This window comes from Heloderma suspectum, chromosome 1, assembly GCF_057233095.1.
Source record: "Heloderma suspectum isolate Gila_16-S chromosome 1, 16-S_ref, whole genome shotgun sequence".
NCBI classification, from domain to species: domain Eukaryota; kingdom Metazoa; phylum Chordata; class Lepidosauria; order Squamata; family Helodermatidae; genus Heloderma; species Heloderma suspectum.
Window position 1 is genome coordinate 198593864 of NC_139458.1, and position 72089 is coordinate 198665952.

Genomic DNA, 72089 nt, shown 5'->3' on the forward strand with positions numbered 1-72089 from the left:
CCACCCTATCCCTTTGGCTCATGGAAGATGATAGCAGCTTTAAAACAGAATAAAGTCTGGGTGCTCTGATGTCACGCACAGTTTCCCAGGCAATAAGGACTTCCCCCTGGATTTCAGCAAGGAAGCAGATCTCCATGCCATTGCTTTGTGAGCATGGATCTTCTGCTTTCATTGAAGTTAATAGAGCAGCTGTCTTATGCACGAGCACTGTGTCCTCGCATGTAGGAATCTAGACTGAAATACCACATCTTCCTTTTTGATGGAAAGAGCCCTGATAGCGGAAGAGTAATAGAAGCCGAGGGGGAAAGCAGGCATAACTGATGAACCTGGTGACGGGCTTTAAAAAGGGATCAGACAAATTCATGGAGGATAAAGCTATCAATAGCAACTAGCTGTGACTGTAAGCCTTGACTTGCTATTGCACTGATATCCTACTTGTGGGCTTCCCATAGGCGTTGGTTGGCTACTGTGGGAACAGAATGCTGGACTAGGTAAGCCTTTGGCCTGATCCAGCAGAACTCTTCATATGTTCTCATGTTGATCCATATTCCTAAGAAACCACTCATCTCAAACACACCATTTATTTCAACTACTTGCACGTAGGGACAGCACAGAGACATTATCCATTCCAGTCTCCCAAAGGAACTATGATACTACATTGAAGCACAGATGTTACATTTCTCATTTAAGAGTTCCTGGTAGCTTTAAAATGCTCGCAGTTGACCAAAACTCTCAATTGGGATGGCAAGGAAAGTTACATGTAATTTGCCGCATTAGGCTGCTCCTAAACTGTTGGAAGCCTTGTTAGCTAGATTTACCACAGAATGGCCACATAATCACAGGCTGCTTTTAAGTTAAAAGTGGTGGGCTGAAAGTTCAAAACACTAAGTAAAGTTTGAATAAAACCTCACTCTTTTGAGTTAAGAGTGACAAAGTCAAGTTTCAGGAGGCAAAATAGGGTACAAAATCACGCACCCCTTTTCAGTGTCCTTTGCCGCCACTGCCTGGGTTTCATAGTAGTGGTGGTGGAAGCATCTTCTCTAGGGATACACATGCACTCTGAAAGGGGCTCAAAGTCAGGGCCAGCGTAGGCATGGTTAGGCACCTGCCAAGGGCCCGCCACCAGCAGGGTCCCACTGATAACAGCCCCCTGGACTTGGTCCTCCTCTTCACTTTTGCAAACTGCTTGTTCACTTGCCCACAGACATCTCTCTTGGTGCCTGCCAGACTTCCTGCCCCTCCTGATTTTTATTTTATTGAAGATTTTTTAATTAAAAAATTAACTGGGAGGCTGGCTTGCTGCAAAGCAAAGTGCTGCCCTCCAGTGCCTTCTTTATTTGGATTCAAAAGAGAGGTTCTGAAGTTCAGATACCTCCTTTGCCTCACACTTAGGTCCTTGGGCAAGCTCTTTTTCTTTTCTTTTCTTTTTTTTAGTCTCACCAGTTTGACTTCTGCAACCAGCCAGGCCCACTGTGGCAGCCATTTTATGAATCGGCAAGGCACTTTCACATCAGCCATTTTGTAATAGCACCCATGGCACTCTCTCAAAATTCTGAATGTGCCTACTGACCCAAAAAGGTTGGGGACCCTTGGTCTAATAGAATAAACTGTTTGTGAGCTTATTAGCAATCCTTACTTTATCCTTCATCATGGTAACAAATGAGATCAGGTGAATCCAACCCCAAGCACCAGCTACGCATTAATGGAATAAAGCTACATTCCTAGTGGTCAAACTAGACCTGGGCTGACATTTACTACAGATGCTTCATGAGGCTGGTGCCTTGCAAGCATGGCATATGATGTGCTTTGGAGATCATCTCCCGTGCAGCCCAATTGAAGTCCCACGGTCAGCATATGATCACATAAACTATATGCTCCTACTAAGTATATTGAAAGGTTCATCAACTAACCTCCATTAGTGCAGCTGTCATTTGCATTTTTAATATACAATTTCCATCTAGATATACAGTTAATTTGTTATCAAATGAATCTCTATTTGCCAGCTTTTTATAAACACTTTCTCCCAGGAGATGCAATTCAAATACAGCCAGGCATTTATATGCTTCTTTGGAGGGAAGAACTGTATCTTTGAAGTTTTAGCATAATTTACTTTGCTACTATTCATCCTATCAGCAGCGAAGCTGCAGGCATTGATGAAAGGGTCTTCAAATCTGAAGCATTGTTTAAACTGATTGTTTGAGCCTCATCATATTTTAAGGGTTACATCTAACATCAAGTGAGCAGACTTTGGTTCATGCAATGGGACTTCTCCTCCTCCTCCTCCCCTCCACATGTGCCACCTGGACCTTTTCCTGAGGGTGCCCCAACACTCAAGAGCTGCATGAGAAGAGGACATCCATTTCATAAGCAGTGTCTGTTCCACTGGCAGATGGACACTTACATCTTACAGCACTTACACCTAACACACAGGTCTGTCACTTACATGAAAGCCATGGTGGCCAACAGGACAGGGTGTTTGAAGACCTGTGAGAAGTGCATCTTAGAAGCGTCCTGACTATTCTTTCATTTCCATTTCTGGCCAGACATTAGCAATTTCGAAGGACAGAATTTTTCTCCCCAAACACTTCGGTTTTCTGAATTCAGTGTTTTCATCCTGTTTGTCTCTACCCAGTTTTCCCTTGCTGCTGCTTCTTCTGCACCAATTTACTTCTTGTTGCTCCTGATTCCTGCTTTCTAGATGAGTTACATCAGTGATCCCACCCAATCAAAGATCACATAAAGAATGGAATGACATCACAGTGCTAAGAGCCAATCAGATATGGCTATGTGATGACATCACTAATGGCAAGTGAGAGCGATGTAAATGAATAAATATGAGACAGTTTATTCAAGCTATTCTTTCCTTCCCTGTACTCCAAGGGCCGATCTACATGGCGCCCGCCATCGCAATGAATTTGGTGTCCTGTCGGGTTAAACGCTCTCGCATTTAAAAGTAATTATCCACACTCACCCATTTTCCCCATTGCGGTGCTTCATCGAATGCATGAGCTGAGTTCACACTCGAGCGCTGTGCTGTTTTCCTGCTCTTAAAGATGGAGACTCTCATTGGAGGATCAGAAAGTTGTCCTGTTTCTGATGATTCCACACCCACCACACTCACAGCTCTCAATGGCTCCATGTCGTCTTCCAGCTACTGATCACATAGCTTCCTCAGCACTCAATGTTTCCTCAGCAACAAGCAAAGAGCTGGATGTGCATGCGCTTGTCTGATCTTGGAAGCTTAAGCAGGGTCGGCCCCGTTCAGTAGTTGGATGGGCGACCGTCTGGGACTCAGGCTTCCTGCACTGAGCAAGGGGTTGTTCTATCCCATCAAATGAGACTAAGTTTTACCCGCTTCGCCTTTTTAAAAAAAATTAAGGCGTTCTCTTCGAAGAATCGTGGCTTCTCCCCCTAATTCAGGCATGATCTTCAAAGATTCGAATCTTTGAATCTGAAGATTCGGATACGGTAGCAAAGGCAGAAAATCAGAGCACATTAAGGGGAAATGCCAGGATATCAAGGTATTGAAAGTGGGAGCACGGAAGCGGGAAATTCCAGTTCCAATTCAAGGCGGCTACTGTATAGCATGAAAGGCGGGCAGTGAAACCTCATTGGAAGCGAAAAAAATCTGTAAGTGTAGATCGGCCTCAAGTCAAACCAGCTTCTATCCCCTTCACCTCAATGGGTTTTACAGAGGGGTTTGACAAAAAATGGTTTCCAAGCAGTATTTATTTGCTGAAAATAGCCAATTGAAGCATTGTTCATGTAAAGCAATCAATGCTGGATGGGTCAGAGCATTGTATAAATCTCCTACTAAAATGGGAGACCATTTGATCCTACTACAACTTTTAAGGTCTCCATCAATGGCATGCCCAATCACAGCATCTGGGCAGACCACATGTAACTTCATAACTAATTCTAACATGCAGTGATCACTTTCAGTTCAATTTACTATGTCCATATGAACTATCAATGCTAAAGAAAGAGAGATTAAAATAAAATATATCACTGAGGCTCCCGACCCTGCTATAAAAGCATAATTGCCCTTGGATTTATCTAAGAAGCTGCCATTGAAAGACATCAAATAATGATGAAAAAGGAACTTGGACAATTTCAAGTCCCAGGGTTGTTGTTTTTTAACAGGAATATCTACAGTAATGACCCAGAGGAAAAATATCATCTCATTCAAACCTTAATCTAAAGGAGTTCCCCTTGTTGTGATTTCCAATTCTAGCTTTCAAATCAGTAGCAATAAGTCCTTTAGCCTTAGGGTAACCATTTGAAAAAGTGGTCATAACATTACTCAGTTCCTCCCCGAAGTCCCAGTCATTACCACAATTAGGCCTAGGAGGGTAATCTACATTCAAACAAACAAACTCTATCCCATCTACAGGTAAGTACACATAAACTGGTAAAGAACAAGTTGCACTGCAATTCCTTTGAATTATATACCAATTTTGCTTGAAAGCCACTGAAATAAAAGTACACAGCCCAGCACCCCCCAACACACGTGCACGCACATACTAAAACTCATGGATTCTAGATGCAGGGGATGCTCTCCCTCAAATGCCCAAGTTTCTTGGAAAAGGATGAGATCATATTTCCGTAGCCATTTCAGCAATAAAGTATCCATTTCCTTATTTCCCCATCCAGAGATATTCCAGTCCAGAACATGTAGTCAGTCCAATGACTCATTCTTATTGAGTTCATCCTTTGTGTCCATGATGACACTACCGTTGCCTTTCAGAGTGTTCCTCCCTGTGGCAGAGTCCAAAAGCACAGCTTGTTGGAAAGAGCAGCTAGCCAGCTCATGCCGTTCCAGGTAGCATCTTGCTGTCCGTTCCTGGGAGGTTGGTGCGTTAAGTGCTTGCTTAAACATCATTGGTCTTCTATTGGCTGTGGAAGACCCCTTCATAACCAACTCCATGGGCAGTAAACCACCTTCAGGGCTGCTAGAGATCAGAGGCCATGGATTAAAGCAGTCATTATCTCTTAAGCATTTCTCTGTGAGCCTCGAATGTGATATATCCAACCTATTCATAATCTCTTTTTGATCTATGACATGCAATGCACCAAAGGAGTCCAACAATTGTGCTTCATCTGGCTCAATAAGGGGGGCTTTCTGTGACTTTGGTAGATGTAGACCCTTTTCCCAAGCCTCCCATTCTTTTTCTAACCCTCTCCCCTTCTTTTGTTCCAAATCTTTCATCTTATTGACAGGAGCAGAGAAACTCTCTCTCTCTCTCTCTCTCTCTCTCTCACACACACACACACACCTACCTACCTACCTGGCAGGATCCCATGTTATACATAAACCTTCCCCTTAGTGAGAGAGGGTAGTGTGCCCTGGCCAAAGGATAATACTACATAATATGATTCTCATACTGACAGAAAACAGACTACTTTTTACCATATGACGAGTGGATACTTGCTGGTTCAGAATTGAGCCTAAAAGTTCTGGAATCATTTCTAACTGCCTCCAGTGACTCGAGATCAATGATATCCTCCATTTGGAAGAACAGTTAATGAAATCTGATTAGGGAGGGGTATCAGGTTTTGGTCTCCATTTGGAAGAACAGTTAATGAAATCTGATTAGGGAGGGGTATCAGGTTTTGTTGTTGTTCAGTCGTTCAGTCGTGTCTGACTCTTTGTGACCCCATGGACCATAGCACGCCAGGCCTTCCTGTCCTGCGCTCTCTCCCGGAGTGTGCTCAAGTTCATATTCATTGCATCGGTGATGCTATCTAGCCATCTCATCCTCTGCCATCCCCTTCTCCTTTTGCCTTCAGTCTTTCCCAGCATCAGGGTCTTTTCCAGAGAGTTTTCTCTTCACATTAGGTGGCCAAAATATTTGAGCTTCAGCTTCAGTATCTGTCCTTCCAATGAGCACTCAGGGTTGATTTCCTTTAGGATGGACTGATTTGACCTCCTTGCAGTCCAGGGGACTCGTAAGAGTCTTCTCCAGCACCACAGTTCGAAAGCATCAATTCTTTGGCGCTCAGCCTTCCTTATAGTCCAGCTCTCACAGCCATACATTACTACTGGGAAAACCATAGCTTTGATTAGACGGACCTTTGTCGGCAAGGTGACGTCTCTGCTTCTTACTATGCTGTCTAGGTTTGCCATAGCTTTCCTCCCCAGGAGCAAGCGTCTTTTAATTTCATGGCTACAGTCATCGTCTGCGGTGATCTTGGAGCCCAAGAAAGTAAAATCTGTCACTGCTTCCATTTCTTCCCCTTCTATATGCCAGGAAGTGATGCGGCCAGATGCCATGATCTGAGTTTTTTGAATGTTGAGTTTCAAACCAGCTTTTGCACTCTCCTCTTTCACCCTCAACAAGAGGCTCTTTAGATCCTCTTTGCTTTCTGCCATTAGGGTGGTATCGTCTGCATATCGGAGGTTGTTGATAATTCTCCCGGCAATCTTAATTCCGACCTGTGATTCATCCAAACCGGCGTTTCTCATGATGTACTCTGCATATAAGTTAAATAAGCAGGGTGACAATATGCAGCCTTGTCGTACTCCTTTCCCAATTTTGAACCAATCGGTTGTTCCATGTCTGGTTCTTACTGTTGCTTCTTGACCCTCGTACAGGTTTCTCAGGAGACAGGTAAGGTGGTCTGGTACCCCCATCACTTTAAGAATTTGCCACAGTTTGTTGTGATCCACACAATCAAAGGCTTTAGCGTAGTCAATGAAGCAGAAATAGACGTTTTTCTGGAATTCTCTTGCTTTCTCCATGATCCAGCGAACATTGGCGATTTGATCTCTAGTTCCTCTGCCTCTTTGAAACCCAGCTTGTAATTCCGGTAGTTCTCGGTTCGCATACTGCTGAAGCCTAGCTTGTAGGATTTTGAGCATCACCTTGCTGGCATGTGAAATGAGTGCAATTGTACGGTAGTTTGAACACTCTTTGGCATTGCCCTTCTTTGGAATTGGAATGTAAACTGACCTTTTCCAGTCTTGTGGCCACTGTTGAGTGTTCCAGATTTGTTGGCATATTGAGTACAGCACTTTAACAGCATCATCTTTTAGGATTTTAAATAGCTCAGCTGGAATACTGTCATCTCCGCTAGCTTTGTTGTTAGTAATGCTTCCTCAGGCCCACTTGACTTCACTCACGAGGATGTCCGGCTCAAGTTCAGTGACCGCACTATCATGGCTATCAGGGACATTCAGATCTTTCCTGTATAGTTCTTCTGTGTATTCTTTCCATCTCATCTTATTCTCATCTGCTTCTGTTAGATCCCTGCCTTCTTTGTCCTTTATCATGCCCGTCTTTGCACAAAACGTTCCCTTGAGATCTCCAATTTTCTTGAAGAGATCTCTAGTCTTTCCCATTCTGTTGTTTTCTTCAATTTCTTTGCATTGTTCATTTAAGAAGGCCTTCTTGTCTCTCCTTGCTATTCTCTGGAACTCTGCATTCAGTTGGATATATCTTCCCCTTTCTCCCTTGCTTTTCGCTTCCCTTCTTTCCTCAGCTACTTGTAAAGCCTCATCAGACAGCCACTTGGTTTTCTTGCATTTCTTTTTCTTTGGGATGGATTTCGTTGCTGCCTCCTGAACAATGTTACGGACCTCCGTCCATAGTTCCTCAGGCACTCTGTATATCAGGTCTAATCCCTTAAATCTATTCGTCACCTCCACTGTATATTCATAAGGGATATGATTTAGGTCATACCTGAATGGTTTAGTGGTTTTCCCTACATTCTTCAATTTAAGCCAGAATTTTGCAACAAGAAGCTCATGACCTGAGCCACAGTGAGCTCCAGGTCTTGTTTTTACTGACTGTATAGAGCTTCTCCATCTTTGGCTGCAAAGGACATAATCAATCTGATTTCGATATTGACCATCTGGTGATGTCCATGTGTAGAGTCGCCTCTTGTGCTGTTGGAAAAGAGTGTTTGCTATGATCAGCATGTTCTCTTGGCAAAACTCTATTAGCTTTTGTCCTGCTTCATTTTGTACACCAAGGCCATGCCTGCCTGTTATCCCGGTGATTTCTTGGCTTCCTACTTTAGCATTCCAATCCCCTATGATGAAGAGGACATCTTTTTTTGGTGTTAGTTCTAGAAGGTGTTGTAGGTCTTCATAGAACCGATCAACCTCAGCTTCTTCGGCATCAGTGGTTGGGGCATAGACTTGAATTACTGTGATGTTGAATGGTTTGCCTTGGATTCGTACTGAGATCATTCTATCGTTTTTAAGATTGTACCCCAGTACTGCTTTTCCCACCCTTTTGTTGACTATGAGTGCTACTCCATTTCTTCTAAGGGATTCTTGCCCACAGTAGTAGATATGACGGTCACTGAATTAAATTTGCCCATGCCTATCCATTTTAGTTCGCTGATTCCCAAGATGTCGATGTTCAGTCTTGCCATCTCATGTCTGACCACCTCCAGCTTACCTTGATTCATTGATCTGACATTCCAGGTTCCTAAACAATATTGTTCTTTACAGCATCGGATTTTCTTTTCACCACCAGACACATCCACAGCTGAGAGTCCTTTCGGCTTTGGCCCAGCCGCTTCACTCTTTCTGGCGCTACTTGGAAATACCCTCTGCTCTTCCCCAGTAGCATATTGAACACCTTCCGACCTGAGGGGCTTATCTTCAGGCATCATATGTTTTAGCCTTGTGATACGTTCCATGGGGTTTTCTTGGCAAGAATACTGGAGTGGGTTGCCATTTCCTTCTCCAGTGGACCACATTTTGTCAGAACTCTCTGCCATGAGCTGTCCATCTTAGGTGGCCCTGCACAGCATAGCTTATGGCTTCACTGAGTTACACAAGCCCCTTCGCCACAACAAGGCAGTGATCCATGAAGGGGGGTATCAGGTTAGACCCCTCCAATTTGTGGGCCCTCTTACCCTTCCTTAATGTTCTCCCAGGCCCAAACTGACATGGTTTACACCATCACAGCGGGGAAATAAGCCATGGTAGGGCCATAGCTCAGTGGCAGAGCGCATGCTTGGCATGCAGAAGGTCCCAGGTTCAATCCCTGGCATGTCCAGGTAGGGCTGGAAAAATTCCTGCCTGAAACCCTGGAGATCCACTATTGCCAGTCCGTGTCAACAATACTGGGCTAGATGGGCCGGTGGTCTGACACAGTATAAGGCAGCTTCCTATGTTTCCCTCTCCACACATGCTGCTTGCATGCTGGGGGATTAGCACAATTACCCTTGGCAGTGCAGGTTGTTGTGTCATGCGAACCTGGGCAGGGTGGCTTGTTATCCACCCAGAACCCTTGGCCTGCTGTAGCATTCTGGGTGGCTTGTTACCCATGGTAACAAGCCACGCTGCCCAGGTTCACATGGCATGACAAGCCATACGGCCATGGGTAATTACAGTAATCCCCCAGCACACAACCAGCACACACAGGGTGGGGAAATAAGCCACACTAGCATCTTCCTCCTCTGTGATTGTGTGAACTCAGCCAATGCCTCACTGTCATTGGACTCCCCCCATTCTAAACACTACTGTTATCATCTCTCCAATGTTCCAACCTTAACAAACCTTCCTTGATTTCCTGATAAACTGACCTCAGTGTTCCAGCAACTAGAAGGCAGTTATCAGCACTCTCTTCCCACACAGAGGGATTTGAGCCAAACAAATATGCTACTTCTGAGCAGTTATTAAGCTCTTCCAACAGGGGAGTGTGGCCATTCTAGTCCTCTTTGATATATGTTTCTGTTGCCCATAAGTCATTTGTTTCCTGTAGATTGAGAAGACTGCTCCATATTCCCCTCCCCTAATGGACTATCTGGATCCAAATCTGAAAATCTGTTGTGCAACTTAAGAGCAGTGTCAATACTGTCATCCGCTGGTACTAATATCTATCCAATTTATTCTGTTTGATCTTTGAACTCCCCTGCAAAGCCTATGGCAACCTCCCATGACACTTAATCTCCATGAAACTTATTTTAACTAAAATGCACACAAAACAAAACAAAAGCTTAACACTGCTTTTTTGGCAGATTTAAAAAAAAAACTGCCACAAAGTATAACCTTAAATTCAATTACCCAGATCATCTCCAAATCACCTACAAGTACAGATGTGTGAATCAACAAAACTCGAGCTCACCAAAGTTCTCCAAATTTGATCTTGAAGCTCATTCCGACTCAAGACCATATCAGATTGTGAGCTTTGATTTTCTTTCCACATGAAAATCCATGCGTATTTTTGTGCACATTTTCCCAAATGTACGCATCAATTGTGTGCACCCATGAAATGTACGCATCCTTCTCTCATTGATTTGTGTGCATTTTTCAGAAGCACGCATTTTTCGTGTGCATTTTTCAAATGCACGCAGGCTATTGGATGCATTTTTTTTTGGTCCTCAAATCACATTGCAAAGATCGGAAATGTATGAACTTCAACCACATGGTGCAGCCAAGTCTGTGTTCAGTCCAGAAGGTGCGAAACGGGTAAATCCTGATGAAAACAAAACTGAAACGAAGCTCTCATGCAGTCGGACCTCCACGTGTGCTGCTAAATGTAGCACAAAGTGTGCTGCTAAGGCTACATCAAGGCGCGGGTTGTGGCTTGCAAAGATATAAAGGCTAGTGCAGCAGCAGGAGCTAGGTGTGATACCACAAAAACCCTACCCTTTCAGCTACTGCAGCAACGAGGGTCTAATCCTGCAGAGGGCAAAAAGCAAACAAGGAAAACAGCTGCCAGCCCATTTTTGCAAGGGCAGCTTGAAAAAACATTACCAAATAACCACTGCCAAAAATGTTCACAAAAATTAGCAGTTTCAGCTCACCTTTGATCTTGCTCCAGGTAGCATCCAGGTAAGTATAACCTAGCCCCGGTCACTCAAATTCAATTCCAGCTAGTGTCACAAGAGTGTTTAATACACTGTATTGTAAAAGGAAGTCTCTTTTCTTTTCCCCAAAAATATTGAAGTAGAATTTTGTTGCTCCTTCGTGAGTCAGCATTGATCTCTTCTCAAACCTTGCTTTGTTAAGAGAAAGTGATGGAGTCATGAGAAAAAACTCAAAGATTACCTGCATATTCTTCATAGGAAAAAAACAATACACTGGATGAGTTTTAACACTGTTACAGTGCAATCTTGTATATGTCTATTCATACATAAGTCCCATTGAGTTCAGTGGAGCTTACTCCCAGGTAATTAGGTGAAGAATTATAGCCTAAGGGAAGCTGGAGCTAGTGCACAGCGCAGCAGCTCGGGTGTTGTCAGGAGCTGTCCCCTTTCAGCATGCAACTCCTTTGCTAAGGGAACTGCATTGGCTGCCTATTTGCTACCCAGCCAGGTTTAGGTACTAGTGTGCAAAGTCCTAAACAACTTGGGATGAGGATACCTGAAAGAACACCTTCTCCCTTACCAACCTGCCCAGTCACTGAGGTCATCAGAGGTCATGTCCCTGGTGGTTCCACCCATAGCCCAGCTGGAGTCAAGCAAGAAAAGAGCCTTCAGTGTGGTGGCCCCCTTCCTGTGGAACTCCCTGCCACAAGGTACCAATGTTGTGTTGCTTTTGGCACCTCCTGAAACATTGCTATTTCGAAAGGCCTTCCGTGAGTGACCAACCATGGTTTATTAAATTCAGAATTTGCTTCTTTTAAAATGTTTTGTTTTAACATGGTGTTTTATTTGTTTATCTTTGTTGTTCACCACTCCAAAATCTTTTGATGTGGAGCAGTATATAAATATTGTAAATAAAATAAATAAGGGTGCAATCCTATGCATGTTTAGACTGAAAAAGTCTTACAACTCCTAAACATGCATAGGATTGCACCCTAAATCTCAGCTAAAGTACTCTAGTGGAACAGTCAGGAAAAGTAACAATGAAGCCAAAATCTGTGACCTATAACCACATACCACATGATATTTTCTATCTGCAAAGCATCACACTGGCTAGATGTAATTTATTATATTTTTAATGACTGGATTAACATTGTTTTGTCTTTGTTTGACAATGCAAAATAAAATACACGATTGAATTCATTCTCTTACATGCATTTCATGTGCTTTGTGCTTTTGTTTAAAAAAACAAGTTTGCTATTTATATCAGAAATTCTTAAGAGAGAACTCCAAGACCAAACAGCTAACTCTTATGATTAAATAGGCATCAACTGCATTATGAAGGAATAATTCATAAATAAGAAAATGGAACTCTCAATGGACTCAAATAAGACATTCAGGTTAAAAGATCAAATATTCTTCCCCCCAAAAATCACACAGATATGAATTCTTAATCAAAACATGAAACCATGGTGAACTGTTATTTACAGCCGAACACATCTAGGGCGCAATCCTGTGCATGTTTATACAGAAAAAAACCTACAACTCCCAGTATTCCCCTGCTAGCATGGCAGGCTGAGGAATGCTGGGAGTTGTAGGCCTTTTCTCTGTCTAAGCATGCATAGGATTGTGGATTAAATCAATTAAACCTTAATTGATTTAATGATTTTTTTGTGATGTGTTCAGTAACCTAGATAATTTGAATTGTTAAGGGTGGAGTCTGACTGATTTCACAGGTAAGAGATCCAGGCATGCTAAATAAGCATTAAACTCCTCCTCCTAAGCAAACATTCTGCAGATATTACATAAGCCTTGTGATTAACTATGCAGGAGGCTTCATGAATGAATGAGTTAAGCATAAGCATACAGAGTTCCTGCTGTTAGAACGTGGTTTGGCTGAAGAGTTAGCAATGAAATATATACATGCCTATTGCCGAATTGCAACAACTAACTACCATTTCTGAGCACAATATCCCTTATTTTTTAATATGCTGCATTTTATACTATAGTGTAACGGTGGGCCAGTTCAGATCCTTGTAAATGGTTAACTTCTGCGCAAGGTGAATCGGAGGCTGAGACTTTGAAGACATGCACCCCCATCTTATCACTGCACAAATGGTGTCACGTACATGCAGTTTGCATTTATTTCGATTCTCCTTCCCTTTCAGGAGGGGGAAGGCTCACAGAAAATCGAGCAAATATTTGTACAAATATTCATGAGGCTGGACAGCCAGCTGTCGGGGATGCTGCGACTTGGATTCCTGCATTGAGCAGGGGGCTGAACTCGATAGTCTTATAGGCCCCTTCCAACCTTGCTATTCTATGATTCTATGAAATACCCTCATCTGTCCCACTCTAAATAGAGTCCTGGGTCTTTGCTATCCAATGCTGGGACGTAAACAACAGAATGGTCACTTAACTAAGCAAATGGTCAAACACAGGCAAACAGTCAGATGCGCAGGGGCAGGAGTCAAAAGAGCAGGCAGAGGTCAAAACACAGTTAGGAGATCAGATACATTACTCAGTCCAGAGGCAGAGTCAAGAAGGAGTCCAAGAGTCAGTGTCATGGACCACTGGCCACAGGGCAAGGTCCAGGAGGCAAGGCAGAAGGCACAGGAGCTGCTGGAACGGTGCTGTTTCCAACACTGGTTTGGCAGATACTGAATTTTTTTTTAACAGCAGAGCCTGTTGCCCCACCCAGGGCTCAGCTGCAGCACATTACAGCTCTCTGGTCAGAGCCCCACTCATGAGGAGCCCCTTTCCTCCCAAGCAGACCTCTGTGCAGCCTGGCACTTCGATGTTCCTTGAGCTGGGCCTGCCTCCTCTGGTACGGTTGCTCCCTGGGACTTGCAGGGTGCTCAGCCTCCTCCTCTGAGGCAGAGTCTCCTCCTTCTCTTCCTGAGCAGCTGGGACCTTAGCAAGCTCCTCCACAAACTCAGGCCCCTGTTGCGGCGCAGGGCCTGGCAGGAATTGGCATCATCCTTTGCTGGGGCCTCTCACTCTTCCTCTTCAGAGGAGGAGTCCAATGGGGGCATGACATCATCACACATAATTCACAGTTGCTTGCCACCACTCTTTATTGCGTGTTGAAGTTTACAACTTGGTTTTTAGCCAGCTGCATTTTGTGATGACAGCAGAAAGTGTTACTCTAAGTTAGCATATTTATTCTTCCTACATACTATGTAGACTATTCCTGTGGTCATAATCATCGGTCATCATTTGACGTGATAGATAGGAACTGGCAGCTGCCACAGGTCAACAAAGGTTATGTTTATAGAGAAACATAGGTGGCCCCACAGAAATCACAGGCAATGCCGAAGAAGCCTGAACATTCAATATTAGAGACACGTTTCTATCCTGAAGAGAAGATGTATCCAGAGTCTGATTTGTCTGCTATATAAATACACGTGTTGTAGTTCTGATATCATATCAGTGTGAAGATGCTTAAACTATAACGCCAGAAGTACATCCATCTATTTTAAAAGTTGCATAAAAGCAACCCTAATAATAGGGGAAAAATTGGTTTTCTGTGGAAAATTTGTAGTACAATATTGGATCATGGTATTTCTTGAAGTCCCCCCCCCCCCATGGTTCAGAATGTACATGTTGCCACACTCACCATTGCTGCAGTGGGGATAGAAGTGGGACATTCAAAATGGCTGGAACTGGGTCCAGAAAACTGGCAATAGCTCCCTTATTTAGGATTGTACAGGACCCATTCATTATTTGCATTTTCTCACATCTGCACATATTAAATAATTACTCAGATATATATGGATGACTTGACTAAATACATAAATATAGATAATTCTTATTAAGCTCCTCACTAGCTCAAATGGCAGCAATTTCATGCTTTCTGATATTGGCTTCTAGACAAATTTTGGCTAAAACCAACATGGAGGTACTATTTATGAAGAAATATTGCAAAAAGCATAGGCTCCCCCCCCCCCTCACACCCATATCTTTATATCTGTATCTCAGATCTTAACTGTTCTTATCAATTCAAACCTAGACCTAAGTTCTGGAGCATAAAATTAAGGTTACTTTCAGTCATGAATGGGAGATATTACCCATTTTCTGGAGAAGGTTGTGGCCAGTTTGAATGTTGCCACCATCCTGGTTGTTGTAGCGTACAGTGATCCATAAAATTAGTCAGGAACAATACCCAACTCAGACAGGCGCATAGATATTATTCCAGCATTCTGTGGCTAGAACTGAGGGCTTTTAAGCCAGATCCTTCAGATCTCCACCCAATACACAGCTTCAGGCCATCAGCAACACTTGTGGAATGGTCTAGTCACAAGCAGAGCCTTGCTCATGAGTATATCTTTACTCACAAGGAATCCTTGTTCCCCAGGCAGACAGTGCCATGTCTAGCAGCCAGCTGAGCCTGAACATGTAGACTTCTGCACTCCCTGGGGCTAAGTGGCTACTCAGCATCTTGCTCTGCATCCAAGAGGGGGGCAAACTATATAATGAGGGGAAAGACTAATAACCATCTCCCCCAAGGACCCAGGATCCATGCTTATCTGCCTCAAGGTCCCTTGACACAGGCAGCTCCCCTGCTACATTTGGCTTGGGGGGGGGGGGCTCCAGATTATCCTCTGAAGAGGAGTCCTCCAGAGGATACATGACACCCACAGCATTTGCAGGCATGTTGCGGGCACGGCAACATGTCGATTATGAGCCACAGGGGGAAACATCTTCAAGAAAAGATATGTCCCATTATTGTACTACAAATTTCCCCTAGAAATGACAAATGTTGCCAATTGCTCTTAGAGAATCTGTCAGGTTTGCATTCTCCCACCTTCAAATGTTTAAAATTTCGAATTGTTTCTCTCCTGAATATGAAGACGTTTGCAAATGCTGGTACATTCTTGTCAAAAGCAAACAGAAACAAAGTTCTCAGCCATCTGCACCAGCCAAATTCAATAGGTGCAGCTATTACCAGCATGGAGAGGGTCATGATAGACCTGCCTGCCATATAGTTGTTAAAGATTAGGAGCCTGTCAGAAAAAAGGAGGTGGCAACCCTGAGTACTGACATGATCGAATACAGAGGGATTCAAACTAAGACTTTTAAGAGCTAAGCACTCAAGCCCTGGGCCTGGATGGATGAATCTGTCAGTCTGGGCCTTTTCCACATTCAGTTTTTGTTTTAATCTCAATTTCTTTTCATCCTGAATGTGGAAAACTTCGTGAATTTTGGTAAATTGAATTCTTATCAAAACTGAACTGAAACAAAATTTTCATTCCTCAAAAATTACTCCTCAACTTTATGTGGAATAGAGTCTCCAAGAATTGAACTAGCAGGATATCACACTTCCATCCCCAGTAGCCACCTACTTCTCCCTGAGTTGACCCACCTGCTCACTGCATTTGATGGAAATATCTATGAAAATATGTTTGTAACACAACCTTTTTAGCTCATGGCGGCCATGTTTCCACAAACCCATTTTAGCTCTGTTTCCACAGGCTGAGCTGTTTGGGTACATGCTGATTACATGACATAATATGTCCATGCTGAAGTCCATATATTATCTCTTTTGCCATGTGATCACATATGTAGGTTGGGGAGCCATGTGAAGAGACCCTAAGGAAAGATGGAGGCTGAGAACAACAAGGGATCAGGAGATGTTCTTGTGCAGGAGTGGGCAACTTGTGGCCCTCCAGATATTTTGGCCTACAATGCCCATCATCCTTCACCCTTGGCTATGCTGGCTAGGGCAGATAGGAGTTATATAGGCCGAAACATATGGGGAGCCACACGTTATTCACCCCTGTTTTAATGGATGGCAGTACGCAGGGCGGGGAACTACGATGCATTAAGGGAACAGAAAGGAGGTCATGAAGTCTGTGGATCTCCATGATGGGAGCTAGTCTTGGGTCCTGGAATCTTGGTAAATATAGATTTACACAAGCATGTGTTAGTTGGCCTCTTGGAAATAAGCATAGGAACCTAGGAAGCTGCCTCAATCAGAAGCAGACCATTGGTCCATCTAACCCAGTATTGTTTACACTAGGGATGGCCGCAAAATCCGCCATGGACTCAGGTGACGCCGAATTCCAGTGAATTCGGGCCCCCGGAGTCTGTAGCGGGACGAATGCACTTACCCCTGCCACCCCGGATGCAACAGGCCGAATCTCCCCTCCCGGCCAATTCCATTCCACTGTTCTGAGCAGAACCAGGAAGTGATCGGACGCAAATGGTGTCTACTACGCCATTTGCATCCCTGTTTCTTCTCACGATAGGCTACACATCTTTATTTATGTAGACATTTACGTAGCCTATTGCGTGAAAAAACAGGGATGCTAATGGCATAGTGGATGCCATTTGTGTCCCTGTGTTTTTTTTTTCATGCGATGATAGGCTACGTAAATATCTACGCAAATAAAGACGCGTAGCCTATCATGGGAAGAAACGGGGATGCAAATGGCGTAGCGGACGCCATTTGCATCTGGATCGCTTCCTCTTTCCACTCAGACGGCGATACAGACCGCAATGGCGGCCGTATTGCTTGCAGAATGGAGCTGGACGGTGCCTCCACAGATTGGCCGCGGAGTGGAGCTGGCTGGCGAGGATTCCGGGGGGGGGGGGGGGGAACGGATCGCCTCCCCGCCCTGCGGACCCCGGGCAGACTGGAGGTAAGGGATTTCGTACATCCCTAGTTGACATTGACAAAGAATAGTTCTCCAGGCTTTCAGGCAGGAATTTTTCCAGCCTTACCTGAAGATGCCAGGGATTGAACCAGAGACCTTCTGCATGCAAAGCAGGTGCTCTACCACTGAGCGATGTGTAAGCAATTTACGGCACAATTCTATCAAGATAGGTGGCCACCTCCGAACTCTGAGGCGACCACCTATCCCAAGCAGGGCAGGAGAAGCACAGAGGGGATCGTGCCCTCCATGCTTCCCCTGCCCTGCTTTCTCTGCCAGACAGCCAATTGCAGCTGTCTAGCCGCAGGAGCACAGAGCGGGGAAGGACGCTGCTGTACGACACATTGGATGTGTTCTACACACAGCTACACTTTCCCCACCCCAGAACGCCCCCAGCCACACCCCTTTTTGGCCCCTCCGTGCGTCTCTTGTGAGTGCAGAAGATGGGCTGTTCTGCACTGCCTCGGGGGCAGCACAGAATTGGGGGGAGTTCCCGGAAAATGGCATATCCTATGGCCGTCTAGCCTCTGTCTAGCGGCCATAGAATTGCTCCTTCCAGAGTATAAATTTGAGTGAGATCAGAAACTAATTCACCTGGACTACCTTAATTTAATCATGGTAGCTTTTATTTCAGTTGGGATGAAACTGGTTTTAGGGGTTTATTTATGCTGAAGAACTGCTAGTGTATAGTGTTTCTTTGTAATTTGAATCACACCGCATGTTCACTGGAGAAGAGAGGCCTGATATTTCCATTTAAGTGCGTTTTTGGTAGCATGGCTCCAAACAGCCATCTCGGTGTCTCAGATGGGTGATCGCGGTGAACCAGTAATGATCGTCTCCAAGTGCAGTGATTGGAAGCCGCCATCACATATTAATTGTTAGTTGATATCTACAGTAAGTCAGAATACCTTATCAACAGGGTTTTGTTGTTTGGGAACATTGCCTGTTCTGGTTGTTCTGCAGATTTCAGCATTGCAAAAAAAAATAAAATCAAAATACCCTGCATAGGTTTTCAGTGTTTCATGACACAAATGTGATCAACTCATTAACAGCTTAAGGACACAGCAGTTCATTAATTACAATGTAAGCACCATCATCAGCATTAATAGGCTATAGATCAAGCCACAAATGAAACAAAATCAGTTGTTTTTTAAACACAAAACAGCTTTACTTTAAAAACAACAACAACAACAACAACAAGGCAAAGTAAAATGATTACCAGTCACTAGCATCCTGAATAATTTTGTCCACAGTTGAATAGGGGAAGTAAAAGGAAATTCAGGTTGGGATGAGCAAATCTATCAGTTTTGCTTCCTCCTGCATTTGAATTTTTAAACTCTGAAGTTCTTTCTTTCCCAAATATGAGCTTAGTGAATGTTGGAAAGTTCTTATAAAAAATGAAGTGAAACAAAATGTTCACCCATCTGTACCAGCCAAATTCAATAGGTACAACTATTCGCAGCATAGAGAGGGCCATGATGTACCTGCCTGACATATAGCTGTTAAAGATTAGGAGTTTGCTCGAAAAAAAGAAGTGGCAACCCTAATTCAGCACTAACATGGTTGAATACACAAGGATTCAAATCTCTATCTTCAAGAGCTAAGCAGTCAAAATCCTTTGCCTAGATGGACAAATCTATCAGTTTTGGTTTCTCCCAGATTCATTCTTTTTTAATTTCAAGTTCCTTTTGTCCCAAATATGGAGAGCCTTGCAAATTTTGATAAATTCATATCCGAACCAAATTGAAACAAAATTGTTACCCATCCCTAAATTCAAGAAGTCAGGAAAAAAATAAGAAAAATAAAATGCAATGTTAATGTAGAAGAAATGAAATTGTAGGACTAAATTGGAGTAATTTATCTTGTTCAGAGAGCATAAAAAATGAAAACATTTGAAAAACGTGCACAAACATGCTTTAGTCAATGGGAGAAAAAATGTGTACATTTCAAAAGTGTCCACAGTTGATGTGTACATTTAGGTAAATGCACATGAAAATATGTACAAATTCTCATGCCCTCACCCTCCAAACACCCAAAGCTCGCATCCAATACAGACACAAGTTGGAATGAGCTTCAAAGTGGAAATCAGAGCACCTCAATGAGCTCAAGTCTGGCTAATTCACACATTCCTAGCTAGATGCTTACAGAACTGCATAACAACATAGGGTGCTGATAGATCACTTTATTTCAGTGGGTGGGGGGGATTTTCCAGAGGTAGGGTTTTGTACAGAGTTCCTTTCTACCACAAACACATGCATATAATTTTTTACTTCCTCCATCCATACTTCTCATAGAAATAAAAAGCAGGAAAGTCTCAAAAGGATCTATAACTAGCCATGCACCAGTCCCCATGGACACACAATCTAGATCAAAGTGTGACATGATTTATGTGCCTGTAGAAAAAGTAACTTCAGGTTGCTCAAGCAAGTGAGCCATCTCTGCGTAGAAAGACCAAAACGTCCCCACTCATGAGTCAATCTTAAGACGATGAGTAAACCCTAACTTGCAAGTCTCTTCCCAAAAGCCTTTTCTTTTCCTTTTTCCTTTTTTTCTTTTTCTTTTTTGCTATTCTGAGCCAGGGGATAAAAGGCTCAAAGTTCAGGAGGTGCTTTGACTACCAGTATAAAATGCTCTACACCATCCCACATTTTTGTCTCCACTTGTGGCAATCCCTAATATCTGAAGGTAAAAGGTAAAGGTGTCCCCAACCAGTTGTGTCCGACTTTAGGGTGTGGTGCTCATCTCCCTTTCTAAGCCGAAGAGCCAGTGCTGCCCAAAGATGCTTCCGTGGTCATGTGGCCAGCATGACTGGACACCGAGGTGCACGGAACGCTGTTACCTTTCCCACCGAAGCGGGAATCTACTTATCTACTTGCAATTTCTTGCTTTCGAACTGCTAGGTTGGCAGGAGCTGGGACTGAAGACGGGAGCTCACTCCGTCATGCAGCACTTGGGTCTCGAACTGCTGTCCTGCCGACCTTCCGGTCTGCAGTTCAGCATCTTAACCACTAAGCCACCGTGGTTCCCTAATATCTGAAGAGCTATGCATTTGGAGCTTCTACTAAGCAGTTGTTCAAGGGCTCAGCCATTCATGGTATAGGTGAACAGGATTCCATGTGTACTCCTAGTTATATGTAAGAACATTAGAAGAGCCCTGCTGGATCAGACCAAGGGTCCGTCTAGTCCAGCATTCTGTTCACATAGTGGCCAACCAGCTGCCCACAGGAAACCTACAAGCAGGACATGAGTGCAACAGCACCCTCCCTCTGAAGGATCATGTTTGCAAGATGGCCCTCCAAAGCCTGATGATGTCATCAAGCGTTCATGGGAATGGGCAGGACTAACAACTGCTTGACATAAATATCATGGAAGGCATTTGAATGACCATAAACATGGGGATTGATGAAATCATACCCATGCGTTTTCATCGGCATAACGCTGCACTAGAATTACATCCAAAGCAGCTCCATAGGTCTAAGAGTCAACTGATTAAGTCTGCAATCCTTTATTCACTTACCTGGGAGTAAACCCCATTGAACTAAATGGGTCTTAAAGGTAAAGGTGTCCCCAGCCAGTTGTGTCCGACTCTAGGGGGTGGTGCTCATCTCCATTTCTAAGCCGAAGAGCCAGCGCTGTCCGAAGACGCTTCCATGGTCATGTGGCCGGCATGACTGAACACCGAGGTGCACGGAACGCTGTCACCTTTCCCGCCGAAGCGGTGCCTATTTATCTACTTGCAGTTTCTTGCTTTCGAACTGCTAGGTTGGCAGGAGCTGGGACTGAAGACGGGAGCTCACTCCGTCACACGGCACTCGGGTCTCCAACTGCTGTCCTGCCGACCTTCCGGTCTGCAGTTCAGTGTATTAACCACTAAGCCACCGTGGCCCCTTTGGTCTTACTAATGGGTCTTACTGATAAGTAAACAGATATAACAAAGTGCTAGTTCATAATCTGCCTTATTGATTCATTCATCAATTGCTGAAGTCCTCAATATAGGTGTCCTTTTCACATATTAAAGGAAGTGTAAGATATTTTAGAATCTCATAAACAAAAGATATAATTCATGATAAGAATAAAGGATCATCTTTTTAATCTTATTTTTCAAGCCCTCTTACAGTAACACACCAGAAACAAAGTAGTTGGAGAAAAAAATACACGTGTACCCTTAACTCTCAGCTTCACTGATTAAAATTGCCCCCTACAGATTAATGAAATAATGCTTCAGTTCCAGCGTGCAGAACCTTTTTGGCCCAGAAGGCTGCATCAGACAGGCTAGGGGGCTGTAATGCATGCATACACATATACATGCTCCTTTACATGCACACACACCTGAACACATACGCACCCTTATCTCCAGTTAGACATAAGGAGACGTTAATTTGCTAGCACTAGCAAATTAACATCTCCATTTCCTGCTGACAGACTGAGATAAGGGAAAGATTTCTCTACCCTGTGCTAGCAAGTTAACCCCTTTCTTATCTCTGTACTCTGCTGAGAGACTGGAGACAGAGGAAGGGCTTCTCTTGCTAATGCTAGTGCTAGGAAGTTAACCCCTTCCTTCTCTCCAATCTCTCAACAGAATATATACCCTTGCTAGCAAACCCCAGGCACTGTCACTCTGATTTTTTTTAGCAGCAGGTCCAGGGGATCTGGTGGTCCACGAGAAACAGCTTGGCAGGCCGCATTAGTCTGCAGGCCCCATTTTTTCCTCCCCTCTTTTAGCCAGTTAATCTACCAATTGGTTTAATGATTAGGGATTCCCTAATTAGGAGAATGCATTATCCCGTCATGACATAACAAGCCAGTGGTCAAAGTTTTATCAATCCATATCCCAATCCAGTAAGAGGAAATGCAAGGCTAAATGAATGTTCAATATACATTTCTGTGGACGGGAAAAGCCCATGGGCTGTGGCTCTGTGAATAGTCAGTCCTCTCTCTGGAGAGATAACAATGGTGAAGACTCTTGGACTGGGTTTTAGCCTGGGGAAACACATGTGAAGCACCCTTGATGTATATTGTATTTTTAACCCAGCTAGCTGTTTATGCACAAACCATGGTTTCCTGTCAATTAAAATAAGTGGCTGTGTTTGCCAACTTGATATTTGAACCACAGCAAGGCATTCTCAGCCAAACAGCTAAGAATAAGGCTGTCCTGTTCTGTTTGCTCAAATAAGCTGCGGCATGAAAAATATATGGGCAAGTCAGATAAAATTAGGTTGATCATATATAATCAAGTTCCTAATCCTCCTTGATTGAAATGGTATGAGCAATGGCCACCAAGCTTTGCATCTTTCCCGGCAATTTGAATTATGTTTTGAACTGGCAGAGAACGAATTATCCCAATTACTCTCTCTTTCAGTCCATTGCTATATAAATAGAAAACAGATCCATCTTGATATTAGAAAGTTATTTAAGCAAATATCCATTCCACATTTCTGTGTCAAACAGAATACATTTTATACTTCAGTTAATCCTTTTTTTCTTTTTTTTAAAATGCTGATAGGATTTTAACCATTCCTCTAATTTATTTCAGATCTCAAGGTGAATAGCAGCAACTGTGATCCTTTTGTTTGGAGTGATAATCCAGGAAGCACCACCTGGACTAGGAACTTTTATCTCCTATGGCTCAGAACTGGCTAGTGGGAAAATAACAGCTATGATTCCTTTCACTATGTCTCCAAGTTCCTAAGGGCACAATCCTATTGATTGTACCCTTCATGATCAGAAGCCCCAGAACTCAGAGACTTCTGATCATCAAATGCAAGGTGAGGTTAGAGGATGGAGATCTTCATCTTCCTGTCCGCTGATCGTTGCATTTTTGCCTAGGCGGGCTTTTTTGCCCATCTAGTGATGGCACTTTGGAGGGGGAGGGGAGGAGGCTAGGAGAGGCTTAGGATAACTTGTATCCTGGCCTCCCCCTTCCTGCCCACCAGAACACTCCCTTTTCCACCTCTCCAAGGTCAATTTTCCAACCTCAGAGGGCTGCTGGTGTGGTTCTTTCCACACCAGCTGCAAGGGGGCAGGGGTGGGGGTGGGATCTCTGACTCTCCCTTCTGAGGTTGGAGTGCTGTCTCTGACCTTGGAGGGGGAATCCCCAGTACCCTATAGTCCCTCAGACAATGTCTAGGGGCCATAGGATTGTGCCCTAAAATGCTGTACTCTTCTCCTAGGTTCCATTTCCCACAGTTGATGTTTCTCCCCATTGTCTTATCTATGCTAAAGCCCCCATTCACATACATTGGCCTGTACCTTCTGCCTTATACTAATCTTTTGTTAAATCCATTCCATCTGTGTTTCACGGACTGTCAGGTGTCCTTTGTTCTGGTTCATTGATGGAATCAGATTTTTCTCAATTTCCTGAACTTGCATTCGCATTGGAAAGTGCACACTTGTGCAAATGTGCTCTTGCGCAAATGTGCACTTCCAAAAATGTGCAAATCCCCCCCCATGTGTATTTTTGTACTTTAGTCTATGGGGGAAATGTGGATTTTTGGTGGGTCTTTTTTATTGTTTGTATTTTTGTATGACTAAATTTGCCTACAATTCTGGAAAGCTAAAAAAAATGGTCTGCAATTTCACAGGACCTGCAAGACTTGGAAAGAGCAAGTCCACTGCAGAATCCACAGGATGGATTCACAGACATCCAATCTCATTTGAATCCATTCTGGAGTTCTCCACCATCCGTACTTCTGGTAGGTGTCATATTTCACCAAGTTCAGTGTTGTTTCCTAAATTTTGGATACCTGGAGAAGAGTGTCTTGAAGGATTAAAACTGGGTATATTTTTCACTCTACACTCACTTTGCTATTACAAATGGCCATCTTACCTCCCTGTGCCTCATCCTCCCTTTTCCCCAGCCACTCATGGTTCAAGGAGAGGATTTTAATTTCTACACAATGGTGATGTTTTTGGGATTCCCCCGTGGGTGTAAACTGGAGCATTAGCCATGTCATATACAGTGGTGTAGTGGAGCCAGGGATCACAGGGTCGAAGCGATGGGACATTTCGCCCAGCAGGGATCATGACATCATCTGCCATCCCCCTCAGGCTTCCCTCCTCCTTCTGAATTTAGCCGCAATCCTCACAGTAGCTGGTGAGAAAATGGATTTTCCCAGCAACGATATATTGTTATGAGCTATCCCTTTTGTAATGCAAAGTATTTTGGTGTGGCTTGGTCTTGAATGAGCAGTTAAGATCCATTAGCTTAACAAAAGATCTACAAAAGACACATATGAAAGAGAGAGAGAGAGAGAGAGATGGGTCAACACTCGCTATACCACTGGTCATATACAGGGGTGAGGACCAAGGAGATCACCTATTCTGATGACCATTAAGCAGCGATACATTCAAGTCAAGACTAAATTTTCCAAGACACACCTCAGCCAATCTTGTGGCACTCTAGTGTGCCCTGATAAATAGCTTGGGATGGGAACCACCACTTCAGTTTCTCTAAGGCACAATGTTTTCTATGGCAGCCCCTGGAAAGTCTTCCCATAAACTGTACACATTAATCCATCCATTTTATGTATTACTTGTCTTGAAAATTAAGTCAGCTCTGTTTGTTTTGGTGTTGTGCTCCGCAGGAAACTCTGGAGATCGTATTCTAATCTAATCAGATGTAAGGATGCATGCACAGAGTTTAATTGCTCTCAGAGCTATTGTCTCAATATGTGTATGGTAAAAAACTAGGCACAGTGCAGATAGGAAGAATGATATTGTTGGATAATTTAGACTCTAAATTAGAATTAACTTTTTATCTTCTCCAGATAACCTTTATAATCATAACAAACATTACATAACACACCCAAATGTATAACCCATTTATACATTTCACACCACATTTTAATACTCTTCTCTATACACTGTTTCAGTACAACACATTTACTTCAGAGTAAGTACCAGACAGGAAGCTCTGGCATGGGCTGGTCCATGAAGCCACGAAGAGTCGGAAGCGACTGACCGAATAAACAACAACAACAAGTACCATGGAACTTACCTCTGAGTAGACATGTACGGGATTCAAAACCTGACTGTATAATGCTACTCTATTAGAATGAAACAAGGTGTGCAGGGAGCATGTGTTTTGCTTTGAAGCAGAATCGTGCTCCCGGGAGGTTTTCAGGAGCAGAATTCTGTTTCCAAACAAGGTGTGCGCTCCCCGCGCACCTTGTTTTCTTCCAAAATCACTGCTTTTTTTGCCACTGCCAGGGGCCAGGCATGCAGCCCACAGTTTGCATGTTACCTACCCCTGGCTTATTTATTATTAACATTTATATATTGCCTTATCTGCTAAAAAGCCATCAAGGTGGTGTACAATTTGAAACAATAAAACCTAAAACAATTTTTAAAAATTCAGATGTTAAATGTACACATTTTAAAAGGCTACATCGAAAAGATGTGTCTTCATACCCTTTCTAAAGCCCAAGAGAATGGGGCCCAATTGCAGCTCTTGAGGGAGCACATTCAATAGTTTAGGGGCAACACAAGAGAAAACCCATTCTCATGTGCCCGACAAACTGCAGGTAATGGTCTTAGTACCCAGGCAGGTTTATAGTGAGACAGGCAGTCCCTTAGATAGCTAGGGCCTAAGCAAGGCAGGCAGTCCCTTAGATAGCTAGGGCCTAAGCCATTTAGGGCTTTAAAGGTTAAAACCAATACCTTGAACTGAGCCTCGGAATCGACTGGCAACCTGGGCAGGACTTTCAGGACAGGTGTAGTATGGCCTCAGTATTGTGTACCGATGAGCAGCCAAGCTACCGCATTCTGCACCATTTGAAGCTCCCAACACTCTTCAGGGATAGCCCCATGTAGAGCACGTTGCAATAGTCTAAATGTAATTAGAGCTTTCTCCTTTTCCTTTCTTTTGTTTTTGCCTCGTTACTGGGTCGCAATTGCCCAACTGTTTCACATGATTGAGATGTCTTTCTTCAGCACAGTGTTTCTATTACAGGTAAATTGTATTTTCTAAAGCTGAGCTGAAAAGTCTCCTTCGGGCACAGTCTGCTGCATGTGAAAAGAAGTCCTAGAATTCCCAGCATTCCCCGTGCTTGCTGGGGAATGCTGGGAGTTGTAGGCCTTTTTCCTGTCTAGACATGCATAGGGTTGCACCTCTAAAGAAGCTCTGTCTCAATTTGGCGGGGAGGGGTACAGGGTATGTGTGAAAGGGTCCCTGAAACCATCCTTGGTGCTCATCTTTTCCCCCCAGTGCTTCCACCTGTTTTGTAATGGCAACATTCCTCCTGTATGACAGTCCCTGTTACTCAGGATGAGAGCCAAAAGCATTGCCCTCACTTAGATGGACTTCAGGATTACGCTCTGTCATGGTTTCGTCTCATTATGAAGTCAGCAAAGGGAGGACAATGCTTTCTGTCCTCACTGTAAGGGGTTCTTGGAGGGGAAAAATGGTGGATGCCTGTCATCAGGATCAGTTCTGCTGCTGTGCTAAATTTTGCCTCTTTTCACCCATCTCCACAAATAGCTAATATCACATCCTCACCCCCTGCAACTTTCACCCTGTGGATAGCGTGCTGATAGTGGCGGGGAGGCTTGCTCAGGCCTAGTATTTCCCCACCATTCAAACTGGCAATACATATTTGGCCATGCGGAGAACGTGCTTTCTCCACATGAAAGTCAGTGCTTCAAATGCAGCGGCTCGGATGTGGTTGCACAATTGTCACAATGTCAGCGGGGTTGCTGAGATCTGTGGGCAGTTGCTCCATGCAGTGAACCACTGAACTGCAGGTAGTAGCTTCTCAGTGAAGTCCCTTCCAGCCCTAAACTGACTCCACAAACCCAGGCTAGCCATTGGATCCTGAAAGGAGTGTAAGAGAGCCTCCTCTTTTAGCTGAGCCTTGCTTGCCTGTAATGTTGCATAAATGGCCACTTTATGGCCACCATTTGTGTAAATGCTTCTTTAGGAAAAAGCCAGAACCACCATGTTTAAGCAAAATGGCGGCTCGGCAAGGGAGTGGGCGGCTGCTCACCAGACCACCTGGGGGCTTGCCACATGCAGCAAGCGGAGTTGGGCGGGCGGCAGGGGTCTGAGGAGTGGCACATGGGGTAAGAAATGGTGAGGTTGCCCATCCTTATAGGCAACAAGAAATACCTAGGGGATTATGCAGTGACCCCAGATGCCTCCTCACATTCTCACAGGAAAGTGGGTATAGGATTGCATTAATAGTTGGACTGGAATTCAGGAGGAGTGGGATACAGAGAAGAGTGAAACTCTGGAATAGAAGCGGGGTGTACATTAGCCCATGCCAACTGGAGAATCATTTGCCAGCATCTACTGTTCTATGGGCATTAAAATAAATCAGTGAAGTGAGCTGTAGGTCCTCTTCACACGAGGCTTTTATCATGCACTCATGGTCGGTAACTCATGGAAGTTTGCAGGTCCTCTTCACAATGTTGTCAACCTCTGGTGCTTCTCCCCTCATTTTTAAGCTTTATTCTCCCCTTTTTAAAATGCCGAAAATGCAGTAATAAATATAAACCGCCATCAAAGAGGTGGTGTATTTCCAGAATCACGCAATATTGCAATGCCATATATTGGCTGTATAAATGAAACAAATGGAACATTCCCACAAAGGAAATGGCCCAAAAAAGTGGGGGAGGGAAGCATGTGTATTGTGCTGAGCATAATCCTGCAAAGACTCCAGAAGACAAAGCCCCTCTAAGGATGCAGGATTTCTGCTTCAATGTAGAGAAGCCCTTGAAGGGACTTTGAAGGACAGTCGTCCCAAACTTCTATTGTTACTTGCTTACTTTCTTCTTCTGTTTTAGAGAATGTTCATCTGGGAAGGATGAACGATCAACTTTTTTTTTTAAGTTGAAACTGGGCAAGGTATTGACAGGAACATTATTATGGCTGGCATTGCTGAAAGTGCCAACTGAATGGATAATGGAATGCAAATGTAATACAGGAAGGAACTAAAGAGAGATTTAATTATAAAGGGCTTTGAAGGTAAAGGAAAGAAATTTGCCAGTGATATAGTATAAAAACAAGAGCCAACATGGGGACTGAAAAGAAAGGAAGTGGAGGGAACAATGTAGCCAAGATGTTGAGCCAAGACCTAGCAGCAATGGTTTGAATTGATTTGATGTGAATAACACTACAGAAATCAAAGCATGAAATAAAGCTCCTGAATTTAATTCAGACCAGCAGATCCTGGCAATGTGCTCAGAGTTAGCATGGTTGTATAGCAGTTGGTGCTGGACTTGGATTGAGAAGTCCTGGGACCATATCTTGATGAAGCTCAAGAGTCACAGTATCTCAGTCACAGTATCTCAGCTTAACATACTTCACAGGGTGCTGCAAGGACAGGTTGAAGATAACACTCATGTGTGCCACCCCAAACCCCTTGGGGAAAAGTAGGGGTAGTGATGTTCTAAATTAATCCATTGGAAGGTCTTTGAAGATCTCTGTGTGTGTGTGTGTAGGGAACATAATTATCCAGCAATTAATCAGCAATAAAACATCCTCTGTAGCTGTGAATGCGCAGGAAGATCACACTTTCAGATGTACCTTGGCATAGCAACTTAAATACATTATGCCGAAATCGAAACCGAGGCTAAAGGGCCTCATTCCATTTTTATGGTTCATCAGTGGAAACAAATCAATTCAAACATAAGGCTTTGGAGTGGAATCAGGCAAAAAAACAACAACTCCAAACCCCACTATCATATCTTTCTTAATTAACACACTCCAGGAACTGCATTGAATAAATGGATAGGGCAAATAAAATATATAATCAGACTGTTGGTATTTGAAACTTGAGCAATATCAATCCATCCACTTTTCAGCAAGTTTATGTACCAATGCTTGTTCTAATGTGGCTCTTTCCTGCCCTGGTGGCCCCTTGCAATTATTCATACATGCAGAAAACATTGAATTGGAAGCCAAAATCTGCATGACTTTTTCAGAAAGATCTGTGATGGGGATACTTGATTCCTGCCAGTTGCTGCTCAGGACTTGTTTACAGTGGAGTTTGAATTGGCACGCAATGATGTTTCAAGAAGCACTGGTCCATCACCATTCCAAGATACATTAGAAGAGATCTGCAATCAACTGAACACATAGATAACAGTGTGGTGAAAGAGTAATTTGTCACCCTTTCAAAGCCACCCAGTGAAAATGATTGACAGTAGGTTCTGGACAGATAAAAGGAAGTAATTCCTCACACAGTGGGAACTGACATAGAATTCATTGCCACAAAAAGTAGGTAATGGATGCTAGCTGAGATGGCTTTATAAAAGAGCTGGATAAATTCGTGGAGGCCGGCCTATCAATAGCTATTAGCCATTATAGCTAAATGGAACCTCCTTGTTTAGAGCTACTATACCAGATGAGCCCAGTCTCCAATGTACCATTTGTAAGCAAGGTTCTAGAATTGGTGGGGGCTCCTTAACTCTAGGCAGTCTTGGAGGACACTGATTATTTGGATCCATTCCCATCCAGCTTCCAGCCTGGGTTTGGCACAAGAACTGCTTTGGTCACCTTGGTAGATGACATATGCTGGGGAATGAATGGAGGGTGCGGGGAGTGAGACTCTGTTGGTTCTCCTGGACCTCTCAGCAGCTTTCAAAACCATTGACCATGGTATCCCTTTGGGCCATCTTTCCGGGTTCGGACTTGGGGGCATGGTTTTACAGTGGTTCCAGTCCTATCTGGAGTATTCAGAAGGTGGCACTGGGGAACTTTTGTTCTACCCTATGGCCACTGGCCTTTGAAGTGCCTCAAAACTCCATCTCCCCCCCCCCCATCCTTTATAACATCTACCTGGAACTGCTGGGTGAAGTCACCTGGAGATTAGGGCTAAAATGCCATCAGTATGTGGATGACACATAGTTCCAACTCTCATTTCCATCTTCTAATCCCAAGGAGGCATTGGAAACCCTGAACAGGTTTCGGAGGCTGTTTTGGGATGGATGAAGCCAAACAAGTTGAAGCTGAATCCAAACAATATCGAAGTTATAAAGGAAGAAGTAAACTGTCAATATTTCTTCTTTCCCCTCACTTCCTTGCTTTGCCTCCAGCTGTTGATCTTTATCTCTTTTTTGCACTGAGGAGCAATTAACACAAAACTTGTTAAGTATACACAAGGCTCAACTAATTTTTTATTCAGACCGATGTGGTGGCTACCTAGATTTCAATATGGACACACAGAGGAGATCCCAAACCCAAAAGGTTAATTTTCCATCACAGCTCTTACAATTTGACCATTTGCACAGCTATAGCATTAGTGCATTACCCAAATTACTCAGTCAGGTACTGTCAATACCTAATTTCAACCAGCTCCCAATATTCCAATTAGTTTCCTAACTATTGATGCAGCATTTGCTGCTGTCTAACTTTGTTCAATCAATTCAGGTGTGTTTTAAGCCCTTTGGTACTCTTTGGTCATAAATATATTGTTGTTGTTGTTCTCCATGGCAGTGGAGGATACCAAGAACGTTGTTGTAGTAGGAGGCATTTCAGATTTAAACATCCTATGCACATTTAGACACAAAAAAGTCCTACAATTCCCAGAATTCCCAGCATTCCCCAGAAAGGATGGCCAGCTGGGGCACGCTGGGAGTTGTAGGACTTTTTCTGTCTAAACACACATAGGATTGCACCCTTTGTTGTTGTTGTTCAGTTGTTAAGTCGTGTCCGATTCTTCGTGACCCCATGGACCATAGCACGCCAGGCCAGGCCTTTCTGTCCTCATTGCACCCTTACCTGTCCTTTTTGGTAACATTAAATTATTTTGGGTAATGCACTCCCTTTGCTTTTCCACACATGTAACTACCAAGTTATTACAGCAAAAAGGAGAAGGTTTAAACTACTCATGGATTGCCATGTTAGAAAAAAGGAACATTTTGAAATATTTTCTCTTAGCAGGTGATTTTCACAAGGGAGCAATTTCACATTAACCCCTCCCTACATGGAAAAGGTGTGAAGAATAATGAAGTCATCATATGAAGAATGAGTAACTCATCCCATGAATGTATCAGTTCATCCTTAGGTAACTTAGGAAGCAATCCTATGCACATTTAGACAGAAAGAATTTCTACAACTCCATGGCTGGCTGGGGAATGCTGGGAGCTGTAGGACTTCTTTCTGTCTAAACATGCATAGGATTGCACCCTTAAGAGCAATTCCTTTGAGGACCAAATGAGAAGAAGCAGTGATACTATAAGCAAGAGTACCAGGGGATTGTGGGAGAAAGATATGCAAGAGTATCCGAGCATTATGAGTGGCTGCCATACTTTTGTATTATGGGAAGCAGGGGGAGGGAGGGGTAGATGGCTGTACCAAAAACTTCGTAGTTGCCATGGTCTTGTGGTAGTGACCTTCATTCCCACAATGCTCCAGAATGACACAACTTCCAGGACATCGGTAGCTAGAAACTGCTTAGCACTAGAGCGCTGAAAAAAAATTAAAAGGTAAAAAAATCTTTGTATTTAATATTTAAAAGGGAGCTCAAGGCAGGCATGAGGGGTGGAAGGGGGGCACTGATGGGAAGAGCCCACAGGACAGCAGTTTGCCATGGAGCCAGCCCTGAACAGCAGCCAGGGTACCTATAGAGAGGCCTCACTGCAGGGAGACAAAATTCACATCATTCTACAATCAATAAGGCAGTTTGGCAGAAACCTTCCCTGTGAACCAATTAACATATGAACTGCAATTCATATATGTGGATATTTAGAAAGATCATCATTGGCTTATGATGGGTGCATATACTAAGCAGGTGACCAGATCCTCTAGGGCATGTGGCGCGCGCACTTGAGCTTCTCAAAGAAGCACAAGTCACACGTTGATATTTTGATCAACTGGGTAGAATTGTGATCAGATGAGTCCTTCCTATAGTAGCATCCCTACCTCGTCAAGATCACAAATGAACATGAGAAGCTGCCAAAGGCGGAGTTAAATGATCTCTAACCAACTGCTGTCTACTCTGAGTGGCAGCAGCTCTCTGAAGTCTGAGGCTGATGGTCCTCCCCAGCCCTGAAATCCTTTCAGCTGGAGGTGCCAGGGGCTGAACATTCAGCACAGTGCTGGCTCCAGCTTTTGGAGGGCCCTTGGGCAAGACACCCTCAGTAGGGCCCCTCCCTCAGTGAGTCCGCCTTCTCACCCCCCATTGTCACCAGCTGCTACTGCTCCCCATGCTTTTCTCATAATTTCTACCACTTCCTTGCATGACAGACACAGAAACAACGAGCAAGTAGGCCGTGGCATCTATTGCTCCTCCTCCTCACCACCACCGTGGTCCGGGCTAGAGCGAGACGAGAGGCAGGGGAGCAAGCAGGTTGCAACAGTGAAGAGGAGGAGCAAATCCAGGGGACTCTTGCCAGTGGGCTCCTGCCGGGGTGTGGGTCCTTGGCAGGTGCCCAACAATGCCTATCCTTGATGCCAGCCTTGATTCACCATATGCCCTACCCACTGATCTATGTCCCATACCTGAAGGAGGAGAAGCAAGACCACAGAAGGTCTCCAAAGTTCCTCTTCTTCTTGGGAAGATTTTTTAATAGGTTGGGAATTTGGCTTACACAGAATATGGGGAATACAGTTGGGGGCAGGGGGGATTACAAAGGCTGTGGGAGGTCATCTGTGTCCTGCAGGCCATTCTTTATACCCCTGGTATACACTGTAGTGCTATGGCAGAGTTATCTGAACAAGCCATGCTTCTAAAAATATCTTTCCAGTTCTACCCACCTGCAAAGCATACTCCCTGCAAGTCTTTTAGAGCAAGCAGGCACTCTTTTACAGTAGTTAAATGGCATATACCGCAGCATCTCTGTGTACCCCAGCACAAACCAGGGTCGCCATATTAGGCTATTGCAAATAAGTTAGCTTCCAATGGGGAAGGCAGTTACAACTAGGGATGGCGGAGAATTCCACCGCGGACTCAAATGAGAATCTGTGCCTCCAAAGAATCCAGCCTCCGGAATCCACAGCGGAATGGCACCACTCACCTCTGCCTCCCAAGGATCCTCCGCAGATCAGCACTCTTGCTCCGGATCGTTTGCGATATGGTAATGGCGACTGCCATTACTGTATCGCAAATGATCCGGAGCAGGAGTGCGGCTCTGCGGAATCCTCCCAATGCAGAGCTGCTCCGGAGGATTCCGGGGGGGGAGGAACGGATCGCCTCCCCCCCCGAAGGATTCCCCCACGGACCGGAAGGTAGGGAATCCGCCCATCCCTAGTTACAACCCCTAAGAGTACCATGGGCCGTTTCATGAGCAAAGCTGAATAAATCCCAATCCCAAGAAGCCTCTAGCAATAAGAATTCCTTAATAATCATTTTAAAAATTCAGGGACAGGTGTTGAATGTGCATCCACATTTTATGCACACACTTGTAAAGCCCACATTTCCACAGAATTCGGATCATTATCTGTAGGAAAGGACATAGTTAAAGAACCCAAAGATAAAATGGGAACTTCAGAGGGGGGCTGCTAAGGCAGGGAAATAAGGAGTAACATCTATGACAGGAGAGAAGGAGTTCTAGAATTCACAGTCAGTCCCATCCAGTGGTGGACAGTGAAGGCTGCTGCGGGGTGGATGAGGGGAGGGGAATTCCTGGCTTATCTGTGAGCACCAGTAGGTGGCAGTAGAGGCTGAGAATGTTGCAGTCAGCATTGTGCAATGCTGCTTAAGAGGGTTTTAGTTGGCCGTGTGTATTATGGCCATGTATATTTAGATGGCCATAAAGGCAATGTGTATTTAGATGATGGCCACATGTAAGTGTACGATGTATGATGGCCATGTGTATTATTATTCATGATGGCCATGTGTATTTAGATGTCCATGTGTATTATATGACTTAATGATCTTATGGAGGACGGGTTTTTAGATGGCCATATGTATTATTTCAGTTCTGAAGCACAACTGACATTTCTCCCCCTGCCCCCACAACTGCTATCCCATGCTTTAAAATTGATCCCACATTCTTGCTACGTTAGAACAACCTGAGCAAAGCTGCTTGCTAACCCTGATTTAAAAAAAAAAAAAAAAAAGAACAAAAAACTCTGAGCATGTGCAGTTTTGCATTTTAAACTTCCTTAAATCATAGCACCATCATGACTACAGGAACACAGTGGAGTTTGCTTCTACATCTGCTATTTTCTGGTTGGTCACTGAGGGCGGGGACTGGGCTGCGTGGCCCTGGACTCTGCCTCCACCATTGCCTCCTAGTGTTACAGGTACAGGGGAGAATTCCCCTCTGCCCTCAGTCATCCTGCTTCAACAGCTGAAGGTTTTAGCCAGCAAGCCACTTTGCTGGCTTCCACCGTCCCCATGTCTGGACCACCCCACTGCATGACCCATTTTATTTTTTATTTTTATTTATTATTAAATTTATTAATCGCCCATCTGACTGGTCACCCAGCCACTCTGGGCGATGTACAACCCCCATAAAACAATTTAAAACAATAAAATTTTACCATAATTTTTTTTTTTTAAATACCCTAACCCACCCCAAATGCCTGCCTGAACAACCACGTTTTTAATGCACGACGGAAGCTCATTAAAGAGGGGGCATGACGGAGTTCCCTAGGGAGGGAGTTCCACAGAGTGGGGGCCACCACAGAGAAGGCCCTCTCCCTCGTCCCCACCAGTCTAGCTGTCCTGGCTGATGGGACAGAGAGAAGGCCATCTGAGGCTGATCTTGTTAAGCGGCCTGTCTGGTGTTGCTGGAGGCGCTCCTTAAGATAGGCTGGGCCGGAACCATATAGGGTTTTAAAGGTCAAAACCAACACCTTGAATTTGGCCCGGAAAACAACTGGTAACCAGTGCAACTCCTTCAGCACTGGAGTGATGTGATCTCGCCGTCGGCTGCCTTTAATCAGGCGAGCCGCCGCGTTCTATACCAGCTGCAGTTTCCGAACCGTCTTCAAGGGTAACCCCACGTAGAGCGCATTACAGTAGTCTAAACGAGAGGAGACCAGGGCATGTACTACCGATGGGAGCAGATGGTCGGGAAGGAAGGGGCGCAGCCGCCGTATCAGATGGAGTTGATACAGCGCTGTCTGGCTCACAGCTGACACCTGAGCCTCCATGGACAGCTGGGAGTCCAAAATGACCCCCAGGCTGCGGACCTGGTCTCTCAAGGGTAGCCGTACCCCATTCAACACCAGGTCAACATCCCCCAGCCTCCTCTTGTCTCCCACCAAAAGTACCTCGGTCTTGTCAGGGTTGAGCTTCAGCTTATTCCTCCCCATCCAGCCACTCACCGTCTCCAGACATTTGGACAGGGATTCTACGGCCAACCTTGGTGAAGATTTGAATGAGAGGTAGAGCTGCGTGTCATCCGCATATTGATGACACTGCACCCCAAACCTCCTGATGATAGCCCCCAGTGGCTTCACATAGATGTTAAATAGCATCGGGGAGAGGATGGAACCTTGTGGCACCCCACAAGTAAGTGGCCATGGGTCCGAAACCTCCTCTCCCAGTGCTACCCTCTGGTACCTGCCGGAGAGGAAGGACCGGAACCACCGCAATACAGTGTCTCCAATGCCCATCCCCTCCAAGCGGTCCAGGAGGATACCGTGGTCAACGGTATCAAAAGCCGCTGAGAGGTCGAGGAGAACAAGGAAGGAGCATTCACCCCTATCCAGAGCCCTCCTCATATCATCCACCAAGGCGACCAAGGCCGTTTCTGTCCCATGCCCAGGCCTGAAGCCCGACTGAAATGGGTCTAGATAATCAGTTTCTTCCAAGTGTGCCTTCAACTGCACCGCCACCACCCGCTCAATCACCTTGCCCAAAAATGGCAGATTTGAGACTGGGCGAAAGTTGTTCAGAACTTGAGGATCCAAGGAGGGCTTCTTTAAGAGTGGTCTTATAACTGCCTCCTTGAGGGCTGTTGGCATCACTCCCTCCTCAAGGGAGGCGTTCACCACCGCCCTGATCCCTTCACCCAGTCTCTTTCTGCAGCTCATAATGAGCCAAGATGGGCAAGGATCAAGTAAGCAGGTGGTCGGCCTTACAGATGAAAGCACCTTGTCCACTTCATCAGGAGGAAGAAGCTGGAACCGATCCCACAAAACCGGTTTGCCACAGGCCGCCTCTTGCTCACTAACTGTATCCACAGTGTGCAGAGTAACACACCTAATCTGATCAATTTTATCTGCAAAGTGCCTTGCCAAAGCCTCACAGGAGGCCTTAGAATGCTCCAGTGGTTCCGGAGCCACAGGACCGACCAGGCTCCGGACCACTTGGAACAGCCTCCTGGGGCAGCACTCTGCAGACGCGATGGAGGCAGCATAATATTCCTTTTTTGCTGCCTTCACCGCCACGTGATAGGCTGAAGATATAGCTCTAGCCCGTGTCTTATCGTCTTTGGAGCGAGACTTCCACCACCGGCGCTCTAGCCGTCTCACCTCCTGTTTCAGAGCTCGTAACCGCGGATTGAACCATGGTGCAGTCCGAGCCCTGTTCAGGGGGAGAGGGCGTTTCGGAGCCACCCGATCTAATGCCCCGGTGATTGCGGCATTCCAGCCACCCACCAGGGTCTCGACCGAGTGGCCGTTGGCATGCCCCAGAGAATCCCCAAGCGCGTTCAGGAATCCATTTGGATCCATAAGACGCCTGGGGCGGACCATTTTAATGGGTCCTCCACCCCTGCGGAGGGGTTGTGGAACCGAGAAGTCCAACGTCAGGCCCAGCAGCAGCAAGCACGCCTCTTCCCTGGTGGTGGTGGTGGTGGTGGTGGTGGTGGTGGTGGCTTCTCCTGCAGGCCCTGGCTCTCCCAGGCCACCTCAGCCAGCCAGCTTATGTAGCCCCTCCAGGGAGGGGCAGGTGGAGCAGCACAGCTGGCTTGGTACCTGGGGGCCTGATCCTGCAGGGACTGGCGGTCTGCCAGGCAGAAGTCCACAAGGAAGGCCTGGTGGTGGTGGCAGCGGCGGCAGCAGCAGGCCCAGCGGCGGCAGCAGCAGCAGGCCCAGCGGTGGCAAGGACGCCTCTTCCCCGGTGGTGGTGGTGGTGGCTTCTCCTGCAGGCCCTGGCTCTCTTTTTGGATTTAGCTTTCAACAGACTTGTATCCACACAGTTTCAATATTTTTCTCCTTTGCAATGAAGAATTAAAAAAAGAATAACAAATGCAAATTAAGATTCTAAGGACACCGTGTCTTTAGCCAAGTTCAAGGTTTCATCTTGCGCAGAACAACCTTGAAAAGACAGGGGCGGGGGCTGTGTGTGTAGTTCTGCTCACTGAATGGCAGATGAAAAGGCCAAACTTCATTTTCCTTTGAAATTACAGGGATAAGATCTCACATGTACAGACATGCAGAATCAAAGGGCAATATAAGAACATATTTTCTTTTCACATATAAAGCCAAAAATCACATTGGAGAAACTAGCCCATAAATCTCTACATTAAATCACTTGAGAAATCCATTTTTGGCAAGCAGATAACATAAAAGGATCCAGCCACAAACACAGAGCTGTTAATTAAGTTTGCACTAAGGTGGAAGTTAACCGAAAACTATATTTGATGTAATGTAAGAATTATTTATACTGGGGGGGGGGAGTAAAATAAAATAAGAATGGTAAAGTTTGACCAGATCTTTATGCATGGATATTTAATGCCATCCTGCCAATATGCCTACCAAACATAAATACAGAATGCAACAGAAATACATACAGAATGCAGTGAAAGAGGAGGGGAGTCAAGAAGATATTATCTGCCAGGGATGCTAGCTGCATCCAGCATTTGCAGAGCCTGCATTGAGCTAGATGGATTAGATGATCACCAACTCCCTTCCAACTCTATGGGCTTCTCCACGTTAATGGAAAATCCTGCTGCCTTACCAGGGCTTTCTGCTTCCAGAGTCTTTGCGCAATTAAGATCAGCTCCATTACCTGGGCAGACATGGGTGACGACCACATGGTTTGAATTGAAACCTTCCATTTCGGCACTTTTTCTATGTTTTCCTTTAGACAGTGCCATCTAGTGGCTGAAATATAGCACTATGGCGGCATTACATACTACTGATTCTGCGCATTTTGAAAAAACTGATTTAGTCTGGCGTTTTTTTTTTACAGTGGGATAAATCTGAAATAGCACAGGAGGGGCCCTGGATGTTGACAGCATCATATAATAGACCCACAAACGTCCATGAGTGGCCAGACACGAGCATGCAATAAACTGCTGGTGTAGAGAAGCTCTGTGATTCTATAATCTTCAGAAGAGTGGTATCTCAAAAGGCTTTGTTGTGAATGTAATGTGTAGGTAAGGATGGGTGAACATCCCCTCTTTGCGTCAAAAATCATCTCTGTCTCTTTCAATCATTCTTTGTGGATGTTCTAATCTAAAACCTTGGGGGGGGGGTGAACAACTTGCCAAGAATAAGGGCAAACCTGAGAGTTGATCCCCCTTTCCTCCCTTATCAGTTCCTCCGCTTTGCAAGCCCTCCCGCAAAAAAGAACACCTTACCTTTGCAAAGACAGAATGACCAGCCGTGAAGGGAACCCTGACTCACTAGCCCATATAGCCCTGCTGTCCGACTAAGCTGAAATGACAAGGTGTACCATTCCTTGCCAGGATCAATCAAGACATCTTTTTTACTCAGAGAAAATGATAAATTCCTTGAGCTTTGCAGGAAATGAATCTTCTGAGCAGCAGCATTTCAGCTTCTGGAGTCATTGGGGTGGAATCATTCCCAGCCCTGGTTATGCCTCTTACAATGGTAAAATGTTGCGGGGGGGGGGGGGACAATGGGATGAATCAGCAAGAGAGGGGAAAGGTTCTCAATTTGTGGCTCATTTTGAGGCTCAATCCAGACTCATATGAGTAGCAACTTGTCTTTCAACATATATTTTTTCCACATCTTGAGCCCCTTCCAATACTTGCCCCATCCTTAATTTAAATGATATAATTTCCCAGAGAGGGGAAAGAGAGTCTTCCAGAATTTATCTATTATGTTATTGTTTCTTCATTCACTGACTTAAATTTAGTATGCAATTTAACATTTTTCTTGCACTATTACTGTTATTATATGTCATTTCTGTGTCTCTCTATGGGCTTCTCCACATGGGGCTTTTATCCTGCTCTTGAGATTGGTTATTCATGGAAATTTGTGGGTCCTTAATATGTCGTCGCCAACCTCAGGCACCTCTCCTGTGCTTTCTGATCATTTCCACAGCTTTATTTGAAATGGAGATAATAAGGTAATAAAGATGCATGCAAAGGGAGTTGCGATATAACAGCAGCAGCACCTAGTGGCTGTATAATGAAATATATAGAACTTGCAGATAAAGGCAACCACTGGGGGGTGGGGGTGGGGGTGGGGGTGGAGAGGAAGTGTGTGTAAAGGAGCCAATCTTAACCCTACAAAGAATCTTGAAGCAGAAGCCCCAGTAAAGTTGAGGGATAAAAACCCTGGTGTGGAGAAGCCCTATGTTTCTGGGATATATGGTTTTCTTGATCCAGAGTTGTGTGCACTACACTTATTATTACTATGTCCATGAGTAACCCCAGATATCTTATCTGTAGGTTGTACCCTGCACTACAAATAGTATATCTTTATTTTAAAAAAAAAGATATAATCATAGTTTTAACACTAAACTGGAGTCATCAAATACATCTCATCATTTGTTTTAAAAATGGTGGCTTGATTGGAATCCATTTAACCCCAGTTCCTCATTTATACTTTTTCTAAGTATAGGACGGTAAAGAATATGTTTTTAAAAGAGAAAACACTCCAATTGTGATAGGGAGCTATACAACTCCAGCATGCTGGGAGACTGCGTATTTGACTGCTTCTCCCCATATCAAAAATTACCCTCCTGTAGAGAGCTAGTATGTGAGGAAGAAGGGTTTTTATCCTACCTTTCTCCTTGATGTACTTGGGACCAAAACATCCATTACTTATAATCTGTGTCTAGCAGCTACACCTTTTATTCATTTTTTATTCTAGAGTAAGTGCAGGATCCCCCAATTCAGATTGGGACCCTAACTTGGGGGAGGGGGAGCTTTTAAGATCCAGATCAGGGGCCCTGCCCCTACTCTAGAGTAAAAATGAACAAAAGGCATGGTTGTTAGTCACAGATCCAAAGTAATGTCTGTTTTGCCCTTAGCTTACTACATGCTGAACGTTTGTGGTGAGTGCATGTATATGCGTGGGGGTGGGGTGGGGTGGGGGGTAGCATTCTATTTCAAACATGCAAATCCCCACCAACGTTCTGAAGAGGTCCATATATGCTTTATTTGACTGTGTAGAGCAGCTCCTGCTCTCTTCCAACTCTATTCATCCAAATGCATAAGTGTGCATACGGGTGAGATTTTAAATCCAAGCAGATCTGCGTAGAAGCCGTCTGCCTTAAATTAACTGTGTCTGTGTTCATAATAAAGCCACAGTAACTCAAATGCATTCCCATGGTATTGTGAAGTGTGTAATTGGCTGGATGAGTGGCTACGTTCACAATCTTCTTACATTATTAGTTCAACCTTGAAAAGATTGTAGGAGCTACTATGGAGAGTGGTGATTCTGTTCCTGATATTTTGTGAAGCTTCCTATTTGTATTTACACGTGGCATCGTGTTGTCACTTCATCTCAGATGTACACAGTAAAAGAGAAGCATTTCGTGATGATTGATTCCCTGTGGGCTTGCAGTGCAGTAGAAAAATAGATGAGTAGCATTGGAAAGTGTCATGCACCTTCTAACTCAAGATGGCAAGTCTCCAAGAGGAAAAAAGATATTTTAGATTAGATCCCCAAAATGTATAGGGTTTGCTTTTGCAAGGATTTTAAAGGGTGTGAAATTGAAGCAGGGGGAAAAAAACAACTCAGCACCTGAACGTATTAAGTGAATACAGGGAAATATACAGCTCACAATGTATGGAACTTGTGTTTCTTCAGCTAGAATGAAAGGACTATAATGATTTTACATTTAAGTCTAAATTTAAGTTCAAAAGTGAGTAGCCTTTTACCTTGTTGTTTTTAAATGGTCTACCACAGATAGATGGGATGGTTATATAAAACCAAGGGTCTTATGATCTAAAATTTGACACGTGGGAAACAGAGGATGGGAGGAGAATCAGAGGTGCAGGTAAAGAATATGCAGGTGGTTCAGTTATTATAGGCTTACAGAGCAATCCTATGGCCTCTAGACACTGTCTAGGTGGCCATAAGATTTTTCGGTTTTTGGAAACCAAAGTCGTCCTGCCTCAGTTTCCAGAAACCACGCTCTCTGCCCCCTCGTAGCCAGCATGGTCCTTTCTGCACCGCTAATGCCTTTGTGCTTGTAAATGTAGTGCAAAGAGGGTGAAAAGGGGAGCGGTCCCAGACACAGGAAGGAGACCATGGAAGACACTTTAGACAGCTTCCTATCAGGTGTCTGGGCTTCTTCCCTCCCTGAAGCAGTGGCTAGATGTGCGAAAACATGTGTCTAGCCACAAATGCAGGGCTGCTCCATGTGCCCTGCAGAGGATAGTCAGTAGCCTCCGAGTTCGGAGGCTGCCAACTATCTCAATAAGACTGTGCCCTTAGTAGCAGCACAGCATGGGAAAGACAGGATTTTGCCACGGTCTCGCTGGAAAGTACATATTTTGAGAAGTGATTTACAGAAGTAAGACCAGTAGCATCTTACAAGTATTCTGGGAGACAGTTGCAAGCATAAGAGGCAGCAAGGGAGAAAGGGCGGAGTAGATGCAGGAGACCCCAAGATGATGGACGGTGGTGGAGCTTGAGGAGCAAAGGTCATGGGCAGTGATGTAATAAGATTAGAGAGATGATGGAGAAATGGTGCAGCAAGAGCACTGAAGATAAGGACCAGAAGCTTAGTTATATTGGATCTAGGAAAGGGCAGGAGCCAGTGTAGGGATTTAAGGAGGGGTGCAATGTGACCAAATTGACAAGAACTGCACCTAGGAAAAAGAAACCAAATGCACAGTTACAAGATGGGGAATACTTGGCTCAAAAATACTACAAGCGAGAAGGGCCTTGGAATTGTTGTAGATCACAAGCTGAATATGAGCCAACAATGTGATGTGGCTGCAAAAAAGGCCAACGCTCTTTTGGGCTGCATTCATAGAAGCATAGCTTCCAAATCCCGGGAAGTACTAGTTCCCCTCTACTCAGCACTGGTTAGGCCTCATCTGGAGTACTGTGTCCAGTTCTGGGCACCACACTTTAAGAAGGATGCAGACAAACTGGAGAGGGTTCAGAGGAGGGCAACAAAGATGATCAGGGGACTGGAAACAAAGCCCTATGAAGAGAGACTGAAAGAACTGGGCATGTTTAGCCTTGAGAAGAGAAGACTGAGGGGAGATATGATAGCGTTCTTCAAGTACTTGAAAGGCTACCACAGAGAGGAAGGCCAGGATCGCTTCACGATCATCCCAGAGTGCAGGACACGGAATAATGGGCTCAAGTTACAGGAAGCCAGATTCCGGCTGAACATCAGGAAAAACGTCCTGACTGTTAGAGCAATACGACAATGGAACCAATTCCCTAGGGACAAGGCTGGACAGCCATCTGTCAGGGATGCTTTGACTTAGATTCCTGCATTGAGCAGGGGGTTGGACTCGACGGTCTTATAGGCCCCTTCCAACCCTACTATTCTATAATTCTATGACTGGGCAGTAAGGGCGGAACTAAATGTTCATCAAATCACTCATAGCTCTGATCTGTGTGATTTGATAAATGTTTAGTTTGGCCCTAAGGTTCTCATCATCTCTGCTATCAATGTGTTGTCTGCATCCATCTTGCCTGCCTTTTCTGGTGCAAAGGCAAGACCAAAATGGGGAGATGAGCCCTATTCAAGCATTCTTCCTACCATGTTCAATGAATGCATCAGGAGAGGGAGCTCTCCAGCCCCACCCCCCTTTGTTGTCACATCTGTCACATGAAGGGTGACAGTCTGAACAGGAGAGCCTCCTGTATCCATGAATAAGAGCCCTGGAAAACCACAACTCTAATGCCACTCCCCCGCCACCTGGCTTCATTCCTTCACCCACCTTTCATGATGCACTTGAATTGTATGGATGTTATGATCATGGAAGTTGCTTAGAACCCAAGCTTCCCCAACCTGGCACCCTTCAAATGTTTTGGACTACCATCCAAAACTACCCATCATCTGTGACCACTGGCAATGCTTCTTATGGCTGGTGGGACTTTAAATCCATCACATCTGGAGGGCACCAGGACATGGGAGGCAGGCCTAGATCATGTAAGTGCTTCTCACTCCTGAATCATCAGTGTCATAGAGGACCAACAAAGCACAAGCCTTTGCATGTGTTTCAGGATGTCGTTGTTGTTTCTATAGCGTCATCCATGTACATGATGTTTTACAGTGAATGAGAGAACAGGCCCTCCCTACTGTGTTACAAACTGTGTAAAGCAACAGTGGGCAACTTGTGGCCCTCCAGATGTTTTGGCCTTCAACTCCCATCAGTCCAAAGAAGCATAGCCAATGGGGAGGAACGATGGGAGTTGTAGGCCAAAACATCTGGAGTTGCCCACCCCTGATGTAAACAAGTTGCTCATCCCTGCTGTAAAGAGTCTTTAAGCAAGATTTTTTTTTCTTTCCCCTCTAGCAGAGCTCTGATGTTTTTAGCAGCAGCATTACAGGCTGAAATTCAACAAGAGAAGCATCTAGCACCATTGCAGCTCCAAGCTGGGAAAGGCTGCCCTTGCTGAGTTTCTCGTTCAGTTGCTAAAGACACAGGAGCAACCATTTCATTTTAGAAAAAGTAATTAAACTCACTCCGTACTATAACATTTCAGGTGAAATTGGAAGTGTTACTGTATGACAGGCAATGGACTTTAAGCAAGATTGCTCTGACTGCAGGCTGAATACATATCCACACACACCTTGAGCGAGTGAACTTGCCAATTACATTAAAATGGTAATGTGGAATGAAAAGTACAATATATTCCATCAGACTCTGTCTTTTGCACTGTATGAATAATATGCATCTTGAAGCCATGAAATGGCTTGAAGACTATTGCCCATAACAAATGCCTTGGATGCCTGACACACTGAAAATGCAGTGAGTCAAATTCCACCATGTGATTTCTCCCTTATTAGGCTGTTTTCTGTTGAATCTGGCACCACTAGAAGATGATGCTCATTACAAACACCCAGCCAATTAAAAAAAAAGAAAAAAAGGCCAGATTGCACATTAGAAACAGGTAATTAAGTCAGTATCACAATCACATAAAGCTGCAACTCCCATTTTGTTCTGCTAATCAATCAGACTCAGAGTTTGTTCCAGAGGAAGGAGAGATAGAAGGAAGCAAAAAAGACAGTCTCCAGATGTAAAAGTGCACCATGCTGTTTAATCCTAGGAAATGCTGCTGGGAAAATGCATCTGATTTAGGACTATTTGCACCAGTGGCCTTTCAAGAATAGAGTTGCTAGCATTTCCCCCTTATATCCTTCTATCGTTCACAGTTATCTAACATGTAAGAATTCTGCCGGGAAAACTTTCCCCATTATGTTATTTCTACGTCAGGAAAAACTTAACCTACTGCATATCATGTCACTATTAAAGGCACAAGGAACCCTGCCCAAAGAAGAAAGTTATAGTCTTAAAATTGATGGATCTTTTTTATGGATATGTTTGACAACAAATGTTTTAAAGAAACTAATCATAAGAACCTTGCTGGATGAGCCTTGCTGGATCCAAACAAAAGCCCCTATAGTCCAAAGGTAGAAAGAAAGTAGATCTTCAGATGTTTTGGACTTCAGCTCCCAGCATTCCTGACCATTGGCCATGCTGGCAGGGGCTTCTGGGAACTGAAATCCAAAACAGCTGGAGATCTACCTTCAGCCCATTCTGAGCCTAATCCAGTATCCTGTTTTTGTCACGGGGGGGGGGGGGGCAATCAGATGCCTCCAGGATTCTCACAAGCAGGTCTTCCTCCACAGTTACCCACTGGCAGCTGTTATTCAGAGGCAAAGTGTTTCTGGACATGGAGGTTCATAGAGCCATCATGTTAAGTGCTACTGATCCACCTATCATCCATGAATGGCGATGAGTCATGCCTGCATGGCATAATAGTTAAGGGAATAGGTTAGTGCTAGACCCAAACTTTTTTGTTACTTGCTGGGGAATGGGGCGAAAATGCCACCCAAAGATTGCATTATTCTTGGGGAGGGGGGGAGTGAAATCTAAGAACTTTGGGGTAAGGGGTGAGCTTACTTTAAAGGTGAGGTGGCTGAGGGTTTTTGGCTGGAGGGAGTCTTAACTCCAAAGTCTGTTTGGTGCTGCTTTAAGCCCTCAGCACCTTGGCAGTATTCCCTTTGTAATTTGGGACAGAATGACCCATGGGATGGCCAATGGAGCAGCCCTCCCTGCCCCAGAAGGCCACTGGAAATGATGCTTAAGGTGGCTACTTAGGTATCACCAAAAAGGAGGACAAAACAAGACACAACTGTGCAGAACATACATAATTTATAAGTATAGTTGCAAATTTAGAACAACTATAATTTAAATAGAAATACAATACACCTGACCATAGTGGAGAAGACCGTGACCAGGTGACCTATGTGCCTGTTCAGTCTGCTGTGCAGATGCTTGTGCTTGATGGGCAACTTCAACTCCCCCGAGCTCCCTTGTGGTTCTGTATCTTTATACAGGATTTGGACCGGACAACCCTTCAAACAGAGGACACCTCCAAATAGAAGGCTGCCCTCTGACAGCCCTTCAAGTAGAGGTCTGTCCTCTGTCAAGTAGGACACATCATGACATAGCATCGTTCCCATGGGCATTGCAAAGGTAAACAGCGTTGGGCTACTGAGGGCAGCCAAGGCAGCTCTTGACATGGTAGTAAAACTCTTTTTCTTAAACAACTCAGCCACCTCATCATTAAGGTAAGCCCGCCTGCCCACCCACCCCCCGCCTCCCCAAATGTTCTGTGCATTCACCTGTCCAAAAGTTGTGAATATACACATACATACACACACACACACACACACACACACTTTCACATGGGATGAATGGTCCTATGAAAATATGTGTGTTGGGAGGGGGGTAATTCTGTCCAGGTCAAATATAGGCTTCCAGAGCAAATGTCAGTTTATGAATTTAATCACTCTTCAAGAGTGTATCTTAGCTTTCTGAATAGTTTATCGTGTTACTCAAAACATAATCAAAATACATGCTATTTCCAGCATGTTACTATTGTTATCAAACAACATATTTTCAACTGACATTCCACTTATCATCTATCACATCATATCATCTATTTGATCCAGTAGATTTTGTTAAGCCCTCATCCAAACAGATCGTTTTCCCTTTGCCTCTATGGTTAAGGATATAGGCTTCCCAGGAAAACTTCATTTTATACATTTAAGATGCACTGATTAGAGATGATCTTAATTCTAAGAACACAGCGGTGTAATTGAGATACCATGGTGTTTAACAGCTGTAACTAATTGTTTCCAATCACCAGTAAGAGAAATCTATTTTTTCACCTAGCGTTTAGAACTGCACATCCAGCTGACTTGCTCAGAAATAGCAATCCCTCTTGAAAATTGCTAGACACAGCCTTTACCAGCCATATGCCTAATATGGAGAGAATTAACTTATTTAAATGCTAATAAGGATGCCATTTGGTAGAAAATCAGCTTCTCAGCGGAAAGATGCCTCTTCCCAATGGCTGGGCAACCATTGGCTGATGCTTTGGTGAGTATAACAGCATAGACTTGTTACAATGGGCATTTAACTTACAGTGGTGGGGACACTGAAGGCAGCTTTAGAGTATTCTTGAGCTCTTCAGGTAAACAGTTATAAACCTCCACTATACACATATTTTACAGCATATTCTATATGGTTCTTTCAAACTATGCTGAAAATATATTAGCCCAGACGTTCCCTCAGTTAAGAACAAATGGATTAAGTAGTTCACCAGGTAGATGTAGAAAGCAATAGGATTCAAGTTTATCTGGAAGTAATTACCTTTAATCTGGAAGCTCTGTTTGCCCAGATGTGTCAGGGCAAACAGCTCATCATGGTTTTCAGTGGTGAGGAAAAGTCAGAGGCAGTGACTTCTCTCTCTCCTGTTTGACCCCTCTTGATAGCACTAAGGCAGACTAACTAATCCCTCATCAGCAATTTATGGAAAAGAATGTGCAGTAAGTAATTTCCACTGTATTCAGTGGGACTTACTGCCTGGTAACTATGCATAGTAGTATTTTACTGGTTCAGCACAGTGGCAACTGGTAACCAGGGAGCCACTGTTTTTGAACACAGCAGTTGGTAACCCTATTGAGGGACAGAGAAGAAAAACAAAATGGAAGAAAATCTAAAGATTGGCAACAAATGTTGTTGATGAGGACGTAACCCAATTCTTCTCTAAAAGAATAGACAACCAATCATGGTCCAAAAGGTGAGTCAAAATAGCAAAAAGAGAAAGTAGCTGAAACCACTTTATGTGAGCAAAAAAAGGCTACAACCCCAAGCAAAATTTCTTGGTGGTCCCATTGTAACAAGTAGGAATGATGTCTGAGTGAACATGATTTGTATTGTGGTGAAAAAATGTGCTCTCATAACTGAACTAAGATTACCAGCATTTTAACTGGCCCTTCTCTGCATTTAACAGCATCCTGGAACACAGAAATGTAGTAGTTGAATATTTTCCCACACCAGAAAAAACTTCATCTGCCTAATTTCTCCATTACAGGCTGCTTCAGCAGGGACAGTAAAAAACAACAACCTGAAGTTGAAGGCTTCAAAAGAAAACACACCTCAAAGCAGAGTAGGATTCAATTTCTAAAGATGTTTCAATCTCTAGTGGCATTCAATAGCCATGTTCAGACATCATGCTAAGACAGTTTAGTGTGACAAGAGTGAGCCTCAGATCACATTCTCCAGGGTGGCCATGAGGAAGAGATTGGAAGCTTTTGCTCCATTTTAAATTAACTTTAGTCATCCTAATCCTAAACTGTGGATAATGTTAGCTATGGTTTGTTTAAACAAGTCAGCTTCATAACCCATGGTTTGAAGTTGGCTTGTTTCAAACAAACCATAATTAATATTAACCACTGTTCGTTGGGTTCGGATGACATGACATACTGAGGTTAATCTAAGGCAGAAGAGCAAGGTTTATTAACTCCTCCTCACAGCAAAGCTAGAATGAGAGGGAAGGAAGCACACAAGGCTTGCTGCATTTCCTTCTCATCACACAAAACTATGATTTAGCATGACGTCCACACCAGCCCAATCAGTTTCTCAAAACTGAATTTATTCAATTAATTTACCACAACTTAGGCCAAGCATAAAATAGTACTCATTCATCTCATCTCAGTCTATGCTAAAAGTCCTTTGACTAGTGAAGCAAGTGGTAACGACAAGCCTTTTCCACATGTTCAGTGTAGGTACATGGAAAGTGCATGGAGGCAGTGGGATCAGAATAGCACCCACCCACACCCCTGCGCCTGTGCACATTTACATTAATCTCAGGACTAAATGTACATAGACAGCGTACCTATGTGCTTGCAGAAAACAAGATGATCAGGCAGAGACTGCAGGTATACAATCTGTATTTATTTATTTAATTTATTAATCGTCCATCTGGCTGGTCACCCAACCACTCTGGGCGATGTACAATAATAAAAACAGTTTAGAACAATAAAATTCTACATTAAAAGCATATTTCTATTTCTAATAATACCCTAGCCCACCCCAAATGCCTGCCAGAACAACCACGTTTTTAATGCGTGGCAGAAGCTCATTAAAGAGGAGGCATGGCGGAGTTCCCTAGGGAGGGACTTCCACAGAGTGGGGGCCACCACCGAGAAGGCCCTCTCCCTCATCCTCACCAGCCTAGCTGTCCTGGCTGATGGGACAGAGAGAAGGCCAGCCGAGGCTGATCTTGTTGAGCGGTCTGTCTGGTGTTGCTGGAGGCGCTCCTTGAGATTGGCTGGGCCAGAACCGTATAGGGTTTTAAAGGTCAAAACCAACACCTTGAATTTGGCCCAGAAAACAACTGGTAACCAGTTCAACCCCTTCAGCACCGGAGTGATGTGATCTCGCCGTCGGCTGCCTTTAATCAGGTGAGCTGCCACATTCTGTACCAGCTGCAGCTTCCGAACCATCTTCAAGGGTAACCCCACATAGAGTGCATTACAGTAGTCTAGACGAGAGGAGACCAGGGCATGTACTACCGATGGGAGCAGATGGTCATGAAGGTAGGGGCGCAGCCGCTGTACCAGATGGAGTTGGTATAGCACTGTCCGGCTCACAGCTGACACCTGAGCCTCCATGGTCAGCTGGGAGTCTAAAATGACCCCCAGACTGCGGACCTGGTCTTTCAAGGGTTGCCATACCCCACTCAGCACCAGGTCAACATCCCCCAAACTCCTCTTGTCTCCCACCAAAAGCACCTTGGTCTTGTCAGGGTTCAGCTTCAGCTTATTCCTCCCCATCCAGCCACTCACTGTCTCCAGACATTTGGACAGGGATTCTATGGCCAACCTTGGTGAAGATTTGAATGAGAGGTAGAGCTACGTGTCATCTGCATATTGATGACACTGCACCCCAAACCACCTGATGATAGCCCCCAGTGGCTTCACATAGATGTTAAATAGCATCAGGGAGAGGATGGAACCCCGTGGCACCCCACACATGAGCGGCCACGAGTCCGACACCTCCTCTCCCAGTGCTACTCCCTGGTACTTGCTGGAGAGGAAGAACTGGAACCACCGTAATACGGTGTCTCCAATGCCCAACCCCTCCAGGCGGTCCAGGAGGATACCATGGTCAACGGTATCAAAAGCCGCTGAGAGGTCAAGGAGAACAAGGAAGGAGCATTCGCCCCTATCCAGAGCCCTCCTCATATCATCCACCAAGGCGACCAAGGCCGTTTCTGTCCCATACCCAGGCCTGAAGCCCCACTGAAATGGGTCTAGATAATCGGCTTCTTCCAAGTGTGCCTTCTACTGTATACTCATAGGTTCAATTCCAACCTTCAAATTAATGTGCATGGGTCAGGAATCTGGTCGCCTGCAACTGGATTCCTTCCCCCCATGTGTATTCACTGTACCTATTTTGGCACTTTTACTACTACTACTGTAAAGACAGCAATCCAATGGCCACTAGACACTCTCTAGATGGCTGTAGGGTTTTTTGGTTTCTGGAAACTGAGGTCATCCAACCTGGGTTTCCAGAAACCACACTCCCCACCCTCTCAAAGCCAGCCACCGCCATCTCTGTGCTCGTAAACGGAGCATGGAAAGGGCAAAAAGGGGGCATTCCTGGGGGCAGGGAGGGGAGGAGAATGTGAAGCCAGTTTAGACAGCTTCCTATCAGGTCCCTGGGCCCCTTCTCTCTCTCTCTCCCCATCATGCATCTAGCCACAAATGCAGGGCAGCTAGAGCATGGAAGGGAGGATCTTCTCTGTGCTCCAACCACCCACCCTGCATTGGATAGGCATCAGCCTCCGAGTTCAGAGGCTGTCTATCTTGATAGGATTGCACCCTAACTGAGGCAAAATAGAAGCGTCTGTCTGTCTGTCTGTCTGTCTGTCTGTCTGTCTGTCTATCTATCTATCTATCTATCTAATCTATCTATTTATTTCATTTATATCCCACCTTTTTTCCTCTTTAAGGAGCCCAAGGCGGCATATATAATCCTCCTCCTCTCCATTTTATCCTCACAACAACAACCCTGTGAGGTAGGTTGGGCTGAGAGTCTGTGACTGGCCCAAAGTCACCCAGTGAGCTTCCATGGCTGAGTGGGGACTAGAACCCGGATCTCCTGGCTCACAGTCCAACACTCTCGCCACTACAGCATGCTGCCTCATTTACATGGCTGTTGCTCTGGTTTGGCACCACAATTCCCATAGCACACCAGATTTTTCATCCTTATCTCATGTCCACATGAGAGGTTCTCACCAAGAATATGTTTTATTTTAAAGGTGTGTGAAGGTATCCTTTCTTGTGCCATCAGGTGCATGGTCCAAACTTATATGAGTTTGCAGGCATTGTTTGATCGTTGCATTGATTCCAAGTCTCCTGTCTCTTCAGTACAATCCGTAGGGTGATAACTTTTCAAAATGAAACCATATGAGATTATCCAGCTGACAACGGGCCATATCGAGGGCCAAACTAGACATGATGACACCATTTTATGCAATTATCAATTGCATGAATTAGGGTAAATGGAGGTGAGGGGAGATCAATCTAAAATGGGGCCACAGTTACTATAAAGCAGAAAGGAGGGTCTTGAACATCTTTCAGCCCAAGGGCCAAATCCAAATTTCAGAGAAGCTTTCAGAGGCTGCGTTCTAAGGATATAAAAAATATGAGCATATTGTAGCTTAAAGCTCTTACTGTCACTAACTAAGCCTTAGAAGAAGTATTTCATCCTTTTAGAATCGGGGAAACAAAATCCCACAAAAGCCAGAAAACCACCAAACTATCAGCAGTTGGGGGGGAGGAGCCAGGGGAAGGGGGTGTGGCCATCTGGGAATTCCCAGCGGACCCAACTGGAGCCTCAGGTAGTCTGGATCTGACCCACAGGCCTAAGGTTTGACACCTCTGCTGTAAAGGGTTAAGCTCTCTCCCCCCCCCGCCCCCCCCAGACCTATTTAGGAAAAAACAGTTCATAAAAATTGCTAATTGTGTAAGTGATGTCATGTCTCTAATTTGGCCCTGAGAATGAGATGACTCCAGTGGTGAGCATATATAGTCCTAATCGCATAAATATAGTCACTTGATCAGAATAGCGAGTCACAGCCGAAACGGGTACTATGTTCATAGAATGAAAGAATTATGCCATGCCATGACAGAATGCCAGATGCTTTCCCTATCAAGTCTCTCTCAAGTGAAAATTTTAAACAAACATGGATGAACAATCTGAAGAGGAGGCCAAAACAAATAACAAATGAACTGGAAAATGCTTGCCTTTTGCAAACAGCAAACGTGGATTTGAAAATGCATGTGCAGTTTTAGTTCAGCCTTAGGGCCAAACTAAACGTTCTGCTAACCACGCATAGTGCCGGCTTGTATGATAGTTTTCCCTTACACTTGTGTAAGGATGCATGGCCCTGATTTGGATTGGGACCATGATGCTCTGGGAGGGGAGGTTAAACCTTCCCTCCACCCATTTTTTTCCCCCTGAAATTCCACCCTGCATGACTCCAATGAACACTTCCTTCTTTTTTTGACCCTCCTCCCATGGGGTTATTGAATTTTGGGTGGGGGGAATGGGTGGGGGGAAGGTTTAATGCCCCCATCCCAGAGTGCCATGGCCCTGATCCAAATTGGAGCCACATGTGCTTACACAAGAGTAAGGGAAACTAGGGTTTTGCAATATGACCATTTGCCCCGGGCTGTTAGCTTGGGGAGAGGCCATGGCTCAGTGGTAGAGTGCATGCTTTGCAAGCAGCAGATTCCAGTTGAATCCCTGGGACCTCCAGCTAGGGAGCAATAGGAAAGCCCTCTTCCAGAGACCTTGGAGAACTGCTGCTGCAGAGTAGATCCTGTCGGAGTAGATCACCTAACAGTCAATGCAGGTTCCTATGTTCATCCCTCTGAGATAAGGTCAAGCTGGCAGGGTGGACTTAGCAATGTCAGCAGGGATAAGCTGCATCTGTGCAAAACATTCCTCTGCTATTTTGTTCTGCTTGAACGGAAGCCTTGTGGCTCCCACTGTGGCAGGAATTTTAGAGGTACTCTTTTTACCCGCAGCTGGAGAGCTTTAGCCTCACACCCAAGCAAACCCCCTGCATTCACCTTCAGAAATACAGACAGTAACTAAAAGGAGCATTAATTCACTATATGAACTGCCACTTTGGAAATATTACAGGAGGTAAGAAAAATGAGCAATCCTTATTTAATTTGTAAATGAAAGATACGACAGGCCTATATTGTGTCTCTGTCTCTCGCTTTTTTCTCCACTGCTTTTCTATATAACCCCCGACTAGGCTGCTCATCAGTTATATGCAGAGTCTCTGTGGCATCTTGCTGTATCTAAATCATACAAGAGGGACACAGCAATTACAAACAGCAATCGCTGGAACCGTGCCTTTTCATTTCTTAATTTCCCCCATTTCCAGTCACGACCAAAAAAGTCTCTATTTTTAATTCCCTCTCATTAACTGGCAATGTCTTGTCACTAAATCTTTGTATATGTTCTACTTTACTGCATATAATTCATCATTTTGCTATTACTTCTACAATTGATTAATTTAAACTGAGCTTCAGTGAGTATCGGAGCTAAATCCTTAATTTATTTGGAGGGTTGGGGGAAGTGGTCTAGCCATCTGCAGAGATTGCATGGAAAGAGGATGTTTTGAAACCTATCAATTTAGGAAGCAGACGGAAGATATTACAAATTCAGTGGTGATCGTAGTAATTATTGACATAAAGAAACATGGTTCAACATCTGGATATCAATGGGAAAGAAAAACAAGGCACTGAAAAGTTACTGGGTGGAAATCCAGTTTAACCAACTTGTATCACTCTTATAGCAGGATGCTCAAGGATTTCATTCAGACTGTATTTTTGTAGTGAGCTAACCAGATTCACCATTCACCGACGAATACTCAGATCAGAACAGTTATCCTTCAGTTTTCACACTTATTCAAATGTTGTGATGTAGTTCTCAGCTCAAAAAATGCACCAAAATGCATGATAAAATGCAGTTTTTCATTTAAAATATACAAACGTGTGTTTTAGAGAGAAATACAAAAATCCATACTTTGTCAAATAAAATATGTTCAAATATAATGCAAATGTTCATGTGCTCCTTTCAAAAGAATTCACAGAATGCAGAAATGGGACAGAATGAACTTATGAACACATGAGAAACTGACATGGACTAGATCCATCCGTCCTTATTTAATACATATGCATGTGCTTGAAATGCATATCACAAAGCTTGATATGATTTGTTTTGTTTTATTGTATTGATGTTAAATAAATAAAATCCTATCCTGGAGACTGGGTGTGGGTACCAGTGTTGTCATCAAAAGAACATTAAATCAATTACTGTAAACTTAAGCAAACTCTCCACCCTGTAACTGTGACCGCCAGGTGTTTGCCCAGATTGGACCAGTGTCATTCAGCTCCTAATATGTTCAGGCTACAGCTATACCAAACTTCCAAGACAAGGAAGTTTCCTGAACATGGAGCAACCATGCGTACACCATGGGAAACTCAATAAAGCCATGGGCATGATTTCTCTCCCTAGCCCCCAAGGAGGGCAGGTTTTGGAGGCTCCTCCCATAGCGAGCACAAAGCAGTGTGCTAGGCTGCAGTGTGGCAACTGAAGACCCTTTGATAGGGGCATCCAGTAATCTGGGCCATTCCATACGGGAGCCATTCCATTCCAAGTGAACTCCTTTTGTAGGAGGGCCTGCGCAACTTGTTGCCTGGCGAGGATCAGTAGAAGAGGCTGGAAAAGAGAGTGTCCACCAGTGAGATTGATAGGGGCAGGGAAAAGAGGGAAGGTTAGGGTGGCTATGTGTCCTCTTTTACAGAGGAGAGCCCTCTATTTGAAGGGCTGCCACGGGACTGCCCTCTATTTTGAAGGTGCCCTCTGTTTGAAGGGCTGTCCAGTTTAAAGATAAAGAACTGTAAGAAGAAAGAGCCGGGCCTTGAAGTTGCTCATCGACAGCACCTGGACAGGAGACCGAGCGGGGCACACAGGCCTCCTGGTCACAGTCTCCCACACTATGGTGACATATACTATATTTCTATTTAAACTATAATAATTCTAAATTTGTACCTATACATATACATCAGCAGATGCAAATTTCATGCCAATTGGTGGTCTCCTTGGCCCTTTTTTTGGTGACTTGTAAGTGTCCACCATGGGAAGGCGGGCCTGGCCCGCTTCCCCGTGCTTGCCACCCAGGAGGCCTGCTTACCTTGAGGCCGTTCTCACCATCCAGTGTCGCTCACTGGCAGTGGCAAGCACCTCCTTAGGCTGGCCATGTGTCCTACTTTACAGAGGGCAGTCCTGTGTTTGAAGTCATCCTCTGTTGGAGGGCTATTTGTCCAGATTTGGTTTAAAGATAAAGAACATGAAGAAGGGAGAGCGAGGAGGGCTCTTGGAGTTGCCCGTCAACAGTGAGGGCCCAGACAGCAGATTGAGTGGGTACCGAGCCTTCCCCAATGGGGCGAGATGTGCTGTGTTCGTATTTACATTACATGTCTAATTTTGCATCTATAGATATAAATTAACATATGCAAATGTGATGCAAATATGCTGCTTCTTTTTCGGCAATGTGTTTCTCCTTTTTTGGCAATTCATAAGCGGTCACCCTAGACTTCCTTGCCACTTCATTCCTACACATGCAGAGTTTCCATGGAGGACAGAACAGGACTGATCCCCATGTGAACAAGCAAGTGATGGTTTATTTAGGGATGTATGAATCCCTTACCTGGTTCCGGTCAGGGCATCTGCCAGGGGCGGGGAGGCGATCCGTTCCTCCCCCTGGAATCCTCAACAGGGGGGGAGGTGATCTGGTCCTGCCCCCCAGAATCCTGCCCGGCCGGCTCCGCTCCGCAGCCATGCTGCGGTGCCACAGGCCAGGCCAATCCGCAGCAGGGCCTCCAGCCGCTGCTGGGCTGGTGCGGACACAAATGGCATCCTGCATAGGGGACGCCATTTGCATCCCTACGGTAGCCCGTGATAGGTTACATAAATATTTACGTAGCCTATCACGGCTAAAGCAGGGACGCAAATGGCGACCGCTACGCCATTTGCGCCCCTGCTCTTTGCCATGATAGGCTACGTAAGTATTTACGTAGCCTATCACGGTAAAGGCAGCCACGCAAATGGCGGCCGCTATCATGGCTGCCTGCAAGCACACAAATGGCAGCTGCTACGATGGCCTCCATTTGCGGCTGCAGCGGCCAGCTGGGAGACCAGCTGGAGCTGCTGCCGCCAGAGCTGCCGCTGCCACCCCAGGTAAGCTCTGCCCAGGGAGGATTCTGCAGGGGGAGCGGGGGGCGGGAGGCCATTCCACCACGGACATCTCTGGAGTCCATGGCAGAATTCTCTGACATCCCTAGGTTTATTCCAGAGAATATGAAGTCTTGAAACAAAAAGAAAAAAAAAAGTAGTAGATCTGGAGGGTTTCAGGGTCAAGTCAAGATATGTGTAGTTAATAGCTCTTGGACAACAGGACTGGGAAAGACGCCTGCTTTTAACCAGCAGCATCTCAGTGACAATTCACTGGAGGGGGACATGCTGCAGAGCAATGACAAAGGGAAAGGAGGAGAGGGAGCCAGGCATGATGGCCTGCATCAGTGCTGGGCAGTGTTGGCAAGTCAGTAGCCACACGCTTCCATGGCATTGAGCTAACAGACCACATGCCTCACAGTAACCTCCAGTAAGTTCCCCTCAGAAGTCCAGTGACCTCAGGTGAGTCACCTCTTGAGCTGATGCTGCATGCAATCCTGGGAACCTGCTGTTCCCACCAATCAGAACACTGGACTAAATTGGATAATGTAGGGTGAAATCGAATTGTCACAGTCTGTTGACAGAACAGCATCTGCCAGCAGAACAAATTTGTCCTCCCCCTGCAGTCCCCTTTACCTGCACAAATCTGGCCTGGTGGATTTGGGACCCTCTGGAGCAGATTTGGGTGTGTGGGGGGGGGGGCTGCAGCGGGGAAGAGAGGACAGGAAAGTCCATTCATGCCATATTAAATGTAGCCCTATATTGTGAAGGTGAAACTTGAAATCTTTTTTTCCCCATTTCCAGCAAGAACTTTGTCCAATCACTGTTGATATCTTTTTTTACCTCCTCGGTGTCTCTTGTCTTGGCAGAGGCTCTATGACAAGAAATAATGCTATTTCCACAGCAAATCAAAAGGCCAAAATATAATCAAGCTGGGTTCCTTCCTAGTCTACTAAAGGATCTCTATGATTATTAAAATGGGGGAACATAATCAAATCATTCAGGATTCAGTTACAAAGATAAGTGAATGCTAGTGATCGGAATTTTGGCAGCAAGCCTTTGTTTCCCTCTCTCTTTTTGTTCTTCCCCAAGTTAACTGCTTTGACTGATCTTCAGCTAAGGAGGAGGCTCCTTCCAGTCCTTTACCTGCATAGATGCTTACTCTGCAAGCTCTGCGGTTATGTGGGATATATGCTATGCCTTGTGGTGATGAATAATACAGTTTGTTTGAGTGACTCTAGGGAGCATCTAATATGCCTTGGGAAAAGAACATAGGAATACTGGACTGAAAATAACAATTGGGTATGTGGTGAATGAGAAAGGAAAGTAACCCCAAAAGATTTGGGCTTTGTTGATAAAATAAGTCATGGGTAGGGAACCTGGTGGTTGGTAGAATTACATGTGATGAATCAATCAAATCTCACATTGTAGGACCACATGTCTGGGACTTAGTTCATCTGGAGTAAGATAAATGCAGCTGGGGAATGCTGGGAGTTGTAGAACTTGTTTTCTGTCTAAACATGCATAGGATAGTGCCCTCAATTTTATTTCACATTGTTGATTACTAATTTAAAAATTGTGATGGAGGACAACCTATGTTTGGAGAGAGAGAGAGAGAAAGTTTTAATATCTACAGAAGGAACTGCTGCAGAAAACTGTGTGGAATATATACTACTGTGTGGATATACCACTGACCCACCAAGTTGTCTCAATATAAGAGAAATGTCTGCTCTCCATCCATATTTGCACATAGTGATTTAATGCTGCTGTGGCTAATAGAAAGAACAGATTTTAGATTTTAGGGTGGACTGAGGTATATCCAATATATCGCAACCACTTTCACAACAGGAAAAGTCACCATATTTTATGGGCTGGAGTGCCACAGGCCAAAATTTTCATCCCAGCTGTATCAATTTGGTTTAGGCTGGAAAGAGAGAAGAACAATTCTCCTACCTCCCCCACCCCACACACATTATGAAGAATGAGATAGCAGTACCCAGAGCACTGCCTTGGGGCAACCACAGAATTCTTTTAGGAGAACAAAACATACTGAGCTCAGTTGAGGATGACACCTGATTTTGTGGTGGTGGTGGTGGAAGGGAGCTTTGTTTTTAAGGCCATTGAACTTTCTCTCTCTTCTTCATTTGAGATTCTGGAAATAAAATAATTCAGCTGAGTCCCTTGAGGATTTCTCCAGCATCTCTAGCTGGAGGGCACCAGGTTGGAGAAAGTTGCCATAAAGTGTGAAGCTTCCTGTATTTGTGCCAGCAGCCAACTAATTACTCTTAGGTTGCAATCTTAAGCACACTTCCATGGGAGTAAGTCCCACTGAACTGAACTTATTTCTGAGTACATACACATAAGATCACTCTGCATGCTTCTCTTAATCATCCTTTATTTATATGACTTCTCTGGCAAGAGAGCCTTAGCAACAAATTTGACACTTCCTCTGAAACAGATCTGCTGTCTAGGAATTTGCATATGTTATTTGTCAATGAACCCTCACCACTCAGAGCACATTTCAAGGTTGATACTCCTTTAATCACCTGCTTTCATTACAAATGCTTTTTCCCTCCAGAAAATTCTCCACTCTCTGGTTCCATTTTAACAAGCAGCAGCGTGGACTGGGCTAAGTGTTTCATTAGAGCCCTTTCATCGGTTTGCTGAAAATGGCTCAGTCACTCATAATGCTCGATTTTTATTCACACAGTCACAATTATGTACCAAAGAGGCAGCACATTATATTGATTACTTGAAGATGAGAAACTGCTATTGTCAATTAGCTGTTAGGGAGTTAATAAGCCTACCACTATGACTTGATATAATTTAAGCCCTATTCACACGCAAAAGGGGGAAGGGTGGTTAGGGTAATTATGGAGTGGTGAGGATTAGGCTAACCATGACATGTGCACCTGTCACATGACTGGGAACAGCCATCTTCATGTTATCAACAACAAGCCCTGGGGAAAAAATTAATCCATGGTGGCTTGTCGTTACATGCGAACTAGATCAGTTCTTGCTATATACCGGGGTGGAAAACCTCCCCCCCCCCCCGCCACTGCCCCTGGCTGTATTTCCTTGGGGAATATTGGTTGAGAGACTCATTACAGCAATGGGGTGGGGGGTGTCAAACAAAAAGGAGATAAGGCCAGTCAAACACGGGTAGGGTCAAACATGTGTATTCTCTCTCTCTCTCTCTCTCTCACACACACACACCACATTCTCTTTCTCACTCACATACTGTCATGCCTCCCTCAGACTCCTCCAAGGACGAAGGGGAATGGCAGGCTCCAGATCCCAGGGCAAGGGACCTGCACAGAAGTAGCCCTCACCCCCTGTGGAGTAGCCATGCCCAGGTGCAGCCTCTCTGGAAGATTTAGAGGGCCAAGTTCCACTAACCCCAGCAGAGCCAAGGTGGCTTCATGTCAAAGAGCAACGAAGGTGAGCCTCTGTCAGTTTAGGACAGAGAGGCTCCCAGAGGCCAGAGCACTGATGGTCAGCAGCTGCTCCAGGATGCTGCCCTTAAAAGCAGGAAGTAGGCAGGGACAAAGCTGCTGGAGAACAATGTTGTTTCCATGGGCCAGATCTCATTGGCCCCACCTCAACCTTGAACCAGAACCTCAGCTTTACTTGTGAATCCTTGTGTTTAGACCTTGGACTGGAAAAAGGACCTCTCTCTGCCATGCCATCTTGAATTTGTTGAACTGGTAACACCTCCCCCTGCCCCCCAGCCTCCTCCTTTCCTAGCCTTAGATAGGTTTATGACCCAGCTTATCAGTCAGTGAGTTATTACCGCTGTTTGCTGGCCACTGAAACATTATCACACATAATGAATTACTCCTGTGCTGTGTGGTTGGAAGAAGGCTTCCTTCCTGATCTGGGGATGACCATTGCAGAGAAATCTGGCCCTTCTGGGGCCCAACAGATCCCTGTGGTACCCCCGACTCAGCTTGCATTTGTGAGCTGAATGTCAGGTCAGTTCCCCAAACCCAGAAACTTTGCCAGTTTTTTTTAAAAAAAACTGCAAGTCACAATTAGCACAAAATCACATCTGTAAATGTTTATGAAAATTGCAATTTGTGCAAGATCACAGCCATAAATAGCACAATTTGCACAAAGCTGTGGGTGTTTACTAAGGCTGTGCACCGCCTCATTACAAAGCCTGAATAATGAGGCAAAGTGGGCTGATTCGGAGCAAAATCCTTGTGATACAAAGCAGGTCAGAGCAGTACTGAGGTGCCCTGGGATGAAGGAACACCCCGCCCCAAGTGCCTCCTCCACCTCGTATATTTGGAGTTCTACTGAATGCCTGAGCAGTCCAGACAGGCTGTCTCCAAAATGTATCAACTTCTGAAAGCTCACATGGAGGGGCAGGAGGAGGGAGGGCGAGCGGACATGGAAAGGCGGGGGGAGGTGGGAAGGCAAGCTCAGGAGGAGGAGGGAGTGTGCTTTGGCAAATAGGAACTCTCAGCCAGAACTGATGCCAGCAGTCTCTAATCAGAGAGAGTGATGGAGGAAAGGGGTATATATACTGTACTTCAGTGAAAGGCTGAGTTCGGTTATTGCACTAGCTGTGGTTTTGGGAGGGGGCTGGTGTGGGTAGATGATTGTGTGCGTGCGTGCATTCCTAGGAGTTGTTCCTTCAGTTTATTCAATTTTGATCTCCATTAGGCTTGCCTCAAAATTTAAATTAAGAGGAAACAGCTTGGTTGTAGTGGGATCATTCCTTCGCTCCTTGCTCGTCTGTCCCCTTTGGGACTGTGTCTTTTGCAGCACCTCTTCCAGCTGCCTTCTCCTATTTCTTCCTACCTCTGACTCATTTGTTATTTGTATTTGATTAGATTCATGTCTCCTTTCCATCTTTTTTCAAACTAACATAGCTTTTCCTCCCTTGTTGCTGCTACGCTCCCCCCTCCCCTGCCATTCCTGTGTTTTTTTATGTTGCTTGTTGACTCTGGAAAAGGCTGTGTTTGTTGTTTAAAGTCAACCCTTAGTTCTGCTTTCTCCATGCTGTTTCCTTGTCGTTTTTGTCAGTGGTTCAAAACAACTCACACTCAACTGTTGTGTGCACAGCCCTGATATGTCTTATCCTCCCTAAAATGAGATCTGAAGGGTGAGGGTTCATTGACAAATAATATGTGCAAATTTGTAGACAGATCAGTTTCAGTGCCGAATGTGTTGCTAACACACTATAGCTAGAGAAGAATGTATGTAATTTCTAGCTCAATTGCGTCAGAAATCGTAATAATACTCGCTGGAGGAACATGACCATTTCTCATCTCTTTGCACCTTACTTTTCTGCTACCTTGTTTACATGCCAGGGGCCAAATTGTTTCAGAATGACTAAGACACAGTAGCCACACAACAGCTGTACATGATGCTGTCATTTCATTATGTTCTCTGTAATAAAAGAATCAATTCTTTATGTTCTTTTTATTTCCATATGTCCCAGGCGGCTTGAGAAATGTCACTCCGGAGCTTGTGCACACTTATTTTCTCCACGGTTCCCTTTGCTTTTGTGACAAAATTGCAAAATACAGTTAATAATTCCAAATGTTGCTTTGGGCAATGTGTCATACTGAGTTTTTCCTCTGTCTGATATTTTTTAAAGACCTAAACCAAATAAAAACAACAACACTGAATTTGAAATAAGCAGTTCAATTGTAACAGATCCTTAGAGGAAAGTGAGAGAATTATAGCTTGGAAAACAATAATAATAATTAGAGCCCAGAGTAATGGAATTAAAAACCAGGCGCACTGATGAGGGAAATTATGAATAGCTGCAGCTATTAATACTATGGAAAATGTTTTTCAGCTTAACTTACATTGTCTGATGCTCAAACCCTGTAGTTTGTAGATCGTGTATAGCAGGGGTGCTGAACCTCAGGCCTGGATGCCAAATCCACCCTCCTTGGGTACCAGTCTGGTCCTCCAGATTGGGGCCCCACACCCCCCATGGTTCTACCCCCTTTCCCCAACCACCAATTGGTTGGTGGTTTCCCAGCTTTTGCACAGATTTTCCCCCATTTTAAAAGGTAGAAATGCCTCTCCTGAGTCTTCGTTACTGGCACTAAGATGCTGAAGCCCAAATGTGCTGGGAATATCTACATGTTTGACCTCACCCCTTTGGCCCCACCCAAAACTAGAACCCAGCCCCTGAGTTGAATTCAGGGGCCCCAATGGCTGGGTGGGTCAGGCTCAACTTAGGGCCACAACTAAGCAGCAAATCTGTTAGGAAGTCAGCAGTCAGGCAAAAGGGTCAAACACAGTTCTACCCATCCAGCAGGAGGACAGTTCAAATCAGGAGAAGTCAGTAAGCAGGCAAAGGTCAAGAGCACAGGATTACCAGACAAGGAAGGAGAATTCCAGGAGCAGGGTCTGAGACACGGTCAAGGTAAAAGTACTTGAGCAGCCAAACACAAATGCAGTCCAAGGAGCAGAGTCCAGCAGGAGTCCAAAGGTCAGCAGCACAGCAGATAAGGCGAGGCGTTCAAAGCACGCTAACTGATAGAAAGTTGTTATTCCAGCAGCCAGCAAGTTCTACCTGAAAGCTTTTAAAGCCAAAGCTTCCAGAGCCCCACCCAGGACTCAGCTGCATTTAGGGATGTACAGAACCCCTACCTTTCATTCCAGGGGGGAGGTGTTCCATGCAGGGGTGAGGCGATCCGTTCCTCCCCCCCCCCCCCGGAATCCTGCAGAGCAGCTCTCTGTCCTCTGGATTCCGTGGAGCCACACTCCTGCTCCGGATCCTCAGCCGCCATTACCATTTTGCTTGGAGAAAGACAGCCGCAAATGGCGTGATGGATGCCACTTGCGGCCATAGAGCCCTGACTTTAATGTAAACAGAACCGTAAACAGCTGCAATTAGGTAAAACTCAGGGATTAGGTAAAACTACATTGCCATGTTGCTGACGATCTGCAGCAGGAGTGCCGGTCTGCAGGGGATCCTTGGGAGGCAGAGGTGAGTGGTGCCGTTCTGCTGCGGATTCCAGAGGCTGGATTCCAACGAATCCGGCCTCATTTGAGTCCGCAGCGGAATTCTCTGGCATGCCATCCCTAGCTGCATTACACAAGGGGCTGCTGTAAGAGGGTCCTCCTCATGAGGAGAGCCCTACTAATGTGGAGTCTGTTACTCATGAGGAGCCTGCCTTTATGAATGAGCACTCCTCCTCACAGGCATTCCTCTGCCTTTGGAGACAACAACACCCTTGGGGCAATCAGAGGTGGTGTCGCCACCTCTTGTGGGAATGCACTTGCAGCCATCTCCCCCGAGAGCCCAGGCTCCTCCTGGCCTTCTGGCATGGGCTGTTCTGTGGTGTTCTTTCTTTCTTTCTTTCTTTCTTTCTCTCTCTCTCTCTCTCTCTCTCTCTTTCTTTCTTTCCAACTTTTCTTGGCCGCTTTTCAGGGCAGAAGCCCTCTCAAGGCAGCTTACAGCAGTAAAATACATAAAAACAGTTAAAATACTAAAAGCAATAAAACAATAAAAGCAACAATAAAAGCTGACAATAAAACCAGCAACACCAATAATGGCAGTAACAGCCATAACAGCAGTCATATCAAGAGAAGGCCACGGTAAAATAATAGGTTTTAAAGGCCTTCTTCAAAGCCTGCAATGACAGAGCACAGCAGACCACTGATGGCAACTTGTTCCAAAGGTGTGGGGCCACTGCAGAGAAGGCCCTCTCACGTGTGATCCATCACCCACCTGACTGTTCTCATGGGTGGGAAAATGAGAAGGGCCTCTATTTCTGATGTGAAAGTACAGGCAGGCTGATATGGGTGAAGGTGGTCCTTCAAGTAACTTGGTCCCAAACCATTATGGCTTTAAAGGTCAAAACCAGCACTCTGAATTGGGCTCAGAAACACACCTGTAACCGGTGCAGTATAGGTGTTATGTGATCGAATCGCCTCGTCCCCACCTAGGGGTGTATGAAACCCCACTTACGTGGCTCCGCTGGGTTCCGCTGGGGGGGAGGCGCTCCGTCCCTCCCCCCGGAATCCTTGCTGGTGGGGGAGGCGCTCTGTGCCTCCCCCCGGAATCCTGGCCGGCCAGCTCCGTTCCGCGGGGATTCCGCGGAGCCGCCGGCCGGCTCCGCTAGCAGCCGGACATCCGGCCGCTGGCTAGCAGGGATGCAAATGGCGGTGGCCATAGCCGCCGCCGTTTGCGTCCCTGAATTCAGCCATGATAGGCTACATAAAGACTTACGTAGCCTATCACGTCTGGGTTAAAACAAAAAACAAAAACGCATACGCATACGCAAATGGCAGCGGCTACGGCCGCCACCATTTGCGTTCCTTATTTTTGGCCGTCTTACTCTACGTAAATATTTACATAGACTAAGACGAAGACAAGAAAGGGGAACGCAAATAGCGTAGCGGATGCTATTTGCGTTCCCCTTCATTTTCACTGTCTTACTCTACGTAAATATTTACGTGGGTGTGTGTAGGGATGGCAGAGAATTCCATCACGGACCCCAATGAGGCCGGATTCTAAAGAATCTCCCCCCCCCCCGGAGTCCATGGCAGAACGGAGCACTCACTTCCGCCTCCTTCCAGAATCCTCTTCGGCTGGATCCTGCTTCCAGCAATCCTGCGGAGCTGCCAGCTGGATCTGGAGCGTAAGCAATACGCGCAAGCAATACGGCCGCTATTGCCATGTCGCTGGCTGAGGGGGACTGTCTCTGAACACAAATGGTGTCCAGTATGCCATTTGCGGCCATAAAGGTCTTCGTTTAAAGTAAATGCAGCTGTAAATGGCTGCATTTAGCTTAAACTAAGACCTTTACGGCCGCAAATGGCGCACTGGATGCCATTTGTGGCCCTTTTTTTTCTCGTGATAGGCTATGCAAATATTTGCATAGACTATCACATGAAAAAAAAGCAGGGACGCAAATGGCGTCCGGGATGCCATTTGCAGCCATAAAGGTCTTAGTTTAAGCTAAATGCATCCATTTACGGCTGCATTTACCTTAAACTAAGACCTTTAAGCTCCAGCAAAGGAGATGGTTACCTTGTCATGGTGCTGGAGCTGGAGCACCTCAATGACACCATGAGCTAAACCATGAAGGGACACCCAAGACGGGAAGGTCATGGCAGAGAGGTGAGACTAAATACGATCCCTGGGGAAGGTAACGGCAACCCACCCCAGTATTCTTGCCGTGAAAACTAAATGGATCAGTACAACCAGAAATATGTCAGTATATCATCGGAAGATGGGACTCCCAGGTCGGAAGATGGTCAAAATGCTACTGGGGAGGAACAGAGGATAAGTTCAACTAGCCCCAGATATGATGACGCAGCTAGCTCAAAGCCGAAAGGATGGCTAGCAGCAGATGGTGCTGGTGGTGAACGACGAATCCGATTTTCTAAAGATCAACACACCATAGGAACCTGGAATGTAAGGTCTTTGAGCCAGGGCAAATTGGATGTGGTTATTGGGGAGATGTCAAGATTAAATATAGACATTTTGGGTGTCAGTGAACTGAAATGGACTGAAATGGGCCAATTCACATCAGATGACCACCAGATCTGCTACTGTGGATAAGAGGACCACAGAAGAAATGGAGTAGCCTTCATAATTTATAATCAAGTGGCTAAAGCAGTGCTTGGATACAATCCAAAAAATAACAGAATGATCTCAATTCGAATTCAGGGTAAGCCATTTAACATCACAGTGATCAAAATATACGCCCCAACCACAGATGCTGAAGAAGCAGAAGTAGATCAGTTCTATGAGGATCTGCAGCACCTACTGGATAGTACGCCAAAAAAAGATGTTATTTTCATTACAGGAGACTGGAATGCTAAGGTGGGTAGTCAAACGACACCTGGAATTACAGGCAAGCATGGTCTGGGGGAACAAAATGAAGCAGGACATAGGCTGATAGAATTTTGCCAAGACAACTCACTGTGCATAACAAACACTGTCTTCCAACAAGATGACTTTATACATGGACTTCACCAGACGGTCGACACCGAAATCAGATTGACTACATCCTTCGTAGCCAAAGATGGCGGACATCTATGCAGTTGGTAAAAACAAGACCTGGAGCTGACTGTAGTTCAGATCACGAACTTCTTATTGCACAATTTAGAATCAGACTAAAGAGAATAGGGAAGACCCCAGATCAGTTAGATATGAGCTCACTAATATTCCTCATGCATATGCAGTGGAGGTGAAGAATAGATTTAAGGGACTAGATTTAGTAGATAGGGTCCCGGAAGAACTATGGACAGAAGTTCGCAACATTGTTCAGGAGGCGGCAACAAAAAATGTCCCAAAGAAAACCAAGAAGGCAAGATGGCTGTCTGCTGAGACACCGGAAGCAGCCCAAGAAAGAAGGAAAGCAAAAGGCAACAGTGATCGGGGGAGATATGCCCAATTAAATGCAAAATTCCAGAGGTTAGCCAGAAGAGATAAGGAACTATTTTTAAACAAGCAATGTGCAGAAGCAGAAGAAGATAATAGAATAGAATAGGAAGGACAAGAGACCTCTTCCAGAAAATTAGCAACATTGGAGGTAAATTCCAGGCAAAAAATGGGTATGATCAAAAACAAAGATGGCAAGGACCTAACAGAAGCAGAAGAGATCAAGAAAAGGTGGCAAGAATATAGGGAAGATCTGTATAGGAAGGATAATAATATCGGGGATAGATTTGATGGTGTGGTCAGTGAGCTAGAGCCAGACATCCTGAAGAGTGAGGTTGAATGGGCCTTAAGATGCATTGCTAATAACAAGGCAGCAGGAGGCGACGGTATCCCAGCTGAACTGTTTAAAATCTTGCAAGATGATGCTGTCAAGGTGATGCATGCCATATGCCAGCAAATTTGGAAAACACAAGAATGGCCACCAGATAGGAAAAAAAATCAACTTATATCCCCATACCAAAAAAGGAAAACACTAAAAAATGATCAAACAGTGGCAAGGCAGCAGCGGCTCCAGCGGCAGCGGCTGGTCTTTCGGCCAGTTGCTGCGGCCGCCATTTGTGTCCTGCCAGGCTTCCGTGATAGGCTACGTAAGTATTTACGTAGCCTATCATGGTAAAGGCAGCCATGCAAATGGCGGCCACTGCATGATAAATACTTACATAGCCTATCATGAAAAGAGCAGCGGCGCAAACAGCGTAGCTGCTGCCGTTTGCGTCCCTGCCCTTTGCCCTGATAGGCTATGTAAATACTTACATAGCCTATCACGGCAGCCTGGCAGGATACAAATGGCAGCCACTATAGCGGCCGCCATTTGTGGCCACAGCACCCTGGCCGCAGCTGGAACTCCGGCTACGGATGGCCCTGGCCAGCGGCTCTGTGGAGCCGCTGCAGAGTGGAGCCAGCCAGGGAGGATTCCGGGGGAGGGACGGAGAGCCTCCCCCCCCACTGTGAATCACACTTGCGAAAAGGTAAGTGACTTTCGTACATCCCTACTGGCAAACAAAGGGAGAAAACGTGGAGGCAGTGACAGACTTTCTATTTCTAGGTGCAAAGATTACTGCAGACGCTGACTGCAGCCAGGAAATCAGAAGACGTTTACTTCTTGGGAGGACAGCAACGACAAATCTTGATAAAATAGTGAAGAGCAGAGACATTACACTGACAACAAAGGTCCGCATAGATAAAGCAATGGTATTCCCCGTAGTAACCTATGGCTGCGAGAGCTGGACCATAAGGAAAGCTGAGCGAAGGAAGATAGATGCTTTTGAACTGTGGTGTTGGAGGAAAATTCTGAGAGTGCCTTGGGCTACAAGAAGATCAAACCAGTGCATACTCCAGGAAATAAAGCCAGACTGCTCACTTGAGGGAATGATATTAAAGGCTGTAGTACTTTGGCCACATAATGAGAAGACAGGATACCCTGGAGAAGATGCTGATGCTAGGGCAAGTGGAAGGCAAAAGGAAGAGGGGCCGACCGAGGGCAAGATGGATGGATGGATGATATTCTGGAGGTGACGGACTCGACCTTGGGGGAGCTGGGGGTGGCGACAGCTGACAGGAAGCTCTGGCGTGGGCTGGTTCATGAAGTCATGAAGAGTCGGAATCAACTGAGTGAATAAACAACAACAACAAAGACCTTTAAGGCCACATATGGCATACTGGACGCCATCTGCCTCCGCAGTCAATCCCCCTCAGCCAGCGATACGGCAATGGCGGCTGTATCTCTGGTGCTTCAGAGCTGGCCAGCATCTCCGTGGAATTGCTGTGGACCAGGGCCAGCTGAAGAGGATTCCAGGGGGAGGAACTGATCGCCTCCCCCAAGGGCAGATTCCCGGCTGGAACGGCAGGTCAGGGATCCACCAATCCCTAGGTGTGTGCCATTTTCTGCCATTGTTAATTTTCTAGATATGTATTCCTGCCCTCCTGGGTTGAGAACACATTGGATTCAAGCTGAGAATGTGTCAGGTTGTTTCGCCAGCATAGCAACAGTGTATTTCCCCCCTGCCACGGTAATTAAACATCCAATTGCTCTGCCCAAGGTATTATTGTAGAACAATCACTACGCTAGATTAGAAGTAGGCAAGTCATGGTCCTCCAGATATTTTGGCCTATATCTCCCATCATCCCTCCCCATTGGCTATGCTGGCTCAGGCTGATGGGAGTTGTAGACCAAAACATCTGATGTACCGTCCATCCTAGATATCTTGTTGCCATTTTTTCTCAATCTACTCCTGTTCCTTTAACAGCATCTTCATCTACAACAGGACTGGACAACTCATGGCCCACCAGATGTTTTGGCCTACAACTCCCATCAGCCAAGCCAGCATAGCCAAAGAGGGCCACAAGTTGGCAACCCCTGATCAACAATCACGAACAGGTGATAATGCTGTGAAAATCCTCACCAGCTCATTATTGCAGATCAAGCTGATGTTAAAAGCACAAGAGCAGGTCAGGCCAATATTTAATTTGGCAGTTGACAGCACTAAAGCTTTATAGGTTAAAACCAGTACCTTGAATCGGGCTTGGAAACATACAGGCAGCCAATGCAAGCGGGCCAGAATTGGTCTTATGTGCTCAGACCTTCTGGTACCAGTTATTAATCTGGATGCTGCATTTTGCACAAGCTGCAGCTTCTGAACAGCTTCCAAGGCCAGCCCCACAGTAATCTATCCTGGAGATTACCAGAGTTTAGATTACTGTAACCAGGTGATCCCTGTCCAGACTGGGGCATAGCTGGGCCACCAGCCAAAGCTGGTAGAAGGTACTCCATGCCATATGTTGTTGGGTTTTTTTCTGTTTCACCTTGGGCAAACAAGTTGTGCAAGTTCTCAAAACAAAGATATCTCTTGGAAAAGAGCTGTAGTGGAACTGTGTACATTTTTGTGCAATGGTTGCAGAGCCCTGCTGGATGGTGCCCATACGGAGTGACCCATGTAAAAACCCACTTCGGAACTGTTTTCAAAGTTCATGTTGTAGTACATGAAAGGGGTTTTTATCTGTAAATCCAGGGTGGTGTAGTGGTGAAAGTGTTGAACTGGGACTGGGGAAACCCAGGTTCAAGTCCCCACTTGGCCATGAAGCTCACCGGATGACTTTGAGCCAGTCACTGACTCTCAGCCTAACCTACCTCACAGGGTTGTTGTGAGGATAAAATGGAGAGGAGGAACATCGTGTTCCTTGGGCTCCTTGGAGGAAAAGATGGGATATAAATGTGACAAACAATAAAGAAAGAGTCTGTATAACTTGTGTTGTTCATACCTGCTTGAAGGGGTAGGATGTAGGACTCTCAAATAAAGCTTACTTTCCTGCAGGCCGCTTCTGTGATTTGGGTCCCTTACAAGGTAAAGGAATATGTCTTTGGACCACTGCACAGGACAGCCCATGTAATTCTGCTAACGTTCAAGGAGTAACGCATGGAATCTTGGCCTCAGACTTCATTCTTGAGATACTCATTGGCATGCAAATGTGTCCTGTTAGTTCTCAGTTTACTCTTACAATGGAAACGAGGCTTCAAAATGAATCCCTATTCATTCCAACCAATGGAAAACAATGGCTGTGGAAACTGAAACTCTGCCAACTTGAGAACAAAACCTAGCAGATTGGACAAGCAAGAAAATAATGGTCTGCTGTACTGAGAAGATCAAAGGGAGACACTTTACTTTACAAATAATGTTCAGTTGTATGTAACTGGTGGAGCATTTAAAATAAACTTCACTTCAATGCTGGGACAATTTTCTGCTTTCTATTATGGTAGACGATGGACGACTGTGTGTGAACTCATATAATCTGCAGCAAATATTAGTAAAGATAATTTTGTAATGCTGATGGCACATCAGATCCAAGAATTCTAGGCTATATTGAGCTTTGATGAGAAGAAGAATGGCATTATGTCCATGATTAGGAGCCCAGTCCTATACTCTGATTAGAAGAGCCTATTTGCCCCAGTGGAGCAGTAGCCTCTGGGTGGGTTCGCACAGTCATGGAGGGGTGACTGTGCGAAGCCAGTCTCCAGCTGCCTAATTAGCATGGGGGTGTGTGAAACCCAGGTTGCGCAAAAGACTTGGGAAAGTGGAGAGACGGGAGAGAGAATGGGGTGACACCATAGGCAGCGCTACAACTTGTTGTCCCTTGTTGCACTCAGAAGTTGCTACAACTTGTTGCACTCAGAAGATTTCAAAAGGGAGACAGTCTGGAAGCAGGTGGGGCAAATGATGCTTTACCACCTGTCATACATCTAAAGCCACCACTTCCCTTAGGGTCCTGTGTTGTCTAATTATTACACATTACAACCAACAAATGTAATGAGACCCCAACAACTGCTTTTTTCTTTTTTTTTTTTAAGGAAACAGCTGCAAGGAATGGCCAAAGCTCAGTGGTAATAATAAGACAGTCCCTGTCCTCAAGCTTACAACTGAGGCATGACACACAAGGTAAAAGGGATGGGGAGGGAAGAGGAAAAAAGTAAGCTTGGGCACTAGTTCTTAAAGCTGCAATGTAATTATGCCAATAAACACTAGGGCTGCAACTTTGGGGGTGCAATCCTATGCATGTTTAGACAGAAAAAAGTCCTACAATTCCCAGCATGCCCAGCCACGGCAATGGTGGCCATATCGCTGGGGTTTCGGAGCTGGCCGGCGGCTCTGTAAAGACAATGCGGAGCAGAGCTGGCCAGCGAGGTTTCTGTGGAGGAGGAATGGATCACCCCCCCCTGGTGGACCCCCCGCAGACGGCAAGGTAAGGGATTCATACATCCCTAGGTTAGGGTCAAGTTAGGTTAGGCTGTGAGGTAGGGGGCTGTGAGGCAAGGTTAGGTTAGGTTAGGGTTAGGTTAGGCTGTAAGGCAGGGGGCTGTGAGGCAGGGTTAGGTTAAATTAGGGTCAGGTTAGGTTAGGCTGTGAGATAGGGGGCTGTGAGGCAAGGTTAGGTTAAGTTAGGGTTAGGTTAGGCTGTAAGGCAGGGGGCTGTGAGGCAGGGTTAGGTTAAGTTAGGGTCAGGTTAGGTTAGGCTGTGAGGTAGGGGGCTGTGAGGCAAGGTTAGGTTAAGTTAGGGTTAGGTTAGGCTGTAAGGCAGGGGGCTGTGAGGCAGGGTTAGGTTAAGTTAGGGTTAGGTTAGGCTGTAAGGCAGGGGGCTGTGAGGCAGGGTTAGGTTAAGTTAGGGTCAGGTTAGGTTAGGCTGTGAGGTAGGGGGCTGTGAGGCAAGGTTAGGTTAAGTTAGGGTTAGGTTAGGCTGTAAGGCAGGGGGCTGTGAGGCAGGGTTAGGTTAAGTTAGGGTCAGGTTAGGTTAGGCTGTGAGGTAGGGGGCTGTGAGGCAAGGTTAGGTTAAGTTAGGGTTAGGTTAGGCTGTAAGGCAGGGGGCTGTGAGGCAGGGTTAGGTTAAGTTAGGGTCAG